The 72,089-nt window shown below is 37.5% G+C and overlaps 3 protein-coding genes across 3 annotated transcripts in view; 1 reads left to right on the forward strand and 2 right to left on the reverse strand.

Annotated features, from left to right (window-relative positions):
* CZH9orf84 (chromosome Z C9orf84 homolog) lies at positions 5,690-56,638 on the forward strand. The gene is made up of 29 exons (XM_021381422.1): positions 5,690-5,761; positions 7,044-7,120; positions 10,919-11,048; positions 11,643-11,724; positions 13,039-13,229; positions 15,654-15,816; positions 17,660-17,762; positions 18,436-18,592; positions 19,828-19,932; positions 23,213-23,342; positions 24,189-24,283; positions 24,956-25,198; positions 27,750-28,202; positions 30,771-30,896; positions 33,374-33,550; positions 34,976-35,083; positions 36,705-36,892; positions 40,689-40,761; positions 41,985-42,054; positions 42,572-42,750; positions 43,264-43,369; positions 45,955-46,066; positions 47,015-47,136; positions 48,084-48,177; positions 49,161-49,292; positions 50,604-50,753; positions 51,867-52,038; positions 52,249-52,803; positions 55,105-56,638. The coding sequence occupies exons 2-29, from the start codon at positions 7,076-7,078 to the stop codon at positions 55,203-55,205; spliced, it is 4,362 nt and encodes a 1,453-aa protein (XP_021237097.1). The 5' UTR covers positions 5,690-5,761; positions 7,044-7,075; the 3' UTR covers positions 55,206-56,638.
* GNG10 (G protein subunit gamma 10) lies at positions 58,777-64,636 on the reverse strand. Its single transcript, XM_021379609.1, has 3 exons — positions 64,462-64,636; positions 61,328-61,459; positions 58,777-59,681 (listed from the first exon to the last, which is right to left on the reverse strand). The coding sequence occupies exons 1-2, from the start codon at positions 64,540-64,542 to the stop codon at positions 61,334-61,336; spliced, it is 207 nt and encodes a 68-aa protein (XP_021235284.1). The 5' UTR covers positions 64,543-64,636; the 3' UTR covers positions 58,777-59,681; positions 61,328-61,333.
* The window catches only part of DNAJC25 (DnaJ heat shock protein family (Hsp40) member C25), a 6,293-nt gene continuing 2,425 nt past the window's right edge, over positions 68,222-72,089 (reverse strand). Inside the window, exons 3-4 of the mRNA XM_021381528.1 lie at positions 71,761-72,089; positions 68,222-69,182 (exon numbers count right to left, since the gene is read on the reverse strand). The exon at positions 71,761-72,089 is cut by the window's right edge and continues 183 nt beyond it. Coding sequence (XP_021237203.1) covers positions 69,060-69,182; positions 71,761-72,089 — 452 coding nt within the window. The 3' untranslated portion in view covers positions 68,222-69,059. The remainder of the gene's footprint in view (positions 69,183-71,760) is intronic.

The raw sequence follows: 72,089 nt of genomic DNA on the forward strand, positions 1-72,089 counted from the left end.
TTCATGAAAAACCTGGCCACATCATCAATTAATATTGCAGCCAGTGCTGAAGAACTTAACTTTTCCATAGCTAACTCCCAGCACTGCTGAGACTGGCTGCCCAAGATGGTAGAGCAATTTCATGCAGTCACAGAAACACCCTGAAGAGGCAGTACTCAAGCTCTTTACATCTACTGAAGTCAAGAGAACAAAAACTGCACCAGCACCCTCAGGTCAGTATTAAAGCTGGCTTATCAGAATTGAGTAGCTCAACTGTTGCCTTTCTTTTATGGAGAATTTCATTAACGTATAACTTTCCATAACATTGGATGTACAGTAGAAAAACAAACACCTCTTATCAGTGACGAAATGTACTCCTAGAAAGTAGTAATCACTATCAATAGTTAGCAAACGTAGGAAACAGAAATGGGAGATTTGTACATACCTGTAGACTCAAGAGGATCACAAGAGTGTCAGCCATGACTACTACAGGTCGTAGTGCAAACCTTCTGGCAAGGGTACCACAGAAGAGCTGGTTATTGAAGAACCATGGAAAGACTTGGGTTGGAAGGGACCTTAAAACTACAGCTGGCTCCAACCACCTGCCACAAATTCCCTTGTGGTACACATTGAACATTCCCATTTTTCTGCATTACCCACAAAGTGAACTCAGGTCCCTGAGAAAAACAGTTACACAGAGAGGTTTGTCCTTGCCTGAAGCCAGGAAGACCCAAACCACTTTTCCCAGCATGCTTTTTACATGTACTACAGGGACCTTATCACCCTTGACAGTACATAGGGAGTTAGATTGGGCAGGACCATCTCAACTGACAGATCCTCAGGTATTGACCAACCAAGGTGGCTTCTGCCAAATGCTTCTCCCAAGGCTTATATGTTCTGTCAGCCATTGCTTTCAAAACAGTTTTTAACAACTCATCGTATCATTTGATTTTACCAGAAGCTGGTGCATGATAGGGTACATGATAAATCCACTCAATGCCATGATCTTTGGCCCAAGTATTTACTAGAGAATTTTTGAAATGAGACCCATTATCTGATTCAATTCTTTCAGGAGTGCCATGTCGCCACAGGACATTGAGTCCTAATATGGTGTTTCAGGCAGTAGCATGGCGTACAGGATATGTTTCCAGCCACCCAGTGGTTGCTTCCACCATGGTGTACATAACGCCTACCACTGTGGGTTTGTGGCAAGGTGATATAATCAACCTGCCATATCTTTCCATATTTATAGTTTTGCCATCACCCTCTCTGTTCCAAACTTTTTACCTTCAGGCCAGTCCTTCTAAGATTCCTGGATGACTGAGGTTCCCCAGCTGAGCTCGCTGTGTAAGCAACGCAATCTACTTACTCCAAGTGGCATCAGTAGCATAATGGGTGGAGGGAACCTCTCCTTTAAACATCCATCCTGACTTCATTTAGGCCATGATAGTCTACCATCAGTCTTCACTCCTCACTGGCTATACAGGGCCCCTCTAATTGCTACCTTTATCGTTCTTCTCCTTTAAGTCATCATCAGGACCCTTATAGCTTTTGCTGTGCCCCGCACCAACTGGAGCAATCACCTTCATGGAGGAATTCGCCCTGGTGGTTCATCTGTTTCATAATTCTCTTATCCATGCTCATAGAGGAGGAGTGGGTTTTTAATGCAACTTCTTCATGTCTTCTCTAGGCTCATGGAGGTAACTCCACAAGGCAATACATAACATAGACTTACTATTGTCATCTGCTCGAGCGAGAGGACAAATTCTCTTAATAGCTGAGATATTGGATGACACAGGTGGGGAGCAAAATAATCTGATCAGCCCCTTGAGCAGACTGTTTTTAGAATCCTGATAGTCATCAGGTGTCTCTGATGCCACCATGAGCTCATTGGGCTCATCACGATCAAGCAAGCTAGACATCTCCTCCATCATATCTTCCTGTTTACTCTTCATTCTATCAAAAAATATATGTTTTTAAGGTGCTCTTCAAACTTTGGGAGAGGCACCACTAAAGCTGTTGATAACATCTTCCATGATTCATTAGTTAGATTAATCAATGAGTTCCAGCATTTAATGAATAGCCTTCCTTAGCTGCAGATTTCAAAACTTTCATTTATTCCTTCCGCACGATTTCACTGAGAATTGCAAGCAAATCCAGCTGGTTCCTTTTGTGGTGTTCTCTGAAAGCACGATCGTGTCTGCAGAAAGCCTTTGTCTAGGTTAGCAAAAACGTAAACATTTTCTGAGGTAGGGCTCTCTGTTTGCACCAAGGTTCCATAGCGAGCTTAACTGCGGCACAACTCCTCATTACCATGCCACAGAATGTCCTAGTCCCAATTGTAAAATGAACCACAATGAAACTCCAGTTTTGAAGAACTCAGTGGAATAACACCACTTCTTCCACCTTGCTAAAGATTTGGTGTCTCTGGGGATGTCGAGATTTAGCACATCTTCAGAGGATTAGTCATTTTCCATTGGGTGCCCTCCTCCACGCTATTGGCTCAGGATTGGAGTCAGCTTCTACTGTCATGCTGACATCCGCTTTGTCTAGTATAAGGTGGGGTTTACAAATGTGCTTCAGAAACCATTGTTAATATGAGAATGGCAGTATTCAGTTATTTGAACTTCTTTCAGTGTTTAGTTGAGACATCTGTAATAGAAATACTTTTTCTACCAAACGAAAAAAAATTACTTACTTAAAAACATCATGTGATAGTTTCTTCCTGGCAATGCTTGCAAATAAAGTGGAAAAAAACTTTAGCGTTAAGAAAAATACCACATACACTACCAATCATTTTTCAAAGAAGATAACACTTTTTCAAATAAGATAACACTAATTTGCAGTATTCTGAAATATTTGGTGCCACTGACTTCTATTTCTCATTCATTTGGAAGCAAATCAAACAAAAAGCAAAGAAAATGCATTAGAACTGCAAGAAACTATTGCACTTTTATTTCAGGATGTATCATCAAAGCAGTTTCCCCTTTAGAGTCTCCTTTGTTCTCACAGGAGAGCTGATTCTTTAGGTTTGTGGGAAGATTCTTAGCTTCATAGGTAGCTGGAGAGCTAGTACTCTTCTGTTCCACTCCCTGTGAGACAGTCCTGCCTACACTTCGGTCTTGCAAGTGGAAAATGTTTACCTAGATGTGTGACAACAACAACCCCTAGTGGAACATGACTACATTCACAGCAGCTATTCACAAAACCTCTTCAGCAAATACTGCAGAATTTACTTTACTTGGATGTGTATTTTTCCACACATTCTGCTGGTGAATGAGAATAACCCACTTTCTTCACTTTTCGTGCTCTCTGAATAAATGCTGGCTTCACGTCCTGTTTAATCTAGTTGTTAACATTTTCCTCCATTTATCATTTGTAGATAATGGCAATTTTGTTGTTCTCTCACTCATGAAGCTTTTTGCCACTGCAACATGACTTCTTGCCAATCAACAAGAATTCTAATCTTCATGAGAAGGATATTATTACCATCGTTATGAAGAAATTTGGCAATTCTGGGTGAGATGTTATGACAAGAGGCAGTCTCTTAGTGACTAAAATGATTAAATGCATGATAAGATCAATATTGATATCATCTAAATCAAAGTACCAATTAAAAAATAAACACTGAAATATTACTGTATGTGTGAGCAGTGTTGCAAAACAAATGCCAATTTAACAAACCATAACAAATTTTAAAATTGAGAATATGATTACTTGTGGGATAAACACTATATTATTAAGCTGCATTTCTTCATACTGGGGCATCAGCTTTAGAGGTGCTTTATATAGTCCCTGCACCTAGAGCAGCTGGGACTGTAAAAATCCAAAGGCTCCATAGTTCTTGTTTACCAGCTAAACTCTTCCAATTTCCTCAGTAGATCACAACTCAAAAATAAAGTTTCTTGTGGTACAAGGCAATTTGATGCTTAAAAATCACTGTTCTTTTTTGTTTGCACAATGAGTTACAACAGTGGTTTTCCAGAGCCAAACACTCCTTCATTAGGGAAATGATGGCATGATCTTGTACACACCAGATTACCAACTTAATTGATTTTTCAGTAAAAATGAATCATTTTTGAGCCTCTATATTGCATGGGATTTTCCTTGTTAACTTTAAAATACTAATGATCCAGTACTAACTTAGACCAAACCCATTCATGCCTCTCCTCCCTACTGTTGAAAGGAGAATGACATAAACATACAGGCTAATAAATAGACACACAATAATATAACTTAGAAGAGGATAAACTGGTTTGGTTTTGTATGTAGATGGATTGTGCAGTACACATTCAGGAAGAAGGACATGTCATTCCTCGTTTAATTGTCATCTTTTAACCTAGCTGCAAATAAATCGCCACTAAAAAGAAAAGTAAAACATGCATGTGGAAACGTAGCTACCACGTCATGATCTCTGTTACCGTCATATGGATGTTTGCATATCTGTAAATCAGGAAACTATGGAAAAGCATTAAGTATGTTCAGTGTAAAATCAGGAGAAAAGGTCTGACAGCTGAATAACCAGTTGCTGAAATACAGCATGCCTGCAAAATAACAAGTTCAGGAAATGCAGTAGTCTGTCTTCAGATGTGCTGAAGGCACACAAGAAACCATTTCTGAGTGACCTACAGAAGGTGCAGGACTCCAGAGATTGTATTATTTTTGTGCTGCAATGTCTTCCTCGGTCGATTTAAGTCAAATCCTATAATTTTCAATGGAAGCTGTATGGATAAAACCTAGATGCATTCACCCCCCTGTACTTTTAGTTGTATTTCAATCTTCTTATGCATTCATAATAAGCATCATGCATAAACCTTTTTTACTGTATTTTTTTCTTTCAGTTGGAAGATATATTAACCATGAAGCACCCTCAACCTGTGATTTAAACACCAGAGCCACTGTGACTCACATGTTAAAAGCTCAGTATTGCAAAAAGAATTCACTGAAACATGAGAGAGGTCAGCTTTATTATTTATTACTGCCCAGGTAACAAGGAACACTGAGAAAGCAGAGATACTGAATGCCTTCTTTGCTTCAGTCTTTACTACAGAGTCTGCCCCTTGGGAAACCTGGAGGTAAGAGAGAGAGTCTGGGAAAAGGAAGGATTCCCATTGGTCGAAGTGGATCTGGTCAGAAAGCATCCAGCCAAAATCAACGAACACAAATCCAAGGGTCCCAATGGGATGCACCCACAAGTGCTGAGAGAACTGGCAGAGGTGACTGCTGATCAGCTGTCATCTTTGAAAGGTCTTGGCAAACAGGAGAGATGCCTGAAGACTGGAGGATAGCCAGTGCCACTCCAGTCCTCAAAAAGGGAAAGAAGGAGGATCCAGGGAACTACAGGGCAGTCAGCCTCACCTCCATCCCTGGAAAGGTGATGGTGCAACTTGTTCTGGATGCCATCTCCAAGCAAGTGGAAGATAAGAAGGTCTGACTAGCAGAAATCAACATGCCAAGGGGAAAGAAATCATGCTCGACCAATCTGGTAGCCTTCTACCATGTCTTCTGTGGCTGGGTAGGTGGGGGGAGAGCAGCGACTGCTGCGGACCTTGATTCAGCAAGATACACCCAAGCGGCCCCTCAGGGTGGGACCAGAACTCTCCGTTGGGGGGCAGCGCCGCGGCGGGGAGAAGGCTGACGGGTGGAGGGGCGGGGCCTCTCGGCCGTCGGGAGGGCGACAGCCAATCAGAGGCGCCAGGCGCGCTTCCCGCCCTGAGGTGCCTGCTGAGGTACGCTTTGCGGCCCGCCTCTGTGGTCGTCCCTCGTTTACAGAGCAGTGTCGGTGGGTTTAAGTGAGACGCTTTTAATAAGCTAGCAATAAAAAAGTTCAGCCGCTGCTCCACCCTCCCACAGCGAGTGTCCTCAGCACAGCTCAGTGTTGGCCCGCTGGTCAGCTTTCCCATTAGTTGCAGGCCTCCGCGCGCCTTCTGACAGAAATTTTCCCTCTGTTCCTTCTCCATTTGATTTTACACTTGATTCCATGTTTGTTTGTTTATTTGGGGTGGTTTTATGTTTTTTTTTGTGTGTGTTTCTTTTTCCTTTCCTGAACCCAGCCGTTCGCATTCCTTGCACTTCCTTTCTCTGTCCATACTACTTGCAAGCAAGCAAGCAGTTCCTAATTATCTTTTCCTTATTAGTCTCTTTCTGTTACTTTCATATCTAGATTTGTTATTTCTGACCCTTTACCTAGGCAGTTTTAGAATAATGCCTTAGTACTGTCTACAGTGCATACATCTGTGAGCTTTGAGTCCCAGCCTTCCCTTATGGCCCTACAATTCGAGTTTGTTATGTTTATTTTACATCAGACACTGGATAGGATTATTTTAATTTAGCCTTAACACTCTACCTGATTTATTTAAGAACCGATAATCTTACCTTGTACATACATGAGCAATCACACCATATATCTGTCCTTGTACTCCTTGTACATTTCTCATCAGACTCCTAGTTATCGTCAAAGTCCCTAATTAATTTAGAGACTTGGTGTTCTAACAGGAGCTCTTGCTTATAACTAGCTCATATGATTCCTTTCTGCTTGTAAAACTGAAGGAGTGAAAAAAATATCCCCTAATATATGCATTGATCGGTGAAAAATTAGGTTTAGGTAGCTGAACTACAATTTTTGAATTGGAATCCATAAGAAATTATCAAATTGGTTCAATCAGTTCAACAATTAAATGAGTTAAATCCTCAGAATTATTGCATGGGGGGGTATCTTTGATTGCTTACATTCAGTTAAAGGATTGAAAGCTTTTCTGTGAACTGCAAGAGGCATAGCAGGAAGGGAGGAGGAGGGGAGGGGAAGAGGGAAGAGGAGGAGAATGAAGGGAGAGGAGAGAAAAGGGCACTTTTGTGCTAAAATTGGATGTCTGTATTCTCTAGATCATCTGTTACATCCTTCCGAAGGAGGAACACTAAACTCTCTTCTAAAGGAAGCTCAGTTCAAAGTACATATATAAGAAGCAGTTCAGAAATTAGTCTCGTTGAACCTTTAATTCAGTCTTCTCTTTCAACTCTTTTGTGTAAGAACTTTTTAACTAATCCTTTCTTTGAATTTCTTTCAGACAAGTGTTGGAAACATCACAAAACAAGAAAGATGTTTGCAGCTTTAAAATATCACTCAACAGACTATTTATATGAGGTATAGTTTTATTATTTCTCTTATTGTTCTGAAAGAACTATGTTAGCAATTTAAAAGATTCAATATACATTAAGAAGCAGAGAACTATTTTCTTAGAAATTGTATTTGAGTGAGGTTGTTGTACTGCACTGTTGCTGGTATAACAGTAAGATGATTACCTTTTTTTATTACAAAATTAAAGTGCAATTTTGCCTAACAAGAGAGCATTAATTTTTTGATTGTCTGTTGCATTTAGGATTGTGTTTCATAGCCTGTTGCTCAGAGCTTCCTTTGGAGTGTGCGCTATGCCTTCTAATGCATACAATTCAATTAATACCTTTTTGGAGAACTAATTCAATTTTCTACTTACTTTAATATGCATTAGGATAATACTACAAGTCATTGTATTCCTACTAAAAATGGGGAAGAGTTATTTCTTTGTATGTTATGGATGAAATTTAAATTTTGTGCAAAGCAGATGTTTTTGACATCTAAAATGAATCTCATGGCTTTATTCATGTTGATCTGTTCCAACATAGAAAACTTACGAAGTTCTGCTTTCCTTCCTGTCTACATCTGTGTGATGTTACCAGTTGCTTATCGTTTGGTGCAATGACTTTTCTAATTGAGGATTTACTTGTTTACATTTTCAAAGAAAAGATATGAGCCATATAAAAAAAATTCTCTCGTTGGGTGGTGCTTTTCCTAGAGGGAATACTTCAAGTAGAAGAATGAGGTGAGACATGATGCCTTCATGAATTCAGAAGAGTGCAGGTACACTCGCACGTAGTCCTGGCACATAGCTGGAGAAATGTAACTCTGAATTGGGCTAGGATAGTACAAATATTTGGAAGTAAACTGAGATCCACACTATGAAGTACCTTGTCCACATCCCTTTCCTCAGAGTGCAGAAGGTGTTCTCCATAGTATCTCTGTTTGTGCCTACTGCTTTCTTAGAATGTAGCATCAAAACCTTTTTCTGTTGTAACTCCAACAGCATGCAAAGTGTATTTCAGTATTTGTGTGAAAACCTTCCAGCAGCAATTCCAATCAGTTTGATCTTCAGATGAATCTGTAGCATCTGCCAATAAAAAATAAGATATGTTGGCAAAACATGTAAAGGGCCATTATGAAAAGAAAAATAACTAGATTCATGCTTTTTCTTGCCTGAATTTTGAGGAGTCAGGCAGTGCTGATAGTGGGATAAATGAAAAGAGACAGAAGTCAGTGTTTGGTAACTTGCTGACTGGCTGCTAGCTCTGTAATACCAGCAGAAGTAGTTAATGGATGTGGTCACAAAAGTGAAGGTATTCTGGATCTGACTGTACAAAGCCTATGCTGTGTTAAAACTGCAGTTTCTTGTTCCACACTTACGCTTAGTTTCTACCATCCTGCTAGAGAGTATGTAATAGTTAAGTGAACTTTTCAGGGATTTGTTTTATGAAGTGCATGTGCTTAATGATTCCAGTTTTAGGAAATGCTGGAATTTGGTGGGAGATTCAAACTCTGATTCCTGCAAATGCTTAGCTGAGCTCAATTTGGAATCCTTCTCTTGATGTTTTTGTCACAAATTTTTACAAAGCCCAGGTATAGCTTTTCCATCTGCCCAGTTTAAATAAATACTTCAAGAGAGATGCCTTTCAGCTAGATTCCTCAAGCTACTGAGCATTGTAGGTGTGATTACAAAGTCGTCTTAGAAGTCTGGTATTCTCTTACATAAACTGATGATACAGGCAAGCTGTATAGGACTGTAAAAAAAAACCATAATATCTTTTGTTTAAAAGAGAAATTTATAGCGACTTTTGCATTTCCTTGAGAAATAGTAGTAAATATTCATTGACTAAATGATTTATCCATTAATACTCTTTTTAAAAAACATTTATATATTTGAGAAAGACAGGAAAGGTTATGCTGTAGCAGACTTCATAAATTCATCTAATTCACCTTAACCTTTATATTCTGAACAAATCAATTTAAAATGTTCTGTAAAATGCACAGCTTGCCTGTTATAAGGCTGCCATCTGTGCAGACAGCCCTAGGACGCATGTGCTCCACTTTGCAATCATCAGTGATTGAAAATAAATTTAATTCTAGGCTGTTAAGCTAAAGGTACCCTCAGCAAAACTTAACAATTTCTTTTGGATCCCTGACATTTTATTGCTTGCATTTACTTGTTCAGTACTTTCTACTTAAACTCCAGCAGTCTGTTTATCTTTAACCTCAGAGTACTGCAAGAGTTGTTATGTCACAGTTGTTATAGCCTGCTTTAATGACAAGAAAGGTTATTATCAGTTCTGTTCTGTGATCTGTGCCTGGAAGTTCTCTAGCTGTACTTTATTTTATGGCAAATGTGTCTGTATTAATAATAACTTCAATAGAGATTACTTAAGCTTGTGCATGGCCAGCAACAGATGGCAGACTGAGGTCTAGTTGGTTGTTTCTGCAATCTTCATTCAGAATTAGTAGATAAGATCCCTGCATAAACATAGTGTTTTGCCTTAGACAAAAAAGGAGTTATTACATCAACATGGTGCTTATCAATTTTTACAAGGGTCTTCTAAAGAAAAGATGGCATAATGGCAATTTTTTTGTTGCCTTTTTCTTAAAATTAACTATCACTAACAATTCTGACAATTTTAAATATCTGACAGAGGATTAAGCTGAAAAGGAAAAATAATGAATAATGATGACCTATGACAGAACTGAGTTTTATGTTCTCTCGGTAACTGAGTGTTCATGTTGCATTCCAGGTCTTTTCCCTTTCTTTCCCTCCCACTTTCTTTTTTTTCAATTCTAACTTAGCCAGTCCAGGAAGGTTTCCAAACGTGTGGCTAACAGCACAGTTCCGATAGTAATCCAAGTCAGTCACCAGTCTTTAGTTTATCATCTGAGATGTCTAACTGTACAAACTGTAACTGGCTTGACAGCATGTGCAGAAACAGGTGGACATCTCTTGGACCTGGAGCAACAGAACTGAAGTCAGGCCATGACTACGAGCTAGAGGGAGGTTTCTGGTCTCCCACATAATGCTTTCCCACATTCCATTTGTCAGATGTCTTTTCCAATATTCCTTTTATAGCACAGAATTTTGGATTGCAACTTCTTTCTAGACTATAAACTTGTCAAATCCAAACCTGCTACCTAAGTATTATTTTTCTCAGCTTCCTAAGATCACTGATTATTCTGGAGTTCTGTGCTATTTATACAGTAATGCATTGGAAATTTGTGACAAAATAACTGTTGGACATTTTATTGAATGTGGTCTTGAATGAAAAGTCAGTAGAGTTGCCATGTAACTGTTAAATTCTAGGATTTAGTTTATCACAACCATGTTCCCTAGCTATATTTAATGAAGATAAAATGATTCATACTAGCCTTCTGTTATTTCATAATGGCTCATGAAAACTGAGAGGCTTTCAAATATTTGAGCAATTACAGCAGCCATAGTTGGAGTCATGTTAAATGGTTTCTAGTTAGCTTATGCACACATTTGCCTGCTCTGGAGGCCAGTGCAACTATGACGATAAGAACCCCTAACTGCACAAGCTAGGTTTATGTAGATATAGCTATGCATATGCCAAGTTTTGCATATGCAGAACTGCAGATTAAAAGTTAAATACCAGATCTGGCAAATACTAATATCTTAGTTTGGACTGTGTGTCAGTTTCACGGAAACATAAAACTTAAATATAAAATACGTTTTAGTAGTTAACACTTGAAAACAGTGGGAACAAAGATAAAGCGCACAAAAAGAAGACAAATACAAATGTGTCTCATAATCTTATCATGTGCCTTTTTTTTTTTTTTTTTTTTGTGCAGAGCGTGGCAAGGCAAAAGTATTCCATCTGTAGATTATCACTTTGCTTTCCTCCCAATTTACGACAACATAAAAAGTATCATCTGACTGGACTTTTTGCTCATGATAAGTATAGGAGGCCCTGGACAAGAGGTAAGTTATCTGTTCCCTAAGGTTTAGTTTAAATTCACTGTGGATTGACAGAAAAGTTTCTGTTTGAGCATTATATGATGTAGTCTAATAGGAAAAAATGTATTTCCAGAAATAGCAGTCATATAGCATTTGAAGGTAGGATTTGTTCATTGCCTAAGCAGAAACAGATGAGTAATGGATATTTATTTGTGTATGGCACCACGAATGAGGGCAGTATTTGATTAGATTGTTGAAATCTCTGTAAAACTTCCTGCTGAATTAATCAAATACAGTATAATATATCAGGAGACATGCTGTTGTGCAAGAAAATTAGTGGTCTAGATAAGTAATTAAAATAAATCTGCTTAGTTGGGAGAGTTTTGAAAGATTATGCTGAAATTTTGAAAAAATGAGTATCTCCTGGCACAGGGGTAAATATATGTGAATATAGATAAAAATATTTGCATATTTCTGGTTTATTTTCATTCACTTGAAAACTGTAGAAGCAACAATCTTTGCATCTTCTATACCTGTTAGCTGCAGTTTAACCTCTGCAATCTTATAAAACACATATATATTTTTTATGTGATTCTTTTTCATCTATTTCCATCTCAGTTACTTCAACACAGAACGTAATTGCTGTTTCAGTATTGGATGAATGGAAGAAAAGTTTATCTGTGGAAGATTTCCTGGAAAGGTCAGTAACCTTATCTTTAAAGCGTATATGATTCTTTTAATATCATTCAGCTACTTTGTGAGTGGTAAGTAAGTGATAATAGAATTTGGAAATGTGTTCTGATGCTACCAAGTAGACAGTGAAGTGGAGCTGTTTTAGGAGGCAGGCCTGTACCTGGACATAGAGCCACTGACCACATCTCAACAGCTCACTTAGTTGTGATTTAATGAAATGCAGCTCTCATTTGGCACAGTGTTCAAAGTTTTATGGATTTTCAAAGGTGTATACCTTGTTGAAGTTTGGGCATTTATTGTTATCAATACCACACCGTTATCGCTCATGAGCTATGATACCTGTAGTTGCAAAATAACTTCAGAGCTATGCTGCGTTGTAAAATATTTGATTAAAAAAATTGTAGCGGATATTCCTCATTCACTGGCTAAACATGAAGGTTTATGCTGAAGTTAAGAGAAGCACTCTGTTCTCTATACTGATGCCATTTATTGACCTCCACATGGCTGGCAAATAGCAAGACTGTGTAGTGCAACAGATTAGTAGAGTACTGAATAAATCAATAGGATGAACAGTTGAGAAATCTGCTGTCTGAAATTAGAATATTAGGAACAGTTATTATATATAAGCAAAAAACTCAGGTTCTTCAGAAATTTCAGCACCATCTGTCGGTTTATTGTTCATTCAATTTATACAGATAATGTAGCATTAAAATGGACGCATTTTAATTAGAAATTACAAATATTTTACCCAAATGTATAGTTAACCCAGAACTATGATTAAAAAAAATCTGTTGTCAAATGGCTTTGCTATTTATTTGTTAACCAGCTTTTCTCCCTGACAAATAGTACTATTACTGACATTAGTACAAAAAGTGACAAGAAAATGAAATGGTTTACTTCGTCATTTATACTGTATTTCACCTTTCACAGTTTCTGTTGTGCTTGTAATTTCTATATGATATGTGAAAGATATGTATACATTTAACCCAACAGCTATTTCTGTCATAAGTGTTATGACACCAATAATTTTGATGCTTTTTTCCAACCATCGCCCTTTGTTAAATTTAATGCTGAGATTAAATTTAAAGAGTTTTCTCTTTAGAAAGAACTAAGTATGTAAATTGCCAGTAAAGACGTTGAACTTTGGATTTATATTTGAATAATGATAACGACTCTATAATTTCAAATCGTTCTGACCAAATACAGTGACTATGAAAGTTCTTAGAGTATCTTTGAGTGCCATTGATATACTCAGGATCAAGGAAGTTAGGAAAATTTCTTACAGCTGCTCAAGTATTGGAATGTTTTTTCTGCTTTTTAGGAAACCTATCAGTTCTGTAGGGTTCCATATCAATAATAAATTAATGGAAGTTATTCCAAGTTCAAATCCCAACTCTCAGACTGACACAGAAACACATTATTTACTCGAGAAGGTTGTTTGTAAGGAAATATCAACTCAAGAGAAATTTTTGAAGACCGACTGTGCCACTGAACTTAAGGAACAGTGGCAAGGTAATGTGTTTAATTTACTGTTTTCTAACTTCTTACAAAATTTAGCTTGTAAACTTCCCTAATTTTTTGTTTATTTCTGGTAGATCTTTGAAGAGATCATTTGGGTGATCACATTACTTGCAATTGCAGAAGTTATAACCATTTAAGAGAGTTGTTTTTTTTTTTACCATGGAGATGTAGGGCTTAAAAGATCATAATAGCATATGGCAGAAAGTGAAGCCAAAGTATCACAATAAATAGATTTTGTTAGGCATTGGTCAAAATGCTAATGACCCTTTGTACTTCAGTAAAGTTAGATCCCTGAGGCATATTCTTTTAACATATCAAGGTGGGAAAGAAGTAAGCAGTTTCTACTTTGTTCCTGGGATTAAGGTATTTCAGGTTTGGTATTGTTCCTTTGTGTTTTCAAAAATGTTCATGTTAGTAAAGCCCTAAAGGGTGTAATTCATTCTGATCACAAAAAAAAAAATGTTGAGAAATTTTTTGTTTGACTGTATTACAACGTATTGTTCTGAACTATCAGATTTTTGTTGTTGTTTATTTGTCTATCAGTAAATTAGATTATAAAGCAAAGTAACTTAATCGTTTACTTAGACTGCTCCACAGCCAAGTAGGAGGCACGAGTGGTTCTTGTTGCAACGTTGTACAAGGTAACATGTACTAGGAGTGTACTATTATCAACACAACTGTTGTACAGTTAGTAATTGAAAGTAGTTTTAGTTCATTTCCTTAAGCACTTGCCCGATTCTTATCCAGATATGTAGTATGTAACAGAGTGGTTTAATCATTGATAAAGGTCTCTATACCATGTAGGCTGCTCCGAAAGTAATGCCTCCTATTTATTTCCATGGAAATTACAACAGCTACAAAGAGCACAATAGCACTATTTAACAGAGCAAACTCTGAGCTACAAAACACTGTTTTGTCAGCCTGCCCCTCTGCTGCTATCTGTTGCATGACGACAAAATGTAATGGAATATTGGTGGGAAGGTTCAGCCTGTATGTACTGCCAAATCACTATCATCCACCTCTGACATCATGGACCAATGAAGTAAAATAGGAGGCATTACTTTCAGAGCAGCCCTCATATTTGTCTACAACGACAGTAAAAAGAATTTGTGTCCTTTCCCTTGTCTTAGCTCATACCTTTTTAGAAACAATAGAGATAAATTTCCATGGGCAGGAAGAGTCTCTAAGGAAAAAAAGATTTTTTTTTTTTTTTTGAGAAGTTACAGATAATTATTGTTCTTAAACAAAAGTAAGTAGGCAAGCTGAAAATACTGGATTTTCTTCTTATGGGAGGACATCAAGCTATTCACTAGTCTTTTGACAGCCTTATTGAATTGGCAGATCAGTAGTTAACTATTAGCATAAAAAATGCCTTACTTCAAGCCATGTTTCTTAACTATTATTGTATTAAAGCAGGAAATCTTAGCAAAAGGCTGAACTTTGAGGGAAGTGTTTATTCTAACATTTTTTATATCTCTCATTTTGAAAAATTCTAAAGCTATTTAGTGTCTCTGAAGACCTGCTAGTTGATACTGACTAGTCTGTTGGCAGCATAAAACCAACTAAGTTTCAGAAAAAGCATGAAGATGTATGTATACAGTGAATGCCAAAACATAGAAATTTACTGATTGATAAATGTTATTAGAAGTGGAATATTGTGAGTGATACGATGTGACTTGATTGGAAAAAGTGAATAATGTCAAACTAAGAAAGATATGATAATTTGAAATTATAATTTATAACTGTATTTCAAATTGAAGATCAAAATTTAATTCTAAATATATTGCTATGTATTGTGGGTTTTTTTTCTACCAGCCTGTGTGTATCGAAGTATTTCATGGTTATTCCTGCTAATGTTAAATTCAAAATAAATTAAAGTCAGTAATTTCTTCTTTCTTGAAATCATCATCATATGTCAACTCCTGTATTTTTGTCCATTTTTTTTCAGTTAGTTTATCATTGTGGAACTAGCAAATCCACATTTACTTTTAGATATAATGGGCACTTTGCCTCATTAATGCCTGTTGGAATGTATGAGCCTGTTACAAATTACATTGGACTAAGTTACTCTGCCAAAACGTACCTCAAAATATCCTTATGATACTTGATAATGCAAACAAGGGAATGGAAATAACGTAGCTTGTCTTTCTAACCAGTGTTACATGAAAGAAAAAAAAGCTAAAGAAAAAAAAAACCTATGGGTTAGACCATTGGAAATCTAGACTAAGTTACATTTAAAACTTTAAAACCCTAAAATATTTAAACTAAGAAATAATTATTGCTTTGCTTATATTTATAGTATTTGGACTGTCACTCAACAATTCTTCTAATCATTGTTACTTTTTCTTATTTTCTTATTTTTATTTGTATTTTATGTGTATATTATTATTTGTTATTTTTTCTTATTTTCTTCAGATCTGCATGTTGGAGATGAATTTGTTTTTGTTGATCATCTGGAAAACTATCATAAAAAACTTCCTGATTTATCTACACTTTTGGGCAGACTAAAATTTTTTTGTGTGAGAGATCCTTTTTTAGATTCTGAAGGACAGAATATAACAGAAGAGAAGATTTTTAGGTATCTGCAAATTGAATAATATTAAACATAAATAATAACTTATGAGTAAAGCCATTAACAGTTTAAAAGATTTCATATATTAACTTTTTAACTAATTCAACAAGTAAAGATTTCAGCTTTTCATCTCCCATAGAAAAAATTAATAGGATAAAATTTATATATACTATTTAAAACAAAATGAATAAATGAAGTCATGTCATTATTAGTTTTTGTAAGTATTAATTGTGTTCAGGATTTTAGTCTTGGAATGCTGGGAGAATGTCCATTTTCAAGGGATCTCATGCTCCCCTTGACTGACTGATTTCCTCTCAGTAAAATGCCATTAAATTTAGTTGAGTTAGGATTTTACTCATGCTTCCATGTTCCTTCTTTCCCTCCTCTCAGTCATGCTGTCTGTAAAACCACGCTTTTACCTCACTGAGTTGTAGTTCTTCAGCTTTGAATATTATTGTTCTGGTTTTGCTTGCTTTCACGTTGTTAGGTTGGTTGAATGTAATTTGATGATGTCTTAGTATCAGGGATTTGAGCAAACTGGATCATGAAAACATATAAGGTATATTCAGAATGTGTTCAGTATTTTGTTAATATATTAATCTATGTATATATATTCATGAAATATGGCTAAATTTTCTGCTGATTTACTCCATGTCTGGATGACTTGTGTAACTTTGCACTTGACAGGGCCGCCTGATTCACAAGCAAGGCAAAGTAGAATTTAGCTAATTTAATTGTACCTACGTAATGATAGAACAAGGATCAGTTATTTTCCTGTTTTTTTGGAACATGCGTTCTAGTATTCCAGTGAGTCCTAGACATAAGGCATTGAGCATATGTAGAGTTTAGTAAATTTCCTCCAAAGAGAATGTAATCCAAATTCCCCTATAGCTTTCAGAAGTAACAGTCATGTGGGAAAAAATGCCAGTGAGAACCTTTAGAGAACTAGCTCTGACCTGCTGATGCACAGCCAGCAAGCCACCAAATATGTAATGGTGGGAGTCCAAATCACCTAGTAGAGCGCCCAGGGAGACTCTCATATAGACAAAGATACATTTAGACCAATTTCAAATTAATGTAAAGTTGGGTGAGTATCTCAAAGCTAGACATGGACATATTTTTACTCTTCAATCTTCAGTATTCCTCCAGGAAGATAGTGGTGCCAGGGGTGGATGAAAAAGCTGTCCCCCTAAAAGAGTGATTCTTTTCATAGTTTCACCACCCTACAAAGGCCACAAGGGGCAGGTCCAGTGAACAGGTTTCTTTCTGCTTGAAAAATCTTTAGCACTGTCCTTGTATTGCTGCTTTAAAAGGCAAGTAATAGTCTGACTCTTAAGTTTAATTTCTTGATGTTTTAGATTACTGTCACTTAAATCAAGGAAAATACTTTTTTTCAAAAGTCAGCACATTCTACTTTTTCAGTGCACAAAAGATTCCTGAAAATAGGACAGAAAAGTGACAGAAATCAGATAATATCATTATAGATTAGAAAAATTTTGTGCTAAGCATGAAGTCTTAGAAGAAAAGCAGATCTGCAGAGTTTCCAGAAAGCAAGCAGTTTCACAAGACAAGGCAGTTATATATTGAGACAATTTTTAAAAAGCGGATTTTTTTGCTGTAGTATTTTAAGACAGGTCCAAATAATTGGTACTACTCTGCATCTAATGTACTGTTTCTTGAAAAACAGTTGCATAAAATTATACATTTTGTTAAACCATCCCTTGGACGTGCCAAGCACAGATTTAGAAAAAAATAACTTTTGCCACGTATATAGTTGTCAAAGCTACTGCTAAGATTTTCAGTCTTAGATATGAAGCAATCTCTTGCTTTATTTTCTGATCTTTTAAAGGGTTTGTTTGAGTTTCCAAAATGAAATAGAAATGCTGGAGAGTAAGAAAGAATTGCAAGGCATTAAGGAGGACTTCTGTACAACAACATTAAAAGATAAAGAGGTATCATGATGTTGTTTCTGCCCAATTGTTTTGTTAGTGATTGCTCTATGTGCATTAATGCCTGTTCATCTACAGGTCATTTTATTGAGGTATGAGGTATATTATCAGGTATGATTTGCATATTTTTTATTTTTCGATACAGTTGTTAGGAATCACCACTCTGTTAAATTGTTCCTACTGGAACCTGACATGTAGGCAGATATATGTAGGTGATGTTGCACTACAAGTAAAAATGAACTGGAGTAGAAAGCCATGGTATGTCTATAGGAAAGGGAAAGTTCTAATGCATGCTCTGGAACCAAGCTTCTTTTCTGAGGAAAGTAAATGAAAATCAAATTTATCTCTTTCTCCATTTTTTAATATTCTACAAAAAACAAACTTTCAGTTAAACAAACGAGGATTTTACTTGATTCAGAAATATCTGTTTAGATCCACTCTTTTTACTGCACTGGGTCATTTTGAAATACTGTGCACTGTCATTTTTCTGTGTATTGAACAAAGCTTTGTGTCTGCCATGTATATTTCGTATGTCTTCTTTCCTAAAAGCTCTGAGATAAGGTAGAATTAATTTAATTTAATTAATTACTTCAAGATTTTTTCCAAGTTACTGTACATTAACGTCAAAGGAAATTTAAAATTTACTTACCATTCTGTGGTGATTAATATTTTTCAGTATTTCATGTTGCCTTTTGAGTTAGAATTCTGGAAAAGCAGCAGTAGTCAATCAGATTGTATTAAGAATCCATCATATTTGAAATTGAAGGCGTTATTAAATTTAACTCCAGAAACTATGGCTGATGAAAATATGTGTGAAGAGCTGATCAAAGAAGGTGAGAGTTGGTTTTCTTAAATGCTTTACCCAATTTCCTTATTGTTTTCGCAGGCTTAACATGATCTAGCTCTTTTACATTCAATTTACTTAGAATTTATTTCAGTGTATCAAATAAGAATTTCTGTACATGAAACTGTGAACTATGGCATACCCAAATTTCAAAGTATTAGAAATGTCTTATCAAATAGCCATGGGGAAATGGCCTGTCTGCCATTTGGTTCAGTCCTCAGTTATGTTGTAAACTTGAAAATAAACATGAGGCATGGTATCTGTTTTTCCGTTATTATGGTAATTTTATATTATCTGTAATTAAGTTTACTTTTAGAGACATCTTCAAAAAGATTGTATGTAATATATTCACACCATATAAATTTCTTGAATTACATTGTAATTGCAAATGCAAAAGCACATTTCTAGTGGAAAAGGGGTTAAATATTCTCATGGACAACAGAAATTGTCTAAATGACAGCAGCAAGTTCTTTGAAGCAGTTTAAGGAAAGTTACTAAAGGCTTTTACACTACAGATAACTGTGACTTAATGACAGTTACTGGCTACTGGATTTGTATCTGTGGAAGTATTTTATATAGCTAAGAGAAAAAGACACTGCCTGGAACTTTAAATTTTGAGCTGAAAAATAAATAAATGAACCTGCATTAGTTTTGGCAAACAAGTGAGGAAAACTGCTTCTTTACTGGGGATGCAATTTAGAGTAAACCTGTCACTTATTGAAGGTAGGAGCAAAACTTTAAAATAACACTTGCACAGGGCAGTTTCATATTCACTAGTCTGATACATTTAGTACATTAAAATATAAATGCCACGTTCCAGTAACAAGCTAAATGACCCAGCCTCTGCTGTAGATGTTTGAGGATTTTGTGTATAAAATAAAAAGGAATAGACTGATATTTATTTTAATCCGCTTCAGTAGCAAGAGAACCTGCATACACAAACACTTAGTAAACCACATCTGGCTACCTACCCGTTGCAAAAATCACATCACTGTAGTAATAATTGTAAGTAATTGTTTTCCAGCACCTTCAAGGGAGAAGGCTGGGCGCCGTTCTAATCTATAAATCACTGTCTGATTTATGGCTCTTTGTGTTACTAAGCATAACAGTAATTATTCATAATGATAAATTATGGAGATCTAGCAAGGAAATTTTTATAAATTGTTTTGACAGGAAAGATCAATACATAGTTAATGTCTAGCATCTTTTAAAATCTGTTTTCAGATCTCAAAGAAGAAATTGTGAACAAAATTGAAGTTTCCAAATACCGTCCTACTTCAGCAGTTAGCTCCAATGACAGCATAAGTATGTTGGAAATCTCTGAATCAGGTAAGAAGACCTACACCCAGTACTGATGCTTCAAATAAATTCTTCAAGTGATTGTCCCTATATTATATTCTTTGGAGCATACGTGCCTAATTTACTCAAAATATAACACTTGGCTCAGGTAATCTATTTTGTACCTTCACCATAGACAGGTAGAAGTGCCATGCTCCTTTCAAGAGTCCTAAAAGCTAACCACAACCAGCTTTAGGTTCCTTACATTTCTTTTGTCTAAAGATGGTGTCTGTAACTTTCACATTTAATTAGCCTTTGTATTTTTATCTTGTAACTTATCTACTCATGGAGGGCAGAGGGAAGTGAAGTCAAATTGATTACGATTGCAGAGTGAAAGAGTGCAGTTTAAAGTTTAAGTCCTTATGTAAATACTTTCAAAGAATGGTGTTGGAGGACAATTCTGGGAGAAGTACCAAGGTCATGTCTTCCAGAGGTACAAAACTACTGCACAGGCATTTTAGTTTGCAAGTGGTTCAGTAATACTGTGTGACTGAGAAATGAAGTCAAATAGCCATTGAAGCTATTTTCCACAGAAATAAACTGAAAATGATGAGGAGCTGAAACATGTGGGTTAAATCCTTGCTTTTCCTATGCTGGAATCAGGAAATTTCATTCTGAAAAGCCTGGACAGAAAGTGATGTTTGAAAGTCATTGTGACCTGGGGAAAGTGGCAATACTTGATTAAACAGTATTTTGGTGAATAACGATTAGGATGGTTGAACTAGATGATCTTAGAGGTCTTTTCCAACGCTAGTGATTCTATGGTTCCGTAGTTTCTCACTCTAACGTATGTTCTATCTTGCAGAAAGTCTACCCATTTTTGTATTGGGCAATAGCAGCATTCTCCTACATGTTCATGTGATGTTCATGTTCCATCCAGCATTTATAAAAATTCTTGAGTGATTCTATGTTTTCTTCAGATCAAAACCCTCTTTTTATCTCACTTTTAATATGGTTTAAAGAAGACTAATGTCTTTCTCCTTCAGACTAATAGCATCATGTTCCTGACACTGTGTTGTAGTGGGATTTTGATGGGAGCAATCATACCTGCTCAAAGTAGCTCGTGTACAGTGGGCTTGCCTTGAGCTTTTATGTTTTCTCACCAAGACAAAGTTAAACTTATTTTCGCTCTGGAGATTATTGCCTCACACGATTAACTTTAATCTGAACCTACTAAAGTAGCTGCCTGCTCTTGAAGTGCTTATGGTAAGCAGGAGGAGTTGAAGTACAGTTTGTTTGAGAAATTTGGGACTCTCATGTATACAGTAATAACAAGTTGGCTATGGCCTTACCTAGGTTTTTGTCTATTCTTCCAGTATAAATGAGTAGGCAAAACATCTTGAATTGTTTTTTAAAAGAAAGTGACATCATTAATTTTTGTTACCAATTTGCTGGCTGAGATCTGCTATTGAGTCAGGCAAGATTCATCCACTAGGGCACAAACAGCTTACATGTCTTTCTTTTATTTTTTCTTTCTTCTAAAGATGTTCACAGATCTGTAGGCTTGGCATGTGCAAACCCAACTGCATTACTAAGAAACTGTTTCCTAATGAATATTCGTCTATCAGGGGTCAAATTTCAACAGAGAAACCTTAGAATTCTCCTCCTCTTTCTTAATGTTGCTGTTTATGAGTTAACAGAAGTGCAGTATATTTGCCTAGGCTCCAAGAAGAACCAGTCATAAAATAATGGCATTTTTTTAATCAACATTTTGTTGTTTACCAACCTCTCCTGCTAGCTATGGGGATTATTTTTTGATAAAGGAGATGAGAGTCAAGAGAATTCACTCGTTTTTTTATTTTATTAGAAAGTAAATAGCACTCTAAGCGTAGGCAGTGTTTAGCTAATGTAGTGGGTCAAAATGTTCCAGTCTCAAGGGCAGAATAATTATATGAGATTGAATACAAACAGTATTGCTAAAGGAGAAATATTTTTTCTTTGTATCCGGAATTTTGCTGTCCTGAGATAAGCTCCTATCCTGTTCAAGAAAAATGGTTAAATTTGTTTTTCAACACAAAAAAGAAATTAGTGAAGCTGAAGTTCACAGGTGAAGTTCACTCAGCTTTTTTTGGTTCTAAGTGAGAAAGAAATTATTTGGAAGTCTGTTTCTTTTGTAACAACTTTAAATTCTTACTTTTCAACATACACTTTATTCTCTGGCTTCCTATCACTATCCTGCATCCTTCCTGCCATACAATCTGCTTGTTAGTTTGGACAAGGAGCAGCTGCAAGCAGCTGTGCAGGTGGCTGATTCATAGATCAGTGAATGCCAGTTGGCCTAACAATGTGCTTATGGTGATTGCAGCTGCTTACAGCCTGTTGGAATGAATAGGGAATTTGTTACAAATGTTTTTCCACATGGAGACACTAATTTAATTCCAATTTTTTCTGGTTGTTAGTTTTTCCAGAATATGGAAGAACTGTTGGTTTTGTTTGTTTGTTTGATTTTTGTGACCTCTGCTTTCTGGACAAACTTAACTAGCAACAGTATTAGAAGAGAGCTAGTGAGATGAATACCAGGCCGATCATGTAGACCTCCAATGTTTATGGAATTGTACTGAAAACCTGCCAAGTTGCAAATTCTGTGTAAAATTTTAATTGAAAGAAATAATCCATTAAAATATTCATATTTAATATGATTAGCAAAAAAAGGTTGTGAAAAATGACTGACGTGCTAGTAACAAGCATGTTTGTTTATATACTGCTTTTAGAAAATGGTGCTGTGATTCATTTCAGTGGTCAAACCTATAATTTAAAATGAGAACTAACTCTATTTGAAAATGTAATTCCATCTTTAGAAGCCTGAACTTTGTTCCTAAATTTTCTGGGTCTATTCAGTTATATGTGCGCTGTTACCACCACCAGAAAATTGTCTGATCTCTCCAATCTAAATAGCTTCACTTATGTGGGAACTAAGAATGCCAACAGTGGTCATCACTTCACTTCAAACCTCAGCCATAATACCTGGTGATTTAATCCTAAGCATTATCTTACATCAAAAGAGTAGGTAGCCAGAATTACATTACAGAATGAGTAAGGACGTGTAACCTCTACACATTATTATCTCTGAACTGTCTGGGAATTAAATATGAAGTATGCTTAATTGTTTTTTATTGCTGATGTAGTGGATTATCCCATTAAAAAATTATGAATGTTAATGCAGAACTTCATCAGTGTAAAATTTCTAAGCTTGCATGTTTCATTCACTTGAAGCCTTGTGAACTGTATTAGATTTTTGTTTGGTTTGGGTGGGGTTTTATACATTTTCTAGCCAACCACATCTCATATCTGAAAGATGAAATGGAAGTACCTTTAACTCCTCCGTGCAAACAACAAAGATCGCAGGTGAATTTTCTATGTGTAGGACTTCAAGAAGAACTTAATCTTCTTGTTGATGACAGGTAATGAAAACTTTATAGCAATAAATTCTGTCATAAATACTCTAAATCACAAATCCTTAAAATTAGTGCAAAAATGGCTTTAGACTATTTGTGAATTGGTAGTGATGTGCACCGAGACAATTATACATATTTTGTCTTACAGTGTAACAATGTGAATTATCTTTATTTGTGGCCTTTTTCAACAGAGCTTGAAAAAAGAAACCACAGTTCCTATGGTAAACCTCTTACTCCTGGGAGACTTGGTAGACTGAAAATCCATTCTCATTTTTGGAATAGGCAACAGTAAATATTTATATATATAGATGTATGTATGTGTATCAGTATATATATTTATACATATAGCAAGTATATAGATTTACCAAGTTTCACCTACTAGAAGAGATTCTGGAGAAAGTAAGAAAATATTTTCTGTGGTCTGAGGATACACAGAAATGGAATTTAAGCCCTTTCATACTGACAGAGATCAGGATGGCTTCATCCTTTCCATTTTATCTTCTTGTAAGACTAACGTTTTTTGTTTTGCTATCTCTTTTGCATATGCAGAAGGGCTTTAAATACCTTTTTTGGAAGGGGGTGCAGTCTAGAGAGAATTCTCATTCAGTGCCACTTGGCTTCATTAGACAGACTTGGCATCTTCTCCCACATCTTCCTTCTTACAGTGGTGTTGCATGAAATGACGTTCTATGTGCACGAAAAAATATTTTTAATGAATGAGTGCATGAACATGAGATTTGGAGAGATGGTGTATCTTTAGAAGTAGTTTTGTATAAAACAAACAGTTTTAAAATTCAACAGATAATACTGCTAAACTTCTAACTTCTAAGTCTTCTTTTATGTTCTTCTTAGTATTTTGATTACAGAGTCCTGTAGGGAATACTTGGACTCTTTGGTATGGCAGTCAGAGAAGTACTGGGATAATGTGAGCTGCCTTTTACTTGTTGGTAAGGAAATAGTGAAGTTCTAACTGATGTTGAACATTTCCACATATATGGGAAAGTGCAGCTAAAAAGATAATTTTATAATACGAAACATGTCTTTTGAGCCACTGAGGTTTACCGTGTTAACATAACTCTCTGGTTCGGTTAACCTAACTTTTTTAGTAAACATAAATAATAACAATATGGTAACAAAGAATTTAGTATGTCTTGTATCCTTCCATGGAGATAATTTGAATGAAGAGTTTCATTTCATTACAAAATGTTCTGTTCATTGCTACTAAATGTATTGAAGAAGTGAAGTAATTTAAACTTAGTAATAAAATCTATCACAGTAATTCTATTTTGGATGCGATTTTACCTAAAATAATGTTTAAAAATATCTATCAAGCTATAGAAAAATACTGAAAATGGAAAATAATTATTTAACTTGACAAGAACTGAATTCATGTTATGGAACAAAAAAAAAGCTACAGTGATTTCTGGCAGCACCAGAATACTCATTACTAGTACCTGCTTTGCTTTTAAGTCTCATAATGGACACTAACAAAAATAAAACCAAGGGATATGTGTACTACACACGTCATGAGTACCTGGTATTTTTCATTTCCAAAATGACATTCTGCTTACTTTCCTTTCTTAATTATTAATATTATATGCTGCTTTCTGTTTTTGTAGAGCATCAGAGCTTTAAGCTTGAATATCAGCACCATTCTGTCACAGAACTAAAGAAAATGCTGGCAATTGATGTAGAAACACCAATGCTTATCTCACTAGAGGAGGACTGGTGGCTTCATATGGGATTAGATCTGGTCTGCGTTGATACTTTGGAGCAATTAAAGAGGGATTCCAGTAATACAAACAGTTGGCTTTCTACAGAAGTAGAAACGTTCACACAATTTTCTGCACATCAGTTAGAAAGTAAGTATTTTCTTTAGAAGAAATAAATCAGTGGTAAAAAAGGCAAAGATAGATACAGAGAAAGACGGGGACATTTACATACTTCCAGGAAGGATGGAAATTAAAGATTTTTTGGTCTCAAGAACAAAATGTTTTGTAACACTATGAAGCAGAAACACTGCTGTAGTTAAGACATACTTTCAGAAACTTAAAACATCTTGCAGTAACAAAAATGTTTAAATACACAAAGTTATCTTTTCTAAAAGTATGCTGATGAAATGTAACTTCTGTCAACCATAGTACTTTTAAACTAAATGGTTTTATACCTTGCAGCCCATAGCTTGAACAGGTGTACTCTTCGTTGGGTAAAAAACAGGTGCCGGAGTGTGCCCAAAGAAGGGAAGGGCCTGGAGCACAAGTCTTTGAGGAGTAGCTGAGGGAACTGGGGTTGTCCAGTCTGAAGAAGAGGATGTTCAGGGGAGACCTTTTTGCTCTCTACAACTCTCTGAAAGGAGGTTGTAGCGAGATGGGAGTTGGCCTCTGCTCCTGGGTGACAGTGATGTAGGATGAGTGGTAATGGTCTCAAGTTGCACCAGTGGAGGTACAGGTTGGGTATTAGGGAAAATTTCTTCTCTGAAGGAGTGCTGAGATATTGGAACAAGCTGCCCAGGGAAGTAGTGGTGTCATCATCCCTGGAGGTGTTCAAGAAATGTGTAGACATGGCACTTAAGGACATAGTTTAGTGGGCATGTTGGTGATGGGGTAGTGGTTGGACTAGATGATCTTAGAGGTCTTTTCCATTAAGATAATTATTCAATGATTCTACGCAGAAGAATTCCTTTGGAAATAGTAATTTTGATTTGGAATATTTTGATAAACATTTTTTTGTCATAAGTAAGTCTGTGGATGACACCGAGCTGTGTGGTGTGGTTGACACACCTGAGGGTTGGGATGCCAATCATAGAGGCCTAGACAGGCATCAGTAATGGACCCAGGTGAACCTCAGGTTCAGCATATCCAAGTGCAAAGTCTTGTACCTCAGTCATGGCAACCCTCATGATCAGTACAAGCAGTGAAACACTAGGATAGAGAACAGCCCTGCCAAAAAGAGCTTGGAGGTACTGGTAGATGGCAAGCTGGACATGAGCCAGCAGAGTGCCCTTGCTGCCCAGAAGGCCAACCGTATCCTGAGCTGCATCAAAAGAAGCATTGCTAGCAGGTTGAGAGAGGTGATCCTGCCCCTCTGCTCTCTGCTCGTGAGACCTTATGTGGAGCACTGTGTCCAGATGGGGAGTCCTCAGTACAGGAGAGAAATGGAGCTGCTGGAGCATATCCAGAGAAGGGCCACAAGAGTGATCCCAAGGCATGGAACACCTCTCCTATGAGAACAGGCTGAGAGAGCTGGGGCTCTTCGGCCTGGAGGAGAGTAGGCTCCAGGGAGACCTGATAGTGGCATTTAAGTATCTAAAGAGCAGCTTAAAGAAGGAAGGGGACAGACTCTTGAGCAGGGTCTGTTGTGATAGAACAAGGGGAAATAGTTTCCAAATAAAAGAGATTTAGATTGGATATAAGGGAGAAGTTTGTATAATAAGAATGCTGAGGCACTGAAACAGGATGCCCAGAGAGGTGGTGAATGCCCTGTCCCTGACATTAAAGATCAGGCTGTACAGGACTCTGAGCACCTGATGGAGCTGTAGGTATCCCTGCTCATTGCTGGGCAGTTGGACTCAATGGCCTTAAAGGGTGCCTTGCATCTCAAACAATTCTATGATTCTACGATGGAACAGACATTCATATAGTCCTATCTGCACAAAGCCAGTAAGAGTGTATGGTACAGTGAACATTATTTTTTGTGAAGTTACTGAGAATTTTTTTATGCTGGCTATAGCTTTGTATGTGACTAACTGATAAATATCAAAATTTCTAATGGATCACTGTGCATATTTAGAATCAAACATATATATATGTGTATATTGTAGTATAACTATGGCCTGACTACAAGGCAGCAGTTACTGTTGTAGAACTCCAAGGACTGCCAGGACCATTGTATACTGGGATACAAATAGGCACAGCTCATGAAAGAATGTTGCCCCTAAAGTTATTTCTACATACTGGAAAATATTTAGTTATAAATATTTAGCTGCAGCAGTGCAAAACTTCAAAGTTCTAGTGAAGTATATCTTGCAGAAGGTAGCAATTGCGTGCTTTACTTCTCCTTTTCCTTTTAAAGGAATTCGCTAAGAATTCTCTTAAAACAATTATTTTAAGCTCTTAGTCTTTCTTCCCAGTCAAATGTGTTGTATCCCACTTCTTAGAAACCTTACAGCAGGAAGCACCACTTTTGAAAACTGATAACTTAACAAAACGGTAGCATGGCCTTCTGATTCTCAGAATTGAATATTTTGACATAGAGGTAATCAGTACAAATTTTCTAAAATCAAATTCTATCAATCTGGGAAGACAGAAAGAGGAAATACAAAAATGCTTTCAATCCAAAGTAATTTACTTCAACTAGGTTCAATTAAAAAAAAAAAATCTGCATTACAGCAGAGAAATCAAATTTTTTTTTCAGGATGGCCTGAAGAGAGGAATTCCATGTCAGATCAGGAATTGCTTTCTGCTGAAGGACATCAGATGGATGAAGAAACTGATCTTTGCACGTCACCTCAGACCAAGATGCAGCACTTTGGCCTGCCTATAAATGCTGCATCTTCTCTCAAAATAGATAGAACAAATACATCTCTGGAAAATGTTACTGGAGGAAATATACAAAAGAGTAAGAAAGAGGAGCCTATTTATTTCTTAAACCGAGAAGAGAAGACAGACAAATCAGTTGTGTCTGTCAGCTGTAGAGACGTGCCTTTTAAACAACATAGCTTTTCTGAGGGTCAAAAGCCTGCATCATTCACACTTGATTCAAAATGGGACAGTGATGATTCTGATCTGAACAACTTTATAATGCTAAGGTGTAAACACACAATCACTCAAAGACAGGAGAAGAATGATGTAGAGAGTCCTGAAAAAGGTATGTGAATCATTTTATTCTGCTATTATTCCATTTTCAGTACTGCTTTCTAATGCCAGTTACCATAGATGCTGGTAGTTCATGTTTGTAGAATTATGGGGGAAACATTTCAGTTCAATGTTAAAATTTTTAAGATCTTTAATGTAGTTAAATTTTAATCTAAGGTTCTTGACATCATTTGTTCTTTAGATTTTTTAGGCCTAGTATTAGATACAGAGGTTGGTGGCCCTGCCTGTGGCACGGGGGATGGAGCGTGATGATCCTTGAGGTCCCTTCCAACCCAAACCATTCTATGATTCTGTGATTCTATGTTTCCTTTGGTTTGTTTTTTTTGTTGTTTTTTTTTCTTTTTTGGTGTTTTTTGTGTGTGTGCATGTGTGTTTTTAGTGTAATATACATTAGTTTATTCCTATTCTGAAGAGTAACTTCAAATGGTACGTAATCCAGAAGATCTGAATATCTGGCAGCTCTTATATACTGTGCGGGTGTCGGAGCCCTGGCACAGGCTGCCCTGATGCTGTGGAGTTTTCTCCAGGAGATCCCCAAAGTGGCCTGGATGTGGTCCTAGGCATCCTGCTCTGGGTCTTCCTGCTGGAACAGGGGTTAGAACAGACAGACGCAGAGGTCCCTGCCAGTCTCAGCTATGCTTTTTTCTGTTATGTCCTGAATAAGGTCTCCAGACCTCTTTGGAGAAATCAATTACTTTTACTTTTGCTTTTGTAGAATTAGCATAGCATAGACAATGAGAAAGAGTTAACGTTCTCTCAAAAGAACTGTTGGAACTGTTTTTGTTTCGGTAAGCCCCAGAAAATAATGAGACAGTACAGGTGTTAGAGAAAAAAAAAGTTATTGGCGGCTTTGTTCTCGCAGATAACAGTGCTTATGAGAGGGGCTTAGGCTATACAGTGAGCACTGCAGGTATGGAAAGAGAGGGAAAAGAAGTAGGAGGAAGTCCTTATCTGTTTAAAAAAAATAAAGGAGTGGGGTATTTTGTGAGGCAGTGACATATTTCCAAATTTATTTTCCTGATATAGTCATATGAAAAAAAATCTCTTTTTGGTTTTTGGAGCTGTGTACCAGAGTTTTTGACACCAACTTTTTATTTGTGTTTCACTTAAGTCTCACCACTGGAAAAATAATGTTAAATAAAAATTTTAAACAATAATTCCTGTGGAATTGAATTAGGGTATTTATTAAACTACAAGTTATTTTTACTCTTATTGAGCAAATTACTCCTGGGTGAAATTCATCTTTTGCAGTTTCTGGTAGACATGCAAAAAAAAACCCACAAGAAAAACCAACAGAAAAACCCCAACACTTTCATGGCCTTATCGAGCAGCAGACTCACTTTTAAAACTACTAGAGCAAGTTATCTGAAGTGTAGCCTTATGCTACCATCTAGTGAATTCTGACTACAACTGCATCTACTATGAAGACCAGTAAAAATGTTTTGAAAGGCAAGCACTCAATTCTACACTTTCAAGCAGGGAGTAATAAGCTTGTGGAATTTTAGGTTAATGAAACTGTAGAAAGATACATGCTAACAGGTAGACCCCAGTGTAAAAGATCTGTTATGTCTGATGTAAAAACAACCCATTAAAATATATAGTTATTAATGTGAAAAACACTGATGCGAAAAAGGTGTAAATTATTGTATACTTTTTTCTAAGAATTAAAGCCTTATTAAAAGTCATTCTAAATTTAGCTGGAGAAATACTTGCACTGCTCATAGGGCTATTTCTCCTTTGTTTCTCTTGTTTAGTGTACTTTTTAAGGATCCCACTTTGAATTACACTTGGTTTAGAAAATTCGCAAGACAAAAGAAGTAAAAGCAATTTGTTGATCCAATTGTAAGCCTCATTTAGCTTTTTTTTTAAAAAGGGGACTTTTAATTAAAATGTAGGGTTTTTTGAATTATACTTTTATCTCTATTTGATCAGTTTGTTTTTTAAGTAAACTGATGTTCTTAACTAAAAATAATTGGCAGTGTTTAGGAGACAACCAGTCAGAATCCATTTCTGAAATAAGAGATAGAACTGCCAAAGGAAGCTTTGTGGACAGAAGTGCATAGAGGTCATGCATCAGTGTTTATAGTGAACAAAGGAAAAAGACTTTAAAATACTAGTTACTTGCAGTAGGTAGCTGTAAGATCAGAATAAAATGTTATCTTCAGTAAGCAATTTTTCAAAGAAAATTTTTCTTCTGCTATTTGCTGTTCCCATGTTCTTTTTGGGTCACTGATGTTATCTAATCCTTTCTATTCATACTTGCTCATTATCTAGCATCTCCTCTCACACTGGCTGAGAACTTGTTAATGCCTCGCTTCCTGGGAAGTGCAGCCTGACAGTGTCACATCTTGGTCTGTCTCAATGCTTTTTCAGTAGTATATGAGACCATGAAAAGCAAAAAAAGATGTTTGTGAAAAGAAAACATTGTTTGTGTCTTACAAGCTACTTAATTTGAAAAGATTTTTTGCATATAAAGTCATTTACAGAACAATTTTCTTAATCATTGAAAGGGTCTTGTTATGTTTGTATCAAAATGTTTATTCCTGATTCAATGACTCAGTGCTACAGCCTGAAGAACTACATTTACCTGAGCACAAAGAGGACAGTGCTGTTTGTGAGCCTGTAAGAACAGAGAAAAAAGAACAAGAGAATGACAGCAGAGTCGTCATCAAAATTCAAGCATCAGGTATACTCATTTTGGATGTACTTTGTAGCACTACAGATGCATAGCACTGTAGCATATTATCATTTTATATTAGAAACTGCCACTCAGACAAATATGAAAATTAATAAGCTTACTGTCATCCTTGTGATTGATAATGTTCAAAAGAGATGGATGTTTATGTACATTGGTGTGAGAACAGGCTATGTAATTCTGACTTAAGACCAAGACAAATCCCATGCAAACCAAAAAGTACAGGTTTTTAGTTATGTCTGACCCAAGTCAGCTGACATGAAATCTCTTCAGGTTAATCAGTATTCTCAAATTACAAATATGCATTTTTCCATAGAGTAAATGAGAGAATGGGAGGCAGGTACAGTTCAACTAAGTACCTGTACTACATCAACACAATAGCAATTTGCTATGGGTTTATCTAGTACATGACTGAGACTTACTCAGTGAACTCCTGCTGTCGTATTTTTTTAGGGCATTACATCAAAGAACATGCACTGAGAACTACAGTTTTGCCATACAGTAGGGGTTGTAGATAGGAACCATTCCTGGAAGATAAATATAAAAAAGATATTTATCCAGTATATTTTACAGCCTCAAAGTAAACACATACAAAGCGCACCCAACTCCATTACAGTCCTTGAGATGGAGTGTGTTTCACCATGCTTCAAAATAGCCAAGTGCAAGATGCTGCACCTGGATTAGGGCAATCCTAAGCAATGGCACAAATCTGTGGATGAAAGGATTGAGACCAGCCCTGCATAGAATGACTTGTGAGTACTGGTAGATGAAAAATTGGACATGAGCTGGCCACGTGCACATGCAGTCCAGAAACCCTGTACTACCCTGGGCTGCATCAAAAGAAGCATGACCAGCACATGGAGGCAGGTAATTGTCCTCTGATCTTGTGAGGCCCTACCTACAGAACTGCATCTAGCTCTGAAGCCCCCAGTACGAGTAAGACATGGACCTGTAAGAGCAAATTTGGAGGGGAACCACAAAATGAGCAGAGATCTGAAGAATCTCTCCTACAAAGAAAGGCTGAGAATGCTGAGTTTTTCCTGTCTGGAGAAGAGAAGGCTCAGAGGAGACTTCATTGTGGTTTTCCAGTATTTAAAGGGTGCTTATGAGGAAGAAAGAGACATTTACAAGCATATGCAGTGACAGAACAAGGGATAACAGTTCTAAACTGAAAAGGCTTTAATTTAGATTAAATATTAGCGAGAAATTCCTTACTCAGAGAGTGATGAGGCCCTGGCACAGGCTGCCCGGAGAAGGTATGGGTGCCCCATCCCTGGAGGCATTCATGGCCAGGTTGGAAGGGGCCCTGGGCAGCCTGATCTGGTGGATGGCAACCCTGTTCATGGCACGGGGTTGGAACTGTGTGGGTTTTAAGTCCTTCCAACCCAATGCATTCTGTGATGGCCTTGCATACAGTGGAAAGGAATCTTTCTCAAAAACAGGCTGTAGCCAAAATAGATGTTAGGAAGATTCACTTACCCTTTTTTTTTTAACGGTGAAACAAGATAGATGACTAGAATTATACTTTAAAAATAAAATGATACATCAGTGCAGGAATGTCTGTGTTAAATTATACAGTGGGCATCCAAAATACTATAGTGTCTGACCTGTTTTCACACAGAATTAAAAATTGGACATAATAGTTTTTTTAGGATGTTTAATGAGTTTTTTTTAATTGTTAGGAAGTAATGCTCTGACCAAATAAACCTAGGTCATCAGCTAGCCAAATCACATGATTTGCATAGGTCAGCTGAAAGTACTTTGAAAAGTAATAATAAATTCTTGGAGGAGAAGACTCACTGACTTCTCATCTTCTTAACATGATCAACTCAATTATAATGATGAACATATTAAGATAATGGGTATTAAAGAATGTCACCATCTTTCCTGTGGTAAAGTTCATTCCTTTCAACTCACTCAGCATTTAGCAGCTCTGTCAAGGATTCTAACCGCAAAAACTTGGTTATGACTTAGAAGAAATTACAGAGCAGCCACCTAGAAGCTATTAAGGACTGAATGGATATGAAAATGTGAAAGCACTAAGAAACTGGTTTCTTTGGCTTTGCTAGCTGAAGACATCAGAAGTTGAATGCCAAGGAAGGAGAAATGCTGTTTAAGGTGAAGTTATCATAACAAATGACATTAAATCAGCTAAGTCTAAGCTTAGGCTACAGAGTAGAAGAAGATAATTAAACGGTGAAGTAATAGTACAATCTTTTTGGGAGTCAGAAAATCCTAACTATCCATCATGGATTTTGATCACTTTATGAGATGGATGGAATAATACAGTTGCCTGCTTTGAGGAGTAGCTTAATTCTGTGACCCAGAAGGCTCTTTAGCGAGCATTTGCTTTTCTGTTAATGTTACAGCTTTCATGAAGAAGTGTTCTTTGTGTTTTGGTAGGTGTTCTGAATATTATCGTCTGGTACATGAAGCCAAACTTGATTATTGCATTTTCTTTTATTCAGAAAACCAATGCCAGGCATACTGTCTTTTGAAGGGAGCAGCCACTTCTGCTTTAAAAGATTTGACAAGTCTGGGTGTACTTGCTTCTGTAAGTTGGAGCTTTGATAGCATTAAATTTGATCACACAAGATTTTTCCTAAAACAACAGGAGAAGGTGATATGTGATCATTTTAAAGAAGGTATGTTTCTAAAAAGTCAATGTTTCATCTGCAGTACTAATATAGGTTTACTTGGTGACACACAGCTCCAGATCTGTGTTAAGTAACAAAGTTTCAGCAGTTCATCTTGTATGGGTTTATTTCTAAAATAATATATCCTAGTTTTTTAGCCTTACACTTATTAACTTAAATATTGTAATGCCATAAGTATTCTAATTGAATTTCATTTAAAAATATTTTAGATATGATTAAAGAATGTTGCTTCCATGTCAAACTGGTCAAATTATTTGTTTCATTTTAGATATTTTGAAGTGAAAAGCTGTCTGTATGTTTTTGTTGTTTCTTTTGGTAGCTATTTTTTTCACATCTGTGTGACAGTAGGGAAAATAAATGAATAATGCTAAGCCTACTTTAGAAATTAGAAGGAAAAAAATCATACTGATTTCATTTCTTTCTAACTTCATTTCTGGTATGTGCAAACTGTAGAATGAGAAAAAAAACCTATCAAAATCTGTGACTATCAAAGAAGATCTTTATCCTATAGATATAAGAGGGACAGGAAACTTCACAGCAAGATACGGACTGTTTGAGGAAGATATAGAAAGCTTTTGAATATTCTGCTATTTTTTTTTTTTTTAGTTTTATTACTCATAGCAGTAGAATAATACAGCAAACAGTCTACTACCTGCCTAGTCTGTATATTATGTCACAAGTTCTGTGACAAACTTCAACTGTTTAAACTTTGTTGCTTTCTGGGCTTAATGTGTCTTTCACAGAATAAAATGACAATGAAATTGCAAATGAGCAAGAAGATAAAAATTATTTTAGTGGTCTCTGCAAGATGACAGCCTGTAATCTATAGGATTACCATAATAAAAGTATCATCAGCAGAGTTACTTTAATTCGAGGGAGCTTCAAAAAGAAAAGCAGTCAGTTTCCCCACTATGTGAGGGAGAAACTGAAATCTATATCCGTATCAGTGAATCCCAGAAAGGAAAATACTTCTGAGAAGAGTATACAAAAACCTGCTGTTTACTAGTCGGATGAGGCAATAGTATGAAGGATCAAAAGATAGGAAATTTGTAAGTTTCTGTGTCTGTTTGAAAACTGTCGTACTAAAATCACTATGGCAGTGTAAATTTAAAGTCAGACTTAGAGGAACTGTTTTCCTCTCCTCCAGCAAACACCATCTATGCCTATACAGCTTTCAGAAATGCTTCCCCATATGACACTTGCTCTGGATCAGATAACATGAGAAAAGTTAGGCTATATCAAAGCCTTTTGTTTCTTGAACAGCTTTTCAAGTTCATTTGAAAAAAAAAAAAAAAAAAACTTGTTTTTTTCAGGAAAATTCTGAGATATGGTCATCTTTTAAATTGCTTGCATATGTATTGTGTAATTTCTGAAATGTTATATAGACAACACCTAAGTCTTCTCTTTATAAAGGTAAAGTAGACGAGAAAGAGATCATGCTGTTCAGACACGCTGCTCTGGCGCATCTGCTGGTGACAGGTCGAGACCTTCTGTTAACATGTGGCTTGGACACAGCACTAGGTCTGTTTTTGTTAGTGAACAATGATACTTAGAATCTCCATGTTTTTTGTGTTTTTTTTCTACAGTCTGTAAACTGTGTAAGCTGACAACCAGTAAACCTCTAGTATAGTTTCAATGTGATTTTTCATGTCCCTTTGCTTGCTTATTTCTGTTACATTACTAGATATGAATGACTGTACTTTGGTGCTATGTATGCTCAGTTCCTGACTAATATTCCATTGTTTGTCTTATTACATGGATTTGCCCAAGAAACATCTATATGAGCTTCTACATACCTAATGTGTTTACTTCTCTGTGAATGACAAGCTTGAATTGGAATCTCTGTGTTGAAACTGAGGAACATGCAAAAGTGACAGGTTCTTTGTTGTATACAATGCACATTCTGAGATGGAACAATTTCCACTTAAAAAGTCTAAGGTTCATTGAAAAAGAGGTACTTAAAATTAAGGCGATTTCAAGCAAAATCTTAAATACTGTCTAACAAACATATCCTAAGGCTGGGATTTTGAATTTACCATCCAGATCTCAGCACTGGATTCACAATGACCTTTTTGTGTTTCTCTGCTATTATTCTATTCAGATTTGGGATCTGAAAAATTCACTGTAGCCAAATTTTATGCCTGAAGTCACAATGCCATGCTTCTCAAGTTCCCACTGTACTGTCATTTTTCAGAAAGATCTACCAGAATAGATTAATTAGTGGCTTTTTGGATGCCCTAAGATCAGGCTCCTTCTGTGTTTGTAGGAGAGAAAACTACGTCAAGTTTCAAACTTCAGTTACTCCCAATTATCCCTTGATGGAGAGTGCTTCTTCAATGACGTAAAATTGAAAACACTTGTCATAAACTGAACTTTTGGGAAAATAATTGATTTGTATCTGCCTAATCATTTCTTAGCAATAAAAAATGGGGAGAAAAATACAGAATGAACATATGAGTTCTAAAAAGAGTTGGTTTTTGTTGTTATTATAGTAAAAAGTAGGAGGATGGGAGGGAGAGAAAGGAGGAGTTTCTCCCTGTTATCTTGAACAGCACCTGTCCATCCTTATCCTAGCAACACCTGCCACAGGATACTGCACAAGTCAAAAAGGTCCCAGAAAATTGAGTTCTATATAAGCCCTGTAGTTCTCATTTACTGTTATGACTTTGTGCGGTGATTCATCACATAACTGTCTTAGATCTATTTTTTCTTCATGCATTTTTGAATAACCCTGGCATTGTTCACCTTTTTATAAAAAACATCGTTGAGAGCTGAGCAGTAATTATAATAATAGGGAACAGAGCAGTGAAAACACAGGACAAGTAAAGCTTTGGACAGTGGAACTTCTTTAGTATAAACCATACATACCAATTAAATATAACAAAGTTCCAAAACACTTAATTTGTATAACTCTAGCTGGAATCATATAGTAGACATTACAGGAGGTATAGCAGTTTTACAAATGGCAGTTACATACAAGCTTAGTGATAATAGTATTCTTCCTTGTTGGTCACCCATTAAACGTTCAGCTTTTTTGTGCAAGCTACCCTCACATATTTTAGTGTATGTGTAGATTAAGTTCCCAAAAATTAGCAAATGTCTTTTGTCTCAGCAATTACATCTTTTGTTGTTTTATTAACAGGATATTTGTCTAAAGCAAAGGATATCTATAAAAACATCTTAGAATCCTGTTTGAATAATATCTGGAGGCAGCTGAAGATTGTACAATACAGCAGCCAGAAAAAGCACGAATCCAATCCCAAACTAACAGAGCTTCAGAGTCAGATGTTAAATTGGATGCAAACTTATGCAGAGGAACACAGTGTTAAGGTTAGCAATATAAACTATCTCTCCAAGCAAATGAAACTGATCTAATATATATTAATAATTATAAACAATCTTTAAATGAGAAATGGTTTCTGTTTAATTAGGAAAATCACAGAAGCATAGAATGGCTTAGATTGGAAGGGACCATAAAGACCATCCAATTCCAAATCCATGCCATAGGCAGGGTTGCCATCCACTAGATCAGTCTGCCCAGGGCCCCAGCCAACTTGGCCTTGAATGCCTCCAGGGTTGGGGCATCCATAGCTTCTCTGGGAAACCTGCTCCAGTGCCTCAACCCCCTTGGATTAAGGAATTTCTTCCTAACATCCAATCTAAATGTTCTCTTTTAGGTTAAAGCCATTTACCTTTGTTCATCACTTTCTGCCCGGTGTCATCAGCAAACTTGCTGAAGATACACTCAATCCCACTGTCATGTCGTTGATAAAAATGTAGAGCCACAGACCCAAGATGCATCCCTGGGGGACACCAGTTGTGACCAGACTCCAGCTGGACATAGAGCTGTTTACCACATCCCTCTGGCTGCAGCCATCCAACCAGTTATTGAGATCCACTCAATAATCCAGAATTCAGATCCATATCTGTTCAATTTAAGATAAGGGTGTGGTGTGGGACCATATCAAAGGGCTTGCAGAAAGCCAGGTGGATGACAGCAGTTGCTCTTTCTTTGTCTACTGATGCATTCACTGCATCATAGAAGGCCACCAGATTTGTAAGGCACAGTCTACCCTTTGTGAAGCTGTGCTGACTGTCTCAGATCTTCCTTTCTCCATTTCTTAAAAATGGTTGGGTTGTTTCCCTCTTTCCAGTCACCAGGGGCTTTGCCTGACAACCATTACTTTTCAAGTATGATGGAGAGGCATAATATAAAATTAAGGATAATGTAAAGTTTAAGAAATGTATCAGGAGTAATGCAGGTTTGTGTTTCTTTGGATCTTCCCTTGCTGCAAGACTAAAACAACATGCATAGAAGTTTTAAAATTGTAAGAGCTTCATTTTTTTGCAGATGGTGTTTGTTCCTCTGATAAGTATATTGTGTCATATCAACTACTGTAAATTGCATCATAACCTTTTATTTGGCAGCTTCAGTCTTCTTCTGGTGCAGACACTCATGGCACAAGTAAGAGCTGTGTATTTGTGCAGTGGTGCTCAGAGCACAGACACTGTGGAGTGTATGGTTATTGTTATCTGTAGTCTCTGCTTGGCCAACGTATCCAGCCAATCTTCCCATATTATATTTATATGAGCAAATAGCTATAAGGCATGGTTATGGCAGCGATGATAGTGTTGTGGAAGAAATTAGTTATGCAAAGGTTTTTTACTGGAAATGTGAATATTTTGAGTGATTCCATGCAGGGAATAATACCATTTTCATTTGAGTATTATTTATTATATGTTTACAGAACACTGCTCACATAATAAAACAGAAATGAGAATATATATATGTACATATTTAAATATCCTCATATTTTGCAATAGAATTTATGCTACTGAACACATACCCAAAAAATACCCAAACCTTCAAGCTTATTTTCATTTATTTTAGTTCTTTCCCATGCTTCACTTCTTTTTGATTCTGTTCAGAGAACGTGTAATGATTTAATTTTCCTGAAAAGAAAAATATAGAATCATAGAATCATGGAATGTGTTGGAAGGAATATTAAAGCCCATTGAGTTCCAAACTCCATGCCATAGGCAAGGCTGCCACTCAGCAGATCAGATTGTCCAGGGCCCCATCCAGCCTGGCCTTAATGCCTCCAGGGGTGGGACATCCACAGCTTCTCTGGGCAGCCCGTGCCAGGGCCTCACCACCCTCACAATGACGAATTTCTTTCAAATATCTTACCTAAATTTACCTTCTTCTAATTTAAAGCCATTCCCCCTTGTCCTGTTTCCACAATCCCTAATAAATAGTCTCTCCCCACCTTTCCTGTAGGCTTGTCCAGCGGCTCTCAATGCACTCATTGCCCAACCTGTACTTGTTCTTGCGATTGCCCCCAACACTGGTGCACTACAAAGTCAAGTACAATAAGCTGTTTCATTGGAATTTAAATTGGAAATGAAGCACCTAAAACAAAATGTTATTGATTGGTTTGGTGCTCCTCTTTCAGTAGTACCTTTATGTTGATTTCAGCATCATTTTCTTGTTTGTAATCATAATGCATTTTGCTTTCTGTTACTAGGATCATACTGTACTAGGAGACGTATGACAACTTTGTCATCTTAATGTCAGTTCAGTGACAATTTTGCCTTTCTTATGAACTCCGCTAGATGCGATTTTATTTTGAAATATAACTGAGTTTTAACTTGCCAGTTTGACTTAAATTTGTTTCTCCACAATTTAAGTGCATATGTGATTTTATTCACAATTATAAGATCATGCATTGTTCACTGACATTCAGTGACAGGTCTCAGTTAAACAGAAGAGACAGAAGAAGTATTCTAGCTTTAATGCAAAGTGAAAGTTATATTACGTAAGCCATTTCCTACTCTGTCATATCACATCAGCATCTGTTAGTACAATATGAAACATGATAATCTAGTTATCCTTCAATGAGCCAAAGTTATTACTGATGATAACAGAATAGAAAATCTCCTTTGTAAGCAATAAGTTATTAACAAAACAAAAGAAATAAATTTGAAACGAGTTTCTGATCTGTTTCATTTTGTTTCATTTCTACTCATGATTCTGTAGAATATCATTAAAAATACCATCTAGCTCACAACAGGATGTACTGAGTCTGCTGTTTGATGATGTAGTTAAAAAAACAGATCTGCATTTTAAGTCACAGATCTCCAAAACCGTTTTGAAAGGAACGACTGGGTTGTCAGGTGACTGTTCCCTTCACCAGCATGTGGAAATTTGTCTGTTTTAAGCTTATCAGGTGGATAGATATCCAGGATTTATTTTCTGACAAGGAGTAGTTGACATATATAATTATCTTTTGCCTTTAGGTCTTAGAGTTAGACATGCCATGTGCCTTCTTAAAAGTCTTGTTCTTGTTTGTACCATGAAAAGTGCATATAAAATTTCATACCAGTTCAGAAAGCATCTTGTCTGATGCTGAAAATCTGCTGTAAGTCCTATATGTGTGTACACATGCTTATTTAAATGTTTTGATTATTTAATACAAATTCATTTTGTACCATTCAGAGTCATGGATAAGGTAAAGACATTTTCCAGTAGTGACCAGAGTATGGTTATTTGCTGGATTCTAATCTTTGCAATGTTTCCATCTTCAGCAATGCTTAGTAACTATCAAATGTAATGTCTTTAGAAGTAACACTTCAAAGCATTCCATTTAGAGTCTGGAAAATCTTTCTAATTAGTTTGGCAGTATGTTGTACCTCCCTCCAGTACATCACCACACTAATTCTAAAAATCTTCAGTTTAAGTTTTGCCTCCAAAGGGATAACTTCTCTAATGTGACAATAATAATCTGTCTAGTGCAACAGTAATAATGTAGAGTACTGTCTTAGATAATATCTTTAAATATCATTTTTACTGTGATTTAAAAATTCAGATTTGAGAGTTCTATTAGAAGAGATCTGTCCTTAAAACTGAATTATGGTACTGGTGTCTTCCGTAGTGTAATTTCTCCAAATGCTGTAATAATATTTGCATATACTTGTAATTTTGGAAAATCCTGATGTTTCCATTTTTGCCACCTGCTTGGTCAATCTCATACTTCTTTTGTTGAGAGGAGAAAGAAAGATGTTAAGTAGACTGAAAGAAGTTTTTTACAGTTTGTTTTTACTTTTTTAACTTGCATTCTTCCAGATACTAATCATAACAAGAATGGACTCTGAGAGAGAAAAAGCAGCTCTTATTCACACTGTATCTAGAGTAGAAGGTAAATAATTATTTTAATCTATTTTTGAAAGAAAAAGTTTGTGTATCCTGTGCTTAGTTATTTTCCTCTTCATGTGCTTTTTCAGATGTTTCTCATCTTTCTCTTCATTGGGGACTTTTCCATGTACTGTACTCTGTTTTCTGTTTCCAAACTCTTCTGTAAAACTTCCTTTTTTTTCCCCTTCATTTGTCATTTTTATTTTCACCTGACTGAGACTTCTGATATGATACCTTTTTACAAAAAAATGGGAGTTCATGTGTCAAGTGAAAAATACAATAAACAGAACACAAAGGATATGTGGCACCCATTGCCTAATATAGTTGTATCAGTTGCTCAGATTATCTGTTTATAGTTGATTGAGTGTCAGAAGTTTTCCTCCTTGCATGCCAAGCTTAAGGATAATTTAGAAGTAATTGAACTAAGCTCTCTAACATAAGAAGACTTTAAATGAGTATTTTGGTGTAGCTCATGACTTCCTTTCACCACTTGTTGCTGACCTTGTATGTTAATTGGCTAAATACATGGGCATCATCGATAACAAACTATTACGATCAAGACAGAAACATGAATTTCCTCTCTCCCAGCCCCACTGATAAAGCAACATTGTCATCATTTTACTCGTGTGTAATTTTTATACAAGCTTTTTCAGCATGGGAGATTCATCTGGTAGAAAAAAGCATGTTTCATAAAGATTGATATTTGAGCCTGTACTTATATATAGGGCAAGCCACTGATTCCTTTCATGTTGCTTTTTAAAACTTACTTTTGTGACTCTGCTTGAACTTTAACAGCAGTGTCGTGCATTGTACCGTTCTTCTGCTTTTTAAAATAAAGTTGAATTTCCTGTTCTCTTTAAAGAAAGACTACTTATTTTTCAGAATATTTTAAAGGAGGGAGACATTCACAATGTTGTTACTAATTATAATAATACTTACTGGTGTTTGATTTGTTTTCGCATCTTAAGACTTGATTTCAAACACAAGCCAATCCAACTAACTTAAACTTTTCAAAAGAGGCCTTTATGTTACACAAATAACATTTTTCTAGCTACATCTTCTAATCATTTTTGCAAAACATAAAGCATAATAAAAGCTAATAATAATAAAGCTAATAATAAAATACAGGAATTTAAAACTTAGCAGCAAAAAAATGCTTCCTTCAGTACTAGCTTTGTACTAGCAGAAGCCAACTTACTGATTAAGATTTTAATTATTTTTATGCAGGTTTAAAAGCAATTGATTTGAATTCTGAGGAAAAAGGAAACATTCTGGGTTATAAAGATATCATAAGCAAGTAAGTTAAAGTCTGGATTCTAAAAAACATAGCCAGCAGTCCTTTCTCATGCTATCTGCAGTAAAACTTTTCTTCATTTTCATTGTAGTATCTTGTTCTGGATAAATTTTCAGAATATGGGTCTACACCTTCATTCTGAGAGGAGAAAATTTTGTCCAAACTCCAGTAAAATGCTTAGTTACAAGGCTCAGAGGAACTTCCCTTGCAATTGCAAATACGTGTTTTAGAAAAACTCTCCAGTGTGTAAAATAAAAGGTGTAAGGTTGAAATAATGACAAAGTAAGAGTATGCAGGAAGATAGGAATTGTTTAAATAAATAATTGGAGCATGGGGGAATGCAGCTTTAAATTTTACAATGACTTTTTAAAACAATTATAGTTTTTAAATTTAGGAAGAGTAAGTTCTTTTTCCGAACAGACCTCAAACAACCGTAATTCTTCAAAGTAAAAATGTGTTTAATTTGTTCTGAGTGTAGTTGTACCTGAACATGTTCTTAATTTTTTTTTTTAATTCTCAGTAGATATGCCTGTGTTATTATACAAAATCAGAACATTGGAGCTGACTTCCCTTGGAGACATTTCTCATTAGTGATAGAATATGATTATTCTGAAAACTCTTGCTGGAAAAGACTGTGTGAAAATCTAAATATTACTTACATGACTTTTAAAACCATCCTCCCTGAAGCAGTGCAAATGGGTAAGTGCTTTCCAGACCTGTAGTAAACAATTGGACTGACATACAAGAGGAAAGTATTTTCTATTCTCTGAAATGCTACATTTGTGTGTGTGTGGATGAGAATGGGTCATAAATTATGCAGGATAAAACTAGGCAAATATTGCTGATTATCTATACTGAAAGATTGGAAGATGTTTTTCTTAGGTTATGATCTTAGTTTTGGCCCGGATGTGGTAGTAAGTGTTGGTGATCCCTTATAAAACACTTGTGCCAAGTTTACAGGTTGCTGACAGTTCATAAAAACTGTATCTACCCTTCCTCACACTGACGGAATGTTCCTGTGAATCTAAAAGAATAAAGCTAAATTTGAAAGCAATTCAGAAGAGTTTAATTTTGGGGAAAAATAGTATATAATGGAAGCATTGTGAGGGGGATGAATAAAAGCTGCATATTTTGAATATATATCAATTTAAATACTGAAATACATCTTTAACTTTTTGCTCACTAAACTATTATGTATGCAAAATGTTTCAGGGAATCACTGTGGTTCATTTCTTCTGGAGGTACAGATTCCTTATGTGTTTTTCACCACTGAAGGTCTTCTTAATATGCCAGATTTTCTTCAGCTTTTGGAATCTCAGTGAGTGAAAATGACATGTTTAATCTTACAAACTAATTACTTTCAGCTTTCCAGGGTACAGAACCAGTTTTCTAGAATATAGATCCCTTTTTTGGGTTGGAAGGGACCTTACAGATCAGACCCTCTGGCATGGGTAGGGTTGCCATCCACTAAATCAGGCACTGGATCAGGCTGCCCGGGGTCCATTCAACCTGTCCTTGAATGCCTCCATGGATAGGGCATCCAAAGCTTCTCTGGGCAGCCTGCGCCTGTGCCCCACCATTCTGAGTGAAAAATTTCTTCCTAACATCTAATCTAAACCTGTCCTCTCTTAGTTTAAAACTGTTTCCCCTTGTTCTGCCACTATCAGACCACACAAAAAGTAGCTCTCCCTGCTGTTTATAAGCTCCTTCTAAGCACTTGAGGGCTGCAGTGAGGTCTCCCTCCAAGCCTTATCTTTTATCTGAACAAGCCCAGCTCTCTCAGCCTGTCTTCACAGGAGAGGTGCTGCAGCCCTCTGATGATCCTTGTGGTCTCCTCTGGACCCACTCCAGTAGCTCCATGTCTTTATTGTGCTGGGCGCCTCCTGTATGTACGTATGTAGAACTCCAGGTAGGGCCTCATGAGGGCAGAGCAGAAGGTGACAGTCACTTCCCTTACCCTGCTGGCCACCCCTCTTTTAATGCAGCTCAGGATATAGTCAGCCTTCCAGGCTGCAAGCGTACACCGCTGGCTCGCAAACAGCTTTTCATCCACCAGGTGCCCAAAGGCCTTCTCAGCAGGGATGCTCTCAGCGAGTTCTCCCAGTCTGTACTCATATCTGCAGTTTCCCCAGTTCTGGTGCAGCACCTTGCACTCGGCCTTCTTCAGTCTCTGTCAGTTCACATTGGCCCACTTTTCAAGCTTCAAGTCCCTTTGGATTGCATCCCTCCCTTCTATTCTGTCAACTGCACTGCTCAGCTGGGTGTCATCAGCAAATTGCACTCGATCCCACTGTCTAGATCATTGATAAAGAATGTATGATCTTCCTGATGTAAGATACTTTACCACAATTAGAGTATTAGCATTGCAAGAGACAATAAGTTTTTCTGCTAAAGTAAATGCGTTTATTCTATAGATTCACACATATCTCAACCGCAGGATAATATGTTGATTTTTTTTAATTTTAAAGATAAGCTGGAACTTTTGATTAAAACAACTATGTTAGTTGTCTATTTTCCCTGAAAATCACAGTGTCATCAAAAAAAAAGAAGAGGCTAAGTTAAAAATAAACAAATAAATACTTTAGTTGTTAATTTAAGATTTAATATTTGCTAAATTTTGAAATCGTCTTCAGCTTGTACAAAAATTTGCATATTTGTAAACCATTGCCATTGTGTATTTTTTTCTTTGACATAATTTTCTTGCGTTTTACTTTCCTAACAATAAATACCTACTAAACAGTCTTCTACCCCTCTCCCCCCCCAAAAAAAAAAAGAAAGAAGAGAAATAACAACGTCATCTACTAAACCTAGTGCCAGGGATGCATGTTGTTAACTTCACCATGCTGTTAAAGAGACTTTCCAGCTTTTTATACCTAATTGCAGTTTGACAGGCAAAAATAATGCTTAATATTCAAAATTTAAACATTCCATTTGAAATACACAAGTTCACCATTCAGCTTGGCCAGCAGCTAATATTCAGAGATGATTTTCAGTAGTTTCCCAGCAGAACCTCTTCACACTCACCTAAATAAATAGGTAGTTTCAGAGATGCCTATAGTTCCCCTTTCAGCTCATGGTCTGAATATGCTGTCCATACAAGTTTTTAGGAAACTTTTTCCTAGCAGATTCTGGTCCCTTGTGTTTCCCAGGGATGAGGCCAATTCATGCGGCTGTCATTTCCCCTCAGCTTCCCACCTTAGTCAGCCAAGACTTCTCTATAATTCTAAGCATGCAATGCTCATTCAGTGAGTTTTTGCTGGCATTGCTTGTAAAACAACATTGTGCTGCAGGTGGTTCTCTTTCAGTAAAAAAAAAAAAAAAAAAAAAATTAGGATCATGCTAACAGCAGTCAGTAATTTTTCACCCAGTTTGCTTTCCCCGTGCTGCACAATTGTGAAAGGAAGGAAAGAAATGCAATACACATGTAATTACTCCAAAAGAAGTTAAGGAGATTTTAATTATCGTTCCACAAACATCAGTGAGCGTATTTGCTTTATTTATTTATCTTAGTTTCTGTATTATTTCATGTTTTATAATCTCAAAGAGTGTCTATCAAGGTCATATGCCACGAAACTAACAATCTAATTGAATTAGAATCACCTATGTTGGAAGAGACCTTCAAGATCATCTAGTCCAACTTGTGTCCCCTTGGTTCAGGAGTCTAATGGGTTTCAGCCTAGTAGTATTTCAGTATGTTACTTCTACAATGATGGTTATTCTCTGAACGTGTCTCAAAGTTAGTTAACCTGATCATTTGAGAAGGATCACATTATTAAAACAACAGTATGAAAACAACACGTAACCATAAAAATTGTATTAAGAAATGAATGCTATTCATTTCCTTTAAGAAAATCTTAGTATTTTAATTAACTGAGATTCAGTAACAGAATTTGACTTATACAGCTACAGCATTACTTTTGTTGAAAGAAGCTGCAGTTACTCCTTAAGGCTGCTTGGAGATACAGACCGATATGTTGTGTTGACGATAGATGAATGTACTGCTATCTTCTTGCAGGTACAAAATGAAAATATTATGTTCAAATTCTATAGTGGTATGTATCACTTCAAGACCATGTCTGCACCCTTCTAATGTATCTTTTGTTCTTAATAATATCAAAATCATGCATTTTCTCATGACACAAATTATTTCCAAATTCATTAACTCCAAAATTCTGTCTATGCCAGCTTGACTAGTTAAAAATGTTCTCCTCTCACTACTGACATTTTTCACAGAAGTGTCATAATTCACTTCAAATTAGATTGTACTAAATATGGTTAAAATATGTAGTTGAGGATAAGATTGTATACTGAATATTGTAATAACCAGTTAAGTATATTTGTGTGACTATATTCTTGTACCACTGTGCATGTTAATTCTTCCCATTTCAGATAGTTGTCTGAATTAATTTAGAGAATAATTCATTCTGATTTTTATAAAAATAAGTAATACTTTAAATGACAGGATAGTATGTAAAATCTGTTACATAGCAAGACAAATGCCAGAACAGGTAGAAGAGCAGTTACTGATAAGGAATAAAGTAATCAAATAGAACTGCAAGCGCAATGCAGATAGATATTCCTACATGCAATTTACTGCAAGTGGTTGTGCAATTAGCAGTGCTGTATTTTATAAAGTCAGTGTAGGTATAATGTGATTTATATATGTTATGTTAACTACTGCGGGGATTTGAAACAGTATTTTGCATTGTTAAAACTTCGCAAAAACTTAGAACACCTTCAAAAGTTAGTAGAAGTGTCTCTATTTTACAGGGTAAATAAAAAAGTGTAAAGAAATTAATTAGCTTCTTTCTGATTCTCAGATATGTCTTTGTTGTTTATATTATTTACCTATAAGCATGTTTGATCTAACTCATATATAGTACAGCAATGCATATGAAAAGATTGTGACAGCCACTATAATATGTTTATTTAGCTTTTACTTTTTGTATTAATTTCATGGTAGAATATGGATGAATTAAGTAATGAGAAATCCTGCGACAATGTAATATTGAAGCTGACAGCATTATCGCTCCAATATACGTGCTGTTGGGTTGTTTTCTGTTCCAGAGAAAGACTGAGTTTGGAGTAAGTAAATAAATTCTTTTGCTGTCTTGGTATTTTTAAACAAAGCTATTGCTAAGGGAAGCCGCATACCAGAACAAGCTGAAACTCTCTGTTATTTGAATTTCTCTGTAGGGACACATTTCTCTTAGATGAATACGTGTATTCTAAGCTTGTATTTCTAACATGCTCTAAACGTTTCACCTTGTTACATCATTGTCATGACCCCCACAAAAAACTCAGTGGAGGCCCCCCAGAAACCAGCAATGTTGATTTTCGTATGTTATATTGTTTCTAGTCACATGAAAATTAAAGAAATTGTTGTAATAACATAGGAGGCTTTGAGGCAGGTAATGCTAATATATGACGTTTTTATTAAATATTTCAAATCAGCAGGTCCAGAAAAGTCACAGTATTAAGGATGTTATCAGCAGCAACTATGCTTTTGAAGTGTTTGAAGTAAATTAATCACCATAAATACATAGTTATGAATTACTTCTACCTTAGCATCACTCTGTATGATTTCCAAGAGGGGGATGTTCTTCAAGTGTTCTTCAAGTCCATCAGTAGTTCTTTTGCTGTGGAAGTGCTGCTTTTATTGATACAGCTCTTAAGCAGTTCTTCATTACTTATTGTGAGATTTTTTTCTGTAAGAAAGCAAGTGGTAAATTTTTCATGCACATGTGTATGATTTTTCTCCAGTGACTGACCCTGATTCAGCCTTTTTGCTTCAGGTCAGGCTTCCTTTGCTGAAAGCTGGCTCCATTTTCTTCTTTACAATGTCTCCTTCAGTTCTTAGTCATTTAATACCCCCTAGTTATCTTTTCACAGATAATAATGTTCAAGGAAGTGTACTAGTGTTCTGAATTCCAGGAAATGGAACAGAAATTTATTAACACGGAGAACAAACAGTTCACATTTATTACATGTGCATATAAAATATCAATGGTCTAATTAAACTGTTCTTACAGGTACAGTCTCAGGGGAGATACTCTTCTCAGCCTTGTCTTAATTTATGCCGCTTTGATAGAATTTACGCAGAAATCAGAAGACTTCGAAGTGAAGGTAATTTTTTTTCATAATGGTTCTTCACTGTGTGATATTTCCAAAGTATTTTATTGAAGTACACATTCAACAACAGAAACAGGAAATAATTCAAAATTCAGAAAATAAGATAAAGGACTTCAGTTTGATACTTTTGAAGTCAGTAAAAAACTCTGATTGACTCTAGTACTCACTGAATGAGGTTTTTGCAGAAGCTAGACAGTATTTTGCAGCCGGAATTGAAGAAATGAGGTTGTACCTTTAATTTTATGAATACTAGAGTGTGTATTAATCCTCTTGTTATCCTATTAATGCCTTAATTTAAAGCTTTTGGTTAATATTGTTATTAATGTAGTGGAAAAGAAAGTGTACATTTTCTCTGTAATGTCAGCCAGCTTGCCTCATTTTTATTACGTGACTACAAATATTATGCTTTTATTCTTTATAAATAAAAAAAATGCAGCATCTAGAATAATTCACATTAAAAAATGGGGAAAAAATTTCATGTCTTCCTTTTGCAAGAAGTAGCCTTTTTAGGCAATTTTTAAAAACTCATTTATATATTAATGTTTGTTTCAAAATTATCTGGTTAAGTTAAAGATTATTTCAATCCATTTATACAGCAGTATAGTTGACGGTTTGTCTGGAAATTACCTACCTCTTCAGAGGGTTGCGTGTTTCTATCTTCTTAAATGATTCTGGGCATTTCAGAATTGCCTGTTTTGAACTCATTCCAATAACTCTGATAACATGTAAGAGATCTATAGAAGAAACTAAATTTTGCCTACATTGGATTTGTATAAATAATGAGTGTAATCTGGAGCCAGGTTTGAAGTTCAACTGTGTAATGAGCATAGATGTGGTTTAGTTAGTAGCCTTACTAGCTATTGTGCTCAGGGTCACAGTTAAGGTTTTCAGTCTGCTAACTACTACTGTCAATTAAGTCATTTGGAGTTTTATTCCTTAGTAAAAGCTTTAACCAAAATTATTATTATTACTTCTAGGTAGTCCTTACACCAGGGATTGAAGAGGCAGCACTGCTGATTCGTCAAATAGCTGACAATATTTTGATGACATCTAGTTTCAGTCCTCATGAATGGCTGGACAGATCTTGGCTTTCTGTCTTGCCATCTGAGGTTTATTTAACTTTATATTATATTGCACTGTTTTCTTCTTGTTTCTCAGGCTAAGTTCTGGGTGAAATTTTTTTAAATATATTGTTATATTAATTAATTTTTACATTTTGTATATGTGTATGTAGGTATATACATTATAGGTACATACATAAACACACACACACATGTAAAGCTTCTGACATCAGTCGTCTCTGTTAGCAGAATTAGGATTTTCCCTGTGCTTTCACCATTAATCTTTAGAGAAATTTATCCTCCACGTCTCTAGGCTGTTATGTATGACTGTCATCCTTTCAACACTACATTTGAAGAACTATCCAAACTGTAAAAGATAAAGACATAGTGGCTCACTTGGGTAGTAAGCCAAATTCATCAATGCTGATCCATTATTGAGTCAGTGAAGTTGCTTACAGAGTTGTTTTACCACAAGCTAGTAAAAATTTGCTTAATTCTTCATTCAGTATTTGGAAATAGATATTACTATACCACGTCCACCAATCATGTTTAAATATTGATGTTTGCTAGTGTGTATATTGAGGTTTCCAAATTAAACATAAAGATTTAGTCATTTTAAATGAAAACCTGAACTCTTAAAAAGTCAAGATACTTTTTAGAGTTTGCAAAATTCAAAAGCATTTTTAATAAGTCCTTGGCATGGCCTTTCAAATGTGGAATAGTGGATTATAACTCTTCCAAATTAGAAATTAAGGATACTGTTTAAAAAAAAGAAAAGACTGAGAGAAGTGATTGGTTGTATTTTATCTCTGTTAAAGGCATTAGATCCTGATGCGTTGAATGCAGAGCTTTGTGAAAGTCAGGAACTGTAAGCTGACATTCTTTAGATACTAGAGCTTTCAAGTTACTGCCCCTTGTGTGACATTCAATCTCCACCTAGTAATTCCTGCTTTTAGTACCTATCTCATTGCTGTTTACAAATGTAACTTCTGTAAAATAAAATAGTTTTGTTGGTCTCTCTTGACTTAAATAATTCTTTTCAAGACAGAAAATAAACAGTAAAACTGGTAGTGTCTTTGAAATCAAGTTTGAATGATTCACTGGCTTCTGTAAAATATTATAGAAATATTTTTTACTGTACTTGCTTTTTATCAAACTTCTGTGCAAAATTTAGTCTTTAACAAGAACGGTGCACTGTTAGAAATGTTGCAAAAAATAAAATTTATGTGTCTGGCATAAAACACCTATCTAGAACTGCACAGATTCAAAGCTCTAGTTCTATGATGTGACCTATTGATAGGATTGTCATCAAGAAAGATAAATAAATGAAACATCTGACAAAATTATTTCCATTTCCAGATGGAGAAATGCTTGCTTACTTTTCCATGTATCAACCCTCTGGTTGCTCAGTTGATGTTAAAGAAGGAATCTTCTTTGAACAGGCTTTTTCTTGCAAGCTTTGATCAACTTCAGGAATTCCTACCAGAGGTTCCAAAAAAAGTCCTAAAGGTCAGTCAGATGTAATTTATGTACTAGCTCAGTCTACTTGCACAGTTGTCGTTCTTCCTCTTTTTTCTTTTTTTAATCTGATGCTATATGGCTATTTGCTAGTGTCATTTAAAAATGAATTAAGCAATGTGTTATTAGTTTCAAAACTTAAGTGTATTGTTCGTGCTTAAATTATTGCCCTTGCTAATCCTCAACAGATTTTGTTGTGCCATCATTATGTTTGTGTGAAGATTATTAGAACTGGAAAAATTCCTTAACTGGGAAAATACTCTGAATAATAAAGTGGAAAAAAGTCTAAGCTGTCTCATATCAAGTATCCTATGAGCATACACATTTACACATCTCTATAAAACAGGAATTGTTTTCCAATTGTTTTCTTTTCTTCCTCCCCTTCCCTCCTGCTGTCCATTTTCTTACAGTACAGTACACCCACCACTTGTAAACTCACTGCAGTGATCATTTGAAAGAGCCCTTTGAAGAGTTTAATTCTGTCAGCTGAAGTGTCTGAAATTCTGTCTGCAGCTGCAATTGTTTGCTGCTACTGTTTCAGTTTGGCCAAGTCTGGGAAAATTACTGACTCTCTATAATCAGCTAGCTAGGTAAAAGAACTCACAGCTTTTATCAATCAAGAAAAGGGGAGGACGTCTTGCTTTCCTGAATAAATTCAGTAAAGGTGAAAAAGGAAGGGATCAGATATTTGGGCACTATTAACTTATGCATGTTATTATAATAACCCTGTGTGTGTATAGTAGTGTTCACTGAGTGAAAAGTGTTTCATCGGTTTCATCCTTCTGTGACATGCAAAATGCACCAATACATTGCAGATGCTACTTCTTTCAGTCCTATCTCATGAAAAACAGTATATTAAGATAGTGGTTTACTTGTGTTTCAAGTAACATGCTATTTATTACTTAGTATGTTTATAGATGTAAGACTGGTGGCGCATTGTCTGCTGTAAGTGACTTTCTGTATTGCCAAGTCTTTTATTTTTATTTCCAGTAAAAAAAAATTTATATATAAGCTTTTGAATCCTTACTGGTGATTTAATTTTTCATATTTGAGGGTGTAGACTTTCACTATAAACACTGCTCAGATGCTTTCCTTTGTTTTCAGCATTTTAGTGACATTACTTCTTCATACAGCCCAAATGCTGCTGCTCCACTGAAAACAGCAGTGAAACATGCATCACCTCCAGAAAACTGGAATACCTTTAAAAGACTCTATCCAGATTATAAGCAAAATTGTCAGTCTTTAGAGTTGCTACCTAAAGCACAAACCAGCACAGGTAATTACTGCCAAAATGTATCATCTCTGAAACCAGGTGAAAGTCTAAGTAGATTAGAATCTTTTATTTTCTAACCACTGCAAGATCAATCGTTCTGAAGAGACAGACTATATTTTAATGCTCAATGGATTGCTTTTTTATTTAAAAATTTAGAGAGTGATGCTGATTTTTCATTTTTCAAGCAGAATGATTCAAATTTTTCTCCACCAGGGCCATCTCATGTGAATTCTGAAGCCACATTTCTTCCATTGAAAAATAAACAAGGTTTCATTGACTCTGACCTTTCAAGCTGTATGCATGAGAGACCGTGTTTTTCAGAAGTAGTTCCAGAAAGGAAACAGAATTTCTTTGTTGTACCAAAAGGCTGTGAAGATTTTGCTCATCTAAATGCTATGAATTCTTTTTATGTTAAAGGTCAGGCTTTCAGGACACACTGTATCTCTGACCATTCCTCCAAAAATTCTGAAAAAGATTTCTTTACAACTTTCAGTGACTGTATACCTCACAACAGCTCGACAGCTTTTCTGGAAGAATTTAGAGGCACAACATTTAAGAGCCTGGAAGTTCTCACTGATGAGACTCCATGGAATGACATTTCATCCACTTGCGCATACAATTCGTTTGCACCTAACTTTATTCACTCTGATTCCCTTGTTGATCCAGATGAAATTCAAAGTCTGTGTTTCCAAAACCAAGGTCAAGAACCTTCAGGAAGGGGACAGAAAGGTCCACCATTCTTATGGGCAAAAGGAAAAAAACTAACAGGTGCGTACAAAACAAGCAGAATTTGCTGAAATTTTATTTGTAACTTCATTGGAAAAAGTACTATCTATAAAACTCAACTTCATATTTTCTTTAAATAATTATTTAATCCAGTCTAACATTACCAATTTTCTCTTGTGAAAAACACTTCCACTTATGTTTCTTGTGTAATAAAAGATTCCTAAGTATTTATGTTTAGTTCAGAGCAATAAGAAATTAAGATATAAATCATGGAATGGCTTGGGTTGGAAGGGACTTAAAGCCCACCCAGCTCAAACCTCCTTCCCTGGGCAGTGTTGCCATCCACTAGATCAGGCTGCTCAAGGCCCCATTCAAACTGGCCTTGAATGCCTCCGAGCATGGGGCACCCACAGCTTCTCTGGGCAGCCTCACCACCTTCTGAGTAAAGATTTTCTTCCTTCTGTCTAATCTAAATCTCCCATCTTTAAAACCATTACTCCTTGTCCGATCACTACATGCCCTTGTAAAATGCCTCTCTCCGTCTTTCTTACAATAGACTACCTTTAAATGCTGAAAGGCTGCAGTGAGGTCTCCCCTGAGTCTTCTTTGGTACTAATGTCTCCAGGGCTAAACTATGCATCTTGAAATTATTACAAAGCGTATTTCACCTAACAGAGAATTTAGTATGTTTTTACAGATAAAATTCAAGCTTGGTTTTGTGGGTTTTTTTTGCAGTGTCTTTGTTTGCTTATTTGTTTTGTTTTCTTATCCATGGCTAAGCACAGTTTCTTATCCATCCTAAACACAGTTAGCCTAAGGCATTTTTTATAAGGCATGGTATGTATCCACGGAACCTTAAAAGTAAGAAAATGTCATTAGTCCCTATTAGATTAAATATTGTTTTATTGTATATTGTGAGTTTGTTTCATTTTTTTAATCTGCTGCTTCTTAAAAGGCAAGATGCCAAGTTCTTAAAAAATATAAGGTTAACCTTCTTAAATAAAGCTCCTAAACCTTAGTATAGATAATTTAATATATGTTGTCTCTGTTACTGTCTAAAGTTAAAAGTCCTGGTGAAAGAGCAAAGTCAGCACAGTGTTAAATACATTCACTAATTAGATCAGACACATTCATGTAAAGTATAAGTAACTAACTGATATCATTGTGTTTAACGGGCTGCTTAAGGCAATTCTGGCACTAAATAGAGGAAAAGGTAATTGGATATGGTGAAGTTCTTTCAATTTTCAAGCTATGAACATTAAAATGCTCAACCAAAATTATGAATAGACCTTTTGTATCTCCATTGGAATAAAAACTGTGACCTGCAGTATTGCTGGATAGTTAACAGTATTTCAGTAACCTGTAACTGATACTGATAGCAGAAAATTCTAACCCCAGTAGTTTCAGTTGATCAGGGCAGTTCTTCAGTTACGGTACTCCGAAAACAATGTGATCTCCCACTGATTAGTTTTCTGTGATACTCTTGCCTGATATGGCAAAGATAAACTAACAACTGAATCAAATCAAAAAAGGGTAAGTGAATTTGCCTAATGTTTTGGGACAGTAGGCATGTTTTACTTTATCATCCATTAGCCAAGGAAAAACCAACGGCTGTTAATTAAGCTGTGCATGCTAATGCAAAAAACACATCAATACAATGAAAGCTTTCTGAAATCTCAGATTTAAGAAATGTATACAGAGTCGAGTTAGAAAGACACATTGGAGACCTTCAGGGACTTTTGTATGTTTCGGAAAAAATATTAATTAAACTTCAAACAATTAATGTCAGTACACCAAGCCACTATTTTTACTGACACAGATGAAATTCTTAAATAAGTGTTAAAGTTCTATTGTGATACATTTTGTATGGGCTAAACAGAATTTTCTTCCATTGAAGTATATTGATAAAACAACTTCTCAAATATTTTATTGTAAAAAATACTTGATCCTTAAGAATATAAAAAACTTTCTTTAACTTGGGGACAACTTCTGTCTCTGTTTTAAAAGAATTAACTTTTATAATTAATGAATAGTACTGAGTGTAATATTAATGAAATAGGAACACGTTTGAAAACCTGTACTGAAATAGTGTGGTTAAGCACAGTGCAGGTTGATTTTGTATATAAGGTCCTATACTATTATTATGGGGTAAAATGCGTCAAACTGATCAGTAATAATAAACAGCAGTTAATGCCTCTACATGTTTAATTTTATGGTAGTTAACATTTTTCATACAAATTATACTCGTTAAAGCTGAAGTCTATTACTGCTTCTGAGAAACACATAGCTGAGTTTGTATTTTTAGCTTGTTATGCCTATACTTTATTTCCTTTTCTTTACCAGATTCAGGATTTGAAGAAGTACCAAGGATCAAAAAAAGGAGACTGATGTATGAAAGAGTCCCTGGAAGAGTTGATGGACAAACACGTCTTAAATTCTTTTGAATGGAAGGGTGACTTACATGCCACATTTTTTTTTTTCCCAATCCTTAAACCGTTTGAGTGGAAATGTATTAAATTATTATTTTTTGATGTTCATTTTTTAAAGAGAAATTAGTGTTGGGGATTTCCTACTAAATAAAGATTTCTTTTTTTAGTTCTCACTAAACAAACTGGTTCCTTTAGCCAGGAGAATTATTGCTGTGAATACTTACCCGTCTGTTCATATAAATCGTATAAAGTTACTTTGTTGTTCTTTATTAAAAAAAGAAAAAAGAAAAAGCATGCTGAAGCACACTGAGTTTTCAAGTGACCTATGTTTCCTCCCTGAGCATGCAGGCTTCCATGTTCTATAGGAGGACTGAATTCACCTGAATCTCAAAACTGATGATAAAGTCTTAGAAATTCCTTGCATATAAAGCAAGAGATCTTTCTATTGTCCTTTGGGTTCAGTTCCACTTCATTCCTTCTGACAGCTCCTCTGGAAGCCCTGTGATGTTATAAGTTCCTTTATGGCTTGAGTGTGGCTTTACTCATAACCAACCTTCAGGAAGAACACATTTGTTTTATCTACAGCACATGAAAGATAGTTGAAGTTGATGATTCTCATAGATTTGATTCAGAAAATAACACTGTGACTCTAGCTTTCCACATAATCAAGTGGAGGCTGTTGATGTACCCATTTTTCTGCCAGATACACTGCTTCTGTGTGAAAGAAGATGAGAATCATCTCGGACACAATACCAGAAATGTCAGACTACAGCAAGAAAGGATAGGAGATTAAACAACAAAAAAGTCATCTCAGTTGCAAGCTACAGAAGGGAGATGTGTCCAGCTCCCCACTCTCCATCAAAGGATTTGACAACAGAGCTAGAGATATTTGTGGAGGCAGTGGTAGAGAGTAACTCCATGCTGCTGCTGCAATGCATAGTCTGCCAGCTTCAGAATATTAGTGTCTGTTCAGAAGCCTTCCATTCAGATGATTCAGTTTTCTAACTCTCTCTCTTTTTTTAAAGTTTAATGCAGTAATAAAAAAAAAACAACCCATATGTATGGTTTAGGCCCGCAGTAAAATAATTTCTTGATATTGAGTGTTCATTAAGAACGTATTCGTTATCTGGATAAATACAACTAGTTCTTAGAGGAGCAGCTTTGATTTCTCAGTGAAAACGTGACTCTGATTGTTAACTGAGAACTCCTAGAAGTGTGATGACAGTTCCAGGAGTAATTGTAGTTGACAGTAATATCCACAGGTTATTTGTATCCAGACTCTTTGCAGGATTTCAAAAAATACTTTTCATGTGTAGTATAACAAAGTGTTTTGTAGGATTGTAAATTTGCCAGTGTTTCCATGTTTGACCATGTTTTGAAAGTAGCTACTAAAATAAAAGTTGCAGTTTGCTCGCTATTTCTGGCCCATTTTTGTGGTTGCTTGACCTAACCATTTTCCATCTCTATACAACACAGATCTGGCTCTGTTTTTCAGAACTGTCTCCCAGCTTGCCAGGCCCAGGAATTTCTTCTTTTAAGAGTGCAGTTCTGCTAAAACTCATTCACAGATGACCACAGTGGAGAAAATTACGGGTGCCACTCCCTAGCTATGTATTTATGTCCTCCTTTCACACAGACAGAGGCTGGCACGAGAACTTTAGGTGCATATTCATTAAAGGCTAGTTCAGATCATCTATTGATTCCTTCAGAAACAAAGGCAAACCATATGTTGCCTACATTCAATAAGTGAAGAAAATTCGAGTGTCATCTGCAATCAGTTTCTCATAGGTAGAATAATGTCAGTGTACATTTAGAGACTGGCAATGTAGGAAAAGAGCTTGCAATGACCATTTAATTTTCACTCTGTGACTCTCAGTCTTTGGCAGTTTAAATACATAACAACAACTTTGGCACATGTAAGACTCTTCCCCCAGTTCCTTCTGTTTAATGTAGAGGAAAATTAGTGCTTGTGAATCCTCCCTCACCCTCCCCTCAAAAAAAGAAAAAAGCAGCCATATATGAGAATTCCACATTCGGGGGGAACTTCATGCAATTTTTGTATTGCTTTTTTTTGTGTGAGAATGAGAGGTTTCCTAATCACCAGACTTCCATCCGTGGCAGGTACACTCCTTTCTTGCATCAAATTGGTGAAATGCTAGGTGGCCTGGCAGGTTACAGCTCTAGAAGTAAAAAAAAAAATCTTGCTGATGGACTCATGGCACTTCTCACTGTGAGGGACAACAGAAAAAAGGTTGTTAGGCATGTACGTGGACAGATCTGTGCAGTCATTTAACTGGTTTTGTCATGGGCATCCTGTGGAACTTGCAGACTGGTATGAATGCTTTCATGCAGTGTGCACCCAGAAAGCAAAGTAGTGCAGCAAGCACACTCGTCTGCAGATATCTGAACCTGTATTTTCTTTTCACAGGACTTCAGCACAGCTGGCATGCCATGCCGCCAGCCCATCTCGCACCTGCTGCACAGGGCTTTCATCTCCTGCTGCCGTTAGGCATGGACACAGCCGGGATCCCACAGGGGCTCAGGTCTGGATTATGTGCCATTAGCGGATCATGGGGTTGGGGCCTCTGAGATGCAGCTGCTTGTAAATTAAGATATTTTCTCTATTTTGTAGGCACCCACAGTGTGTTTCCCAAGTGCTGCGCTTTCGTCACACATTGTGTGTGGCGTTTCAGCTGAAAGATGCCAGGAAGAGCAGGGTAGGACAGTCAAGAGGAAAGAGCCAAGACTGACCGGCTGGCAGCAGCTACCGACCCCTGCACATTGCAGTTTGGCTGCTCCCACTGCCAGCTCAGCAGTGACTCCAGAACCCAGGCACCAGGGAGAATAACAAACGGTGGTGCCAGGGGTAAGTTTTATTCTGGGAGGTAAAAGAAACACTAAGGGTTTATTTGGGAGGGAGTGGCTGGTAGCCAATTGCTGGATGTTCAAAGATATTTGAGGCAAACTCTCATCTCCCTGCCACCCTCCCTGAGCTGAACATTTCTGACGCCAGCCTGAGCTTCTAAGCATGTCTCTGCAAATAAGTACACCGGTATTTCCTCTGGATTTCCACAGTATGTACATGTGTCAAGTGCTCAAAGAAAAGCTGGCAGCCATACTATCATAGCCTGCAATGAAAAGGAAGCAGGAGCAAAGAAGGGCACTTAAGGAAAAACATTCACTTCTGCACTTAGAAGTACAATTTATTTTGGCAGTATTATTACTGTCATTTCAATGTCTCCCAGCGGGGCAGCAAGTGTGAAAATCTTTTGTTAAAACTGAACTGTTTGGAGGACATTCACTGTACCATTTCAGTTAGCATTAATGAAAATTACATACTCCGATCATTGAAGGCCCCACTGCAGACTTAAAATCATGAAGTGGACCTAATAATTTAGTTACTGTTTAGCATAAATATATATATAAAACTATATACTAGATCTTTCTAATAAGGTATTTTCTAAAATTCCAACAGTAACCTTATCCTTCCAAAAAAACCAAATAGCTTGAAGTCTCCCCTCCCACTGCAAAATCTATATACACAAATGAATTTGCTCTCCTATACAATTAAATAATGACATCAAAACCAGAAGGGAAAGGAATTTTATTTCCAAACTTTTCGAAGATTAATACAAACAATAGAAAGTAAACAAAATGAAAAACCTAGTAAAAAAAGTCGTCCTTGTAAAAGTGTTCTATAGAAAAGTGAAGGCAAGTGACCAAGCGTATTTTATTTGTGGAACTTGGTAATTTTGTGCACCTCAAACCCTGAAAGTCACGCATGCAACCGACCTTGGATGCTTATGTGTTTTTAGAGTGAGTTTGGTTACATTTTAAACATTTAAACATGAGATTCCACCAAGGCAGTATGTTTACGAATACAAATTATGAGAAGCATTAAACAGTTTAGGACTTTTATAAGTAAAGTGCCTTGCGAAACAAGACTGTGCTACACACGGTGTCAAGCAGTTTCTAATAGGTGTCATTTGTGGACTTAGAAACACTTGAAAAAAAAAAAAAGTATTGCTGGTTTCAGGTCTTGCTATTTAAAGAAAAGTTCCTTCTGAGAACATTTCTCATAAGACTATCAGCATTTGCTTTTATGTTTTAACAGTTCACTTTTCAGATGTTCTGTTTTGGAAAATACAAATAGTTTTTACCATCACTCCAGTCTAACAACCTACCAAGTTAGAAATAGGTAATCTGGTAAAAATAATCATGTTTTTGTTTTCTAAAATGTAAAATTCTCAAGTAGTATTTGTACAGATAGCAAAGTGTAGTAAGAATGGTGACTTTTACAAAAAGAATGCTACTTACATTAAAAAAACTATAAAAACATTAGTAAAACGGAGTGAGGTATGAATGCACTAGAATGAACAGAAAAATATCCAAGTTTTAGCCACACGGAAGTAAGGGCACAGAGACACTTTTCTTGAGGAAAAGGCCATAGTTAGTCACGTCATGCTTCAAGGCATCTCCTGATGACCTTCCCTGTTAAAGGAAAAACAGTTTATTAAATGCTTTCTTCCTAATTGACACATTTCTCACATAAGTTATAGCACAAAAAGCTCCTCTGAACAAAGAAAATCTGAACAGCCGCTTTTCTCTGTTGGATGTTGACATCCTTGAATATTGCGAAATTTCTATACTGGCTTTTTCAATTTTGCTCTCTTTTTTGCTCTCATATCCTAAGGTAACAAAACTAGTAACTAGAAAAATATTGCCAAAAAAAATGATATCTTGATCCCAGCTACACATGTCTAAAACTATCATAAATCAACCATCAAATTCTAGCTTGGGAAAGTACTTCATATCCTGCCTTGATGATGCAATCAAAATTGAACTCTAGAAATAACACCCCCCCAAAAAAAGCTGCTTTAATAACAGAAAAACATGTAAACGTGTGCAACAGTCACTATCAACTTTATTTGATGCAAGGAGAATTAAGGGATAGCATCTAAATTAAGAAAGTCTTCTGCTTATGCTTTCTTCCATCCCAGTTTTCCCACAAGAACATTTCATGCTTAGTTGCGTTCTCTCTTCCTGTTCCATTCTGTTTTATCATTCCTACATAGGAACAATCTGCTATAATGAGGCAAAAAGCGACTGTAAGCTCAGGAACCCCAGCAGTGAGAAGGGGAGGATTCTACAAATATTCTGCATTCTAGTTTAAATTCTGCTGTTACAGAAAACAATTCCATTTCACTTTGATAGTAATCTCAAGTAAATAAGATAATTCAGCGTTTCTTTCCCTCCCCATGGCTTTCAAAGTTCTTTAGTAGGACTGATTTTTATTTTACAGAAGAATAGCTCCTTCTGATTACCCTACTGCCACATTTGTTCATCTGCAGAAGAAATAAGGTTTCCCAACAAAAGTCATGGTGTGATTCTGCCCAAGTCTACTAGCACACATGGTGTTTCTTCCTCCTGTGATCATTGACATCCCTGTGACAAACTGGAGAGACACGAGTGGCAAGTGCAGAATTGGAAAACAAAGGTTTGCATGTGCTGGATGGTCACCTGAAGCTGTTGCAGAGGTACAAGCAAAGCAGAGCACTAAGGCAGACAGAGTTCTGGTAGCACACTATCTTCTAGCCCTGAGCTAAATGCTGTTACAAAGAACATGCTTAGAGACTGTCCCAGCTCTGCTTTGCTTCCAAGCATTTTGATACTGCATCAACTATAACAAGAGAAAAACCCTAAGGAGACAGATACAGCCAAGTGAACTGCAGTAGGATGTTGAAGACAAAATGTATTTTTAACAAGACTCTTGCCTAAGCTCTGATCTTGTCCAAGACACATGCAAGTACCACAGTTTTATCTCACTTCCTCAAGCTAGGTACATGACTGTTTTTGTTTCTGGCTTCGTCAATTACACATGGGAAGTTTTTATTATTTTGGATGCTGATAAATGAGCCCAGAGCTGCTCAAATGCAAAAATAAACAGAAACCTGTAAAAAGGAGGCATAGTTCAGTTGCCATGCCTAAAAGAAGCAGAAAACAGTTTCTAGAGCCAGCAGGAAAGTGGCAAACAACTTGCTATGAATTCAAAATTCAAGCAGCTATCACAGTGCCCCTTTGTCACTGCTAGAGCTTTCAAATGAGAGCTGTGGTGGTGGTATCTGTGATTTTGTTACCTGACTTCAGAGCAGAGTGCAGGATCTGGGCTCGCGGAAGGGATTGCTGCCTGCAGGAACCCCAACCAGCAAGGCATCTTTGCAGGCATTTTGCATACAGTATTGCTGGAGCTCTGCAGCTGCCTGGGAGACCTGAGTAAAGAAAAAGGAAAAACAAATCTAGAGAGGAAACTAATTCATTCACAAGCATCTATTGGGCATTTCCTCTTAAAGAAACACTATCAAACAGTTGGGGAGAAGCCAAGTCAGTTCTTGAATTCTAAAACAGTAAGTAAATCAGCACAGTACACATCTGCAGAGCTCTGATGAGACACATGTCCTGCTACAATGGTGATGAGCCAGAGCTGCATACAGGGTTGAGGTATGAGCGCCATGGAACTCATCCTCACTGAAAGAGACAAGGCTGTGACCATAACATTTCCTGTTCTGTTGTACAGTTTTGTGTTTGAACTCTTATATTCTCAGATAATTTACGAAAAGGACTTTTACTTCCAAACTGTTCAGCAACACAAAGCTTAATAAGGAAAGAAAGCAAGAGGACAAGGATGGAAAGCCTTTGGTCCAAGTTGTTACCTTCCCCTGGCAGTGAAATCACATCCACCCTCTGGCCCCAGAGAGGACAGTCCAGACGTGCAGAACAAGCCCAGGAACCCAAAGGCAAGATGGTTATCGTGTGTCTGTATTTTTGAAGGGAAATGTTGAGGAATTCCCAGTTTCTGAGACTTATGCATTGATAACAGCTGCAGGGAAGTGCCGACGCTCATGCTGTCTGCCATATTTAGGTGAAAGGAAATCCTGAGCATATTGTTGGAATACTAGTTCCCTTCTGACCCCACCTCCACCACAGAACTTCTGACATACTCCTTTTTCTTCTATACAGGGTTGCAGTGTTGACAGAGGAGGGATGAGCCAGAATGACCATCCACGCTTCCCAGCCTCTGGAGTGAAGGAGCTGCCCTGAAGGCCTGGTGGCCTTTTCATTTTGGGCCACTCAATCTGACAACACCTGGAAGTGCACCAGTAAATCTGGCCTGGTGGGAGCTCTTGTTTGCTGTTTTGCTGCTGCCCCGTTCCCTGCCTGCCAGCTCTCCTTCAGAATGCTCATCCTGGTAACTGCCTATTCTCCAGCAGATGTTAGCACTGCAGGGAATTGTTGAGAGAAGCATTTTCCCACAGTCTGCCAGATCCTCTTGGGAGGAGCACAGGGAGGAACATCCACAGCAAGGATTCCCTGCTGCTCAGCAGGCTTTGCCACTTGCCCCTCTCTTGGGAACAACCTCTTTATGGATGCTGCAAAGGAAGATGCAGCCTCCACCCCGCCTAGCCCTGCTGGTCCCCTGGAATATTATTGTCCTTGCCTCAATCACAACGCTGACGCTTGAGCCCTCAGAACACTGAGTTCCAGGACAGATCTTCCCACTCGTTGCCCTGCACAAGCCCCCAGAGCACTCCACTCCTCCAGCTCATATGGACAGCACAGGGATTTCTGCTGCACTTCGTCGCAGCACAAACATGCTCTGAGCAGCAGCCTCCTGCGTGCAAGACGCGTGGGGGTACTTCTTTCCTTCATGGTTTCCTCTTTCTGAAAATATTGTTCCTGTCAACTTTTTTAGCTGTCAGGGTAAACAAAATCACCACTGGAACTTGTAGTGTGGGATGTATTTTTAAAACTCCTTTCATATTCAGCTTCCTCCTGAAAACACATTGTGTATTCAAAGTAGCCAAAACAATGTTTTCTCCTATCCCACCATCATCTAAAGCTGATCCATGCAGTTTTTGCCAGCCAGATGTATCCCTTGCTGTTTTTACACTGCGTATCAAGAAGCCTAGATGACATGTTTTTATCATGCATCACTGGGTTTGTTGCTGTGAAAAGACACAAAGAGGTTCCTGGAAGAACAGACCTGGAAAGAGATTGCAGTGCACGATGCTGGGAGAAAGAGGAGACCAAAGCCTCATTAAGGCCCAGCCTCCATAGCCTCCCAAACTCATAATAACCACGCAACCTTGCTAAGTCCAGCTGAGCATCTGTTACCTTCACAAAGCAATCCTAGGTAAACAACAAACTGTATCTGCTATAGGCACCCAAACAAGGGAGGGGGATAATATACCTCGAAATGAGCCATAACAGAGAGACGTAGGCTACTGCAGGTGGTCTAAAGCGACGGTGGTGTTGAGTCAGTCATTTCTCTGTGGGACAACAACCCCTTGTCACAGAGCATTTCTGTTCTGCACCGCGACATTTCTCACAGATTCCCACACACCGCCATGAGGAGCTGCGGTCACTTTCAGTGCACCAAACAGCTGCCAGCTCACTGGTCACTAATGACGTTTAGTAGCGTTAATAAATCAGTCAAGGTGATGTTCAGCACTCCCTGTGGTGCTATGGACACTTTGAATTTTCAGCAGCCCAGGGCAGGAGCAGTGAGAAAAGGCATCCAAAATCATCTGTAAGTCCGTAAACTTAGCCCAGTGCTATGGAAGCCAGTGTCTGCAGCTGGCCAGAGAAAAACAGAGAATGCACGGAGGCGGTGAGGGCAGAGGGAAGTACAGGATGCAGATTAATTTGACCTTTCTCGCTTTGTACCTCTGATGGATTTTGTGTGTGAAAAGGAGCCGTTTCCCTGAAGAACTTGTGGACCCTGCACCTGCTGGGAACCAAGGCGGGACTGCACGGCTGCATTTGGATTGCCAGTAGGAAAAAAGAAAACGAAAAAGAGAGAAGAAGAACAGATGACAGGGTTGCCTCGCTGGCCTGTCTTTGTCTGCAAATATGCAGAAGGAGAAGGTTCATGCATGCGTAGAAAATCGCCTGCGTCCCCGAGCTGTCAGCTGGTACGGAAACACCCCGCGCCGGGCTGCGGGGCGCGGCTCCAGAGGAGCGTGTCCGTCGGAGCAGAACTAACGCGGGGCTGCTCCATTATTCATCACGGCCTCCCGCCGGGGAGCGGCGCTTACCCCGCGGGTCCGGGAGGGGCGGCGGCCCCGGCCATGGTCTCGGAGCCCCCGCAGCCCGGGCACCCTTCGAACCCGGGGCTGAGAGCTCGCCCCGCACCGCCACCCGCGCCCGGTCCCGCCGAGAAGCGAAGCGGGGCAGCTCCGGTTCCCCTGTGCCCCCGGGCAGCCCGGCTCACCTTGATCCTCTCCACGGCGGCCTCCAGCTTCAGCTGCTCCACCAGGCGCTGCATGGTGCTCAGGCTGCCGGCCGACGACATGACGCGGACAGGCAGGAACGGGACGGCGCGGATCGCCTCGGCACGGCACGGCACGGCTCTGCCCGCACCACGGGAGCCGCCCGGGGGAGGGGCCGCGGCCGCTCCGCCCCCAGAAGCGGTCCTCGGATGATGATCTCCACCTTCCATGCGTGACTTCGGCTTTTTTTCTTCAAGATGCCGTTATGCCGGTCTCTTCTTCCTAGGAACCGATAGGAGGACACACGGGAACGGCACGAAGCTGCACTGGGGAGGTTCAGACTGGACATAAGGAAGCATTTCTTCACCAGGAGGGCAGTCAAGCACGGGAGCAGGCTTCCAGGAGAGGTGGTTGCTGCCCCATAGCTGTCTGTGGCCAAAGGGAGAATGCTCTCAGTAACGTACTTTAACTTTTGGTCAGCCCCGAAGTGCTCCAGCAGTTGGACTTGATGGTCTTTGAAGGTCCCTTCCAAATGAACTATTCCGTTCCATTCCATTCTATTCCATCCCATTCCATTCTGTTCTGTTCCCTTGTTAGCCGCACACTTTCACACGAAAGCCTCACCACTACGCAGTATGGTCAGTTCCTGTTCATGTAGGCAGTTCTCTCCAAAGTCCACTCACACTGGATTCACCAGGTATGTTAACACAACTCTCAGTGCTATCATTGCATTTTTCTCAGCATGTATATGATAGTGCTCTGTGGACTCAATTTCAAGATAAAATAAGGCCTAACATATATGACCAAGATGCATATATTTGGAACTGAAATAAGACTTTAGGCTATAAATGATTAGTGACCTCAGCTAACAAGTGTCACTGCAAGGTGAGAGCTCTGTGACAGACTCTTGTTTCTTCTAGCCTCCATCACAGAGATGTAACTCTGGGCATAGTCCAGCAAATTATGCCCGCAACCCATGGGCATATGCCTCTGCCTAGGTATTTTCAATGGGCTCATGTGTAGAGAAAACTATAAGTTCAGAATCAACACTGCACAATGGCTCTGTTCCACCTGTAGCAGAACACCTGCTGATTTTCCCTTCTGCACTTGATATTGGGCTATTGTTTTACAAAGACAAGGCGCTATTGCTGCTGAAAGACACAGTTCTGTCCTCCCTGGGAATGGCCAGCCATTGCACCTATTAATTGCTACAGAGTCAGTTTGGAAAATTAATCTTGGTCAGAACTAACCTAAAAAGGAGGAAGACAGATGTGTGGTTTGGGTCTTGCCTGCTTATTTGTGCGACCCATCTTTTCACACAAACACTTTTCTAAGGTACAAAAGGAGGAAACTAGCGCGAGAGCAGCTGAGCTGTCAGCTCTTTGCCCGTGAAACTGTGTCAACATAGAGGTACTCTTGCTGGCTTCTTTTGTAGAGGTAACTGCCTTACCTTGTTGGGTAAGCAACACTGTTTCACTCATTTGTACTCATTTTTGCTTTGTCTTTGCCACAGAAACTGCAATTTTTTTCTTCTCCACTCTTGCAGGAGGCTGAATGCGTTTTGGTGGAAAAAGAAGTAACAAATCCAAGCTGTGAAGGTGTCCTGCAGACATCTTCGCGGTGTCCCTGGAACATCACTACAAGGCCTGTAAGATTACTTCCAGAAAATAAGCACAACTTATTCTGGATATTTTCTTTATCAAGCTTTAGATTTGATTTGACCATTAAATACAAAGTGAATTAAGCTTACAGCAGCACTATATGGCAGCAGAGATTAAGGACAAATCTACTAACTTCTGAATTTTAGAAATCATAGAATCGTAGAATTGCTCAGGTTGGAAAAGACCTTCAAGATCATCAAGTCCAACCGCAACCTAACCATACTACCCTAACTCTAACAACCCACCACTAAATCATGTTCCTGAGCACCACATCCAAACAGTTTGGTCCAAATGCACATGGAAGTTAGCCATTCAGCACAATGCTTTGAACATGCTTTTGAATATACGTTATTTCAAACAGAAAACTGAGATAACATTCCAAAAACTAGTGAAAGCTAAATTAGCAGAAGAGGCACCAAGAAGTGAAGCTCTTCCTCAAAGGATATGGGACAGTAAAGTGATTGGAAGCAGCCAGCACAGGTTTAGCAAAAGGCAGATCTTGCCTGACTAGGGCCTGAGCTCCTTCAATGACAAGGTGACTCAACTTAGTAGACGATGGACAGGCTGTGGATGCTGTCTACCTAGATTTCGGTAAAGCATCTGACACCATCTCCTACAGCATCCTCGTGGAGAAACTGGCCACTCCTGGGTTGGACAGGTGTGCAGTTCACTGGGTGAAATTCTGGCTGGCTGGCGGGACTCAAAGAGCCACAGTGAATGGAGTTCAGTCCAGCTGGTGGCCAGCCACCAGCGGTTTTCCCCAGGGCTTAGTGTAGGACACAGTTCTGTTTAACATTTTTACCAATGATCTGGATAAGGGGATTGAGAGTACCCTCAGGAGGTATGCAGAGGACAGCAAATTGGACTGGAACACTGATCTGATTGAGGGCAGGAGGGATCTACATAGGATAGGCTGGATTGATGAGCTGAGACCAGCCACAGGACGCCCAACAAGGCTCAGTGCTGGGCCCCGCATCTGGATCACAACAGCTCCGTGCAGTGGTACAGGCTTGGGGCAAAGTGGAAAGCTTAGAAAGCTGTCCAATAGAAAAGGATCTCGGGGTGTCGATGGATGCTCAGCTGAACATGAGCCAGCAGTGCACCCAGGCAGCCAAGAAGGCTGGTGGCATCTTGGCTTGTATCAGGAATAGTGTTGCCAGCAAGACTAGGGAAGGGATTGCCTCCTTGTATATGGCACTGGTGAGAGCACACCTTGAATACTGCGTTCAGTTTGAGCCTCTCACTGTAAGAAGGATGTTGAGTTGCTTAAGTGTGTGCAGAGGCAAGCAACTAAGCTGGTAAAGGGACTAAAAAACAAAATGTATGAAGAGTAGGTTGCTTACAGTGGGGTTGTTTATAGTCTGGAGGAAGCTGAAGGAAGACCTCATCGCTTTCTACAGATACCTGAAAATGTGATGGCTGCAAGGTGGGTGTCACTCTCTTTTCTCAGGTGACAAGTCATACGATGTAAGGTAATGGCCTGAAGTTGCAGTAGGAGAGGTTTAGACTGGATATCAGGAAGAATTTTTTCAGAGAGGGCTGGCTAAGCACTGGTGAGGGCCACACAGGGAGGTGGTGGAGTCCCCACTCCTGGAGATATTCAAGAGACAGGTGAACACTAAGGAGCATGGTTTAGTTATGGGACTCAGTATGTCAGGTTCATGGTTGGGCTTAGAGATCTTAAAGTTTTTTTCCAAATTAGATGATTGTATGATTGGTCAGTCACCTTTGCAGAATCAGAATTGTGTCTTGCTTCAAAAATCGGTCTATAAGCATTTCAAAACTTCTAGCTATTACAAGCTTTGGAAGCAGCAGCAAGTTTAAGACAGCCTCTCCCAGAACCAATCTGCACAGATGCAGATCTTTACAGACGTGAGAAGAGACAGAAGTGGCTCAATCTGGCTACAAACCCTGTGTACTTTTTCCCCAGTAAAGTTTTTGAGTAGAAATATGGAAATCATAAACTGTGGAAACTCTGACCTGGCTTGAGTTACAGATGAAAGCAAAGAGAACTGTTGCATTCTGAGTATGCTGATGTCTGATCAGAAGAATCAGAATGGATAAAGAATACTTCAGATTTAAATTTAAAACAAATTCAGGATGTATATTATATAAACTTTTATTTACATAAGGCATCAAGACTGCCCTTTTAAACAAAAGGGTCATTTTCCCTTGACCAATACTTTGGTGAAAGAAGTTTCACATTTAGTAGACTAATATTCACTGGTACGCTTGTTCTGAACAAGCAGGTACAATCTAATGTACAAGATTAAAAACCAAACATAAGTGACTTACGTATGCTATTTCATGAACCACTCCGTAGAACAAAGAATTAAGGCTTGTTTGCACCATAACGGTGATCAATCATGCATTTATTCCCCACAAAGAATAAAATTCATTTCCAATTGGAGGAGGAATAGCAAAAAAAGTAGTCTGGTATAATCCCCATATTGTCTACATCAAAAAACAATTTGGCATTTGAAAAATTAAGTTGAAAAGCAGGTGGAAAGAGAGAGGAGGGAAGTAGGAAATGGCCCTTGCTTCACTTTATAGTGATTTCAGTTTCCAGTGTTCACTTGCATGAACCCTTCGGTTTAGAAATGAAAACCAAGACTTTCAAGGACAGATCAAGAAACATTTTCAGAAAGATTGAAATTATGACTCCATTGATCATGAGTATGAAATATGTAGAGGAAATGCATTATTTGAAATAATGAATTCCACATTAAGATCCCCATGTATGTAAGGTATACGCATTGAGCTAAGCCTGTTTAATAAGTCTGATTTATAAAAACCGTAAACCTGTACTATTTTTCGGCCTGATTTAATAATTCCTGAGTTTTAGATCACTGCCAAACCAGCAGATAAAACTCTGAATGATGTATTGAAAAGTTTTGCAGATCACTGCCGACATTAGCACACATTGTGTTCAGCAACTTTCAGTCATCAATGAAAGTCAGTCTTCCAGGTCCTTCATTTCTCATCCACCTCCGATACCTCTTCCATCGGGGATCCATGGCCATCTTCTTCTTTAACTCCTCCTCTTGTTCTTGTTTATAGACCTGAAAGATAGATAGAAGTTTTTAATAAAGCTGAAGAAAAATCTTAAGTGAATCTGAAGTGGGGTGTAAACATGAGTACTTGAACCATCTATCACCTTGATTTCAAAGAAAGCAGAAAAGTGACACAGCAAAAGACCCTGACTTACAAGCAGCGTAAGAGCCTTCAGTCAAGGAGCCTATAAGCTGTAGTTGAGATGCTTTGCATTTTTGTTGACAGCAGAGCTACTTCATTGCAAGACTGCGTTGCAATCACCAATTTTATTGTTTGTTTGTTTTGCCAAAGAACTAAATTCTCATGCAGTCGACAGAATAAAATTTGCCAGTAAAGAACTGGTCATACACTAAATTTTGAATCTCTATTCAGCACAAATACTGTACAATGCAGCTTAGCTTCTTGCTTTGCTTGTTTTCATATTTCATCTTCAGCTACACTGCAGTGAACCTTCTTTTTCCAAATTCAGTTTAAGTTAAAATCTCTACAGTAAGCACTGATCATATGAATGACAAGTAAATACAATATGGTAAGAAAGGGTGTCATTGCTGATATCCATAGATTTCAATAGCAGTCATGTATCTAAAAGAGGCAACAGCATCAATAGTTTTATTCTGGAAAGCAGTTTATATAGATACAGCCAGTGTATATTTCAACAACATATTATGTTTATGTCATCTGAATTCTAAATGTATGGAAATGAAAGATTTTGAAAAAGCTTTTTTTTTTTAATATTCTTGACGACTTTATAAATACACTGACTCAAGGTTCAGTGATCATACAGATTTTAAAAATTACTAGGAAAGCAACAGAGGAAAAAGAAATGTTTTTATTGGGGTCTATGATGTGCCAATATATTGAATTCTCACTCGTTCCTCAAAGGACACTGGAAAAAACTAAATATGCAGACAGGCAGCTGCTATAATAGAAGTAACATATAAGCTATTTTCAGCCTTGAAAAGACAAGACTGAGTTTTTAATAAGTCTGTAGTAGTGGTACAGAGAAGAACTCGTAGCATGAGAAAAATGGATATAATTTATTCTCGATATAAGCAACAATCAGCAGGTGCCTGGGTGACTTAAACAACAACAACAACAAACTATCCTATGCAGATATTGCTGAACTCACAACCAGATAGCGCTGTAAACACTGAACTTTTTAATGCATTCAAGGAGTGGCTAGACATGTTTATCGAAGAAAAACTAATTAAACCTATTAACTATAAAGACACCATTTCCTGTTCAGGATGTTCCAAAGCTACAGACTGCGAAAGGGAAATATTGCTACATGAGTCCAAATGTATTGTATTCTTCACTAAAAGTCAGCTGCTGGCCACCATAGATGACTCTGGACTAAAGAGACTTCCCTCTTACAAATACAGCTCTTTTACACTCAGTGAACAAAACAACAGCAGTTAGCAGCAGCATCTCAAACCATGCAATGTTTTCTCTACAACAGAATATCCATCCTATCTATCTTACATTTTCCTTAAGACATCTGCTTTGACTACAAACATTACTAGCTCTGCAAACTTTCAGATTGTTTTCAAGAAAACTTATCCTAATTCAACATGTATGGCTTACCTGATGGCTATTCCTTCCCTTATACTAGCATCAGTCCTAACATTTTGCTCTTCAAGTTTCTAAACTAATCCAGTTCTGACTGCTTTCAAGGAGATATTCCCTTTGGTGCTCCCCATCGGAAGCAAAAGCCATTCTGCCACCTTTTCTCAGAGAAGGCAAAGCTGCAGCAACATCTCTTGGACAGGCCTAATTCTCCTTCTCAGTTTCTCTTCTGGAACCTTCCTACCCAGATGGCCCACAGATGAGCTTCAGTGCAACAATAAGAGTGCTTTGTCAATCTGCCACCTCCTGGCATCCCAAGTTGCCTGGAATGCAAATTTCATGCTGGGGCTCACACTCTTTCACTGCTCTCACAGAAAGCTCGACAAAAATTACATATTTGCTGTTTAGTAACTGGTATCCCAGGCAAGAAGCAGCAATTGTGCCCTGTGATATTTCATATACCATTTTTAGTTAAGCAGGTACACAGAACAGAAAGAACAGCCTCAGACTCAGAGGAAGCAAAAAAATACTTATAAAAGGGACAGTTATCAAAAAAACAAGCTAAGAATTAACGGCTTGGGAGACTAATAAAACAAGAGTTTCACCTGGAGTGATCCAGGTAGTCTTCATTACAAAATTATTTTTGTTTGGAGAACTACGGTCTTTAACATACTGCAAGAACTTTGTCATACCACATTGTCACAGGACAGCCTGTCATCAGATCTAATTAATCTTGTATTCACAGACTGGATGACAATCACAGGTGGATGAGACTCCCGAGCAAGGGAATCCCCTTCTATCCATCGGCACGTTCAGGAGCTGCTGCCTATCAGCACGTGAGCACAAGCTGTTGAAGAAAACAAACCAAGTGCTTCTCTAACCGTTTTAAATGTAGACAGCAATAGCTAGAATTGAAGCAGTGCTTCCCACATCACTGACCCAAACACCTTTGCAAAGTACCTGCTCTTACTCTGGGAATGGTGCATAACTAACATCAGCTTTTCCTCCCCAGCCACTCACCTCATAGTTTTCTCGTATCCACAGCTGCCGTTCAAGAAAGGTCTCCTTTTGATGATCTTCTAGGCTGTCAAACTGAGACTGAGACATTTTCATGTATCTCCGTATGATATACAGCTTCTCTTCCACACCGTATTCTTGCCCTTTAATAGTGAAACAATAAATCCACCAACAGTACCAAATTATGTACTTGCACAAGTAGAAAGGAGCAAGAAGGATCTGAAACAGAAGGATATCATATATCTTGGGCTTCTGATAACCGCCTTTTATATCTATTTTATTTTTAATAATGTCTTTGATGATTTCTTCCTCTTCTTCACGAATTTCTTCTT

This window comes from Numida meleagris, chromosome Z (assembly GCF_002078875.1).
Source record: "Numida meleagris isolate 19003 breed g44 Domestic line chromosome Z, NumMel1.0, whole genome shotgun sequence".
Taxonomy (NCBI): Eukaryota; Metazoa; Chordata; class Aves; order Galliformes; family Numididae; genus Numida; species Numida meleagris.

Coding starts and splice junctions, on each gene's coding strand:
- GNG10 (XM_021379609.1), bottom strand. CDS start 64,542: ATGTCGTCGGCCGGCAGCCTGAGCACCATGCAGCGCCTGGTGGAGCAG. Junction 61,460..64,461: donor CCGCCGTGGAGAGGATCAAG/GTGAGCCGGGCT, acceptor TTCTTTACTCAG/GTCTCCCAGGCAGCTGCAGA.
- CZH9orf84 (XM_021381422.1), top strand. CDS start 7,076: ATGTTTGCAGCTTTAAAATATCACTCAACAGACTATTTATATGAG. Junction 33,551..34,975: donor ATGTGATCATTTTAAAGAAG/GTATGTTTCTAA, acceptor CTCTTTATAAAG/GTAAAGTAGACGAGAAAGAG. Junction 52,804..55,104: donor AAAAGGAAAAAAACTAACAG/GTGCGTACAAAA, acceptor TTTCTTTACCAG/ATTCAGGATTTGAAGAAGTA.